The sequence below is a fragment of the Melospiza georgiana genome, chromosome 6, assembly GCF_028018845.1.
Source record: "Melospiza georgiana isolate bMelGeo1 chromosome 6, bMelGeo1.pri, whole genome shotgun sequence".
In the NCBI taxonomy this organism is placed as follows: Eukaryota; Metazoa; Chordata; class Aves; order Passeriformes; family Passerellidae; genus Melospiza; species Melospiza georgiana.
The window spans coordinates 46,328,127-46,400,215 of NC_080435.1; the positions used below are offsets into that span (position 1 = coordinate 46,328,127).

Consider the following 72,089-nt stretch of genomic DNA (forward strand, 5'->3'; position numbering starts at 1 on the left):
AATTTATAGCAAAGAAAAGCAAAATGAAAACCTGAGATGGTCCTGAAGATCGCTTTCTGTCAGAGCAAACAAGGAAAAGAGACATGACCCTGAGGTACAGAGCACCTGAAGGCCTGTAAAAACAACCAGAGGAACTTCATAAAGCAAACAGACAAAGAAATACACAGACAGAATTAAGATTATAAACCAGTAATCAAAATTTCTCTAGTTTTTAAAAAAAGACACTACTTCTCATTAGATAGAGGGGAATGACATTCCCATAGAAAACATTATCTTCTTCTCCCACAGAAATTCTCATTAAATACTGGCCTTAGAAGCCACATAAGACAAACAAGGCAAATAAGCACCAAGATCCTTGCCTTGTGCACTCTCCCCACCCCACATATGATATACTCACCCTTTAAAAAAGAAAACCTCAGGGATGCCTTACATAAAAACAGGACTACAGAACAGCCTCCACTTCAGTTTCACACATCCTCTAGTTATTGCAACAATCTCTGGCAAAATCAGAAACATTTCTCACTTTGTTTTCCAGAAGACAAGGCATGGTGATACTTTTTCCTGTCAGGATCTTGTATTTTTGTTTTAATTTACACAAAGACCCTGCTTCCCAGTCTCTGCATGGGCAGGGACTTTCTAGAATAATGCTAAAGGCACAGAGAGAAAATCAGGGAGCCCATAACGAAGGATTTCCTTGAGTAAGGTGTTGCTGGAGAGGCTGAGCTGAGATAGCCCACAGTGATGTGCAGAGCTGTGCTGCCTGACCATGGGGGTCTGCGAGGGACAGGGAAGGACATCACCTCAGGAAGCCTGGGGCTCAATTCAGAGTGAAAGCAAATAGCAAATAGCTGGCTATTAACCTACAGCACATAAAGCTTTTGAAAACCTGGCATGAGGGAGTGAATTGCTTTCCCGGTAATCACTGCTCATTTACCTCTCCCATATTTCAGATTATGATGTTCTGAGACACTTGCTAATGGACAAACCCATCCTCCCTTTCTGCTTTCACACTGTTGACCTCTTTCTTTTCATAAGTTTCTCGATCACCCCAAAGTCAGCCAGTTCCAATTCCAGACGTGATCTTTGTGTCCCCCTTTACGCGTTTACAGGGCTGCTGCCTTTCCTTGTCTCCAGAGCCCTCTGAGCAAAGGACTGCCTTGCTCAAGTCTAAGCTGGATGACAATTCCTCTCAGTACAAATCTGATTCTTTCTCACAGTGTCTCCATCCCTTGCAGCTGCCCAAGCTATCAATTTCATATTTTAAAACTTCAGCAGAAAAACGAGCCCCACACCTCAGAAAACCTCAGACTGCTGGGAAATACCAATCTTGCAGCTGTACACTGTAAAAATCTCCTGCACAGCATTCTCCTCCACTCGAGTCTGGGGTTTCACCCTGTGATCCCACCTGCACACGAGCACAGCTCTCCCAGACAGCCTCAGAGCTCACACAGCTGCACACAGCTCACAGGGAGACCTTCTGACAGTGGGGCTGGAGCATTGCAGAAGCTTTTAGGATATAGGCTGTGGCAGTGAAGAGCAAACTCATTGTACTCTGAAAATAATCACTGCAGATCCTTTCTTAGCTTGAATAAGAGTTTAAAATTACCAAGACTCACACAAAAGCTGTGCCACTGGCAGCAATTAGAAATTGGCTTTTTCTTCATTTAATGGTTTAGATCCAGACAAACCACTGCAGGAAATAGACGCTTTACAAAGCATTTGGGGTTTTATAGGTTAATCTGCTTTAAGGAGATGCAAAATTATTGAATGAGGAATTAGTATTCCTTGTAAGGGAAGCCTTGAGTTTTGTGCACAGAAGGCCGCCCCTAGTCTCAGCCTTATCTTCCTTCTCAAGCAAAGCTGCCTTCACTCCTTGTTTTCCATGGCTCGGAGAGGCTGGCCCCAAAGCTGCAAGGCAGCTGTTCCCTTAGCCATGCTTCCACTGCCATCTAGTGCCCCCAGCACAGACTGCAAGGGCCCCTTTCGCTTTACGAACTTGTCACAAAAGATAAAAAGTCCTGAGGTTCACGTCAAACCTCAATTTTTCATTCGGAAACCAATCTTTGCGATACCACTATAGATTTTTTTTCCCGAGAACAGATCAGACTTGCTGTAATGAGGTGGGGTTTTTTTGCAGCCTGAAGTATGAGCTACCCCTCCTGACTGTCTGGGCTGAGTGCTGATTTCAAATACCGTGTCAGTCACACTCAGTGAACTGGAACAGCATTGTTGTTTATCTGGTTTTGGTTAGGTCTGAGAGACTTTTCACAGGGACTTGGGTCTCCAGAGGAGAAGAAGCAGCTATAGTCACACAATAATGTGAGCAGTGCTCATTAGCTTCAGGAAAACACTGAGGAAAGGGGACTGCAGATGGAAAAGTGGACTTGGCCTTGTTTTTCTCTTGTGCCGTTCTGCTCTTTTGCTGGGTACAACTTACATCATTTTTTTCATCAGAAAATGAGAGAGCCTGGACATGAGAGCATATTATGAACTCAGGTTTTTACAGGTGCAATAACACTCCTCCTGCCTTTTTAAGTCATGTTAAATACACAGGGACCGTTCCAACTCTCAGAAGACACTATGTAAGCTTTACATCCTTACACTGTGTGTTTCTCTATCAAACAAAGCCATTTCCAACCTATCCTACTCATCTATATTCTACTGGCCCCACTAGGAAGGCAACTCTGAAGCACAGCATGTTCCCTTACCTTTTCCAGGGAGTGGGCAGCTGTTAGTGATGTTATGTTTAACTCACTGATTCCACCACTCTTGTCTGTTTTTTCTCTACTGTGAGACTGCTGGACTGTGAACCCACACGATTTCAATGTATACAGGATCAATGGAGTCCTTTCCAAAACTTTGTGAAGAGATCCACTCATAGTGTGACTATCCTTAGGTAGAGCATTATCCCTGTTCTATACAGACACAAAGAACAAAAAAGGCAGCATGTTCAGTGGCAGATTGAAATGAAAATAAATCATCCCTTCCAGTCCCCTACCACCTCTAACACGGAGCAGAGGCACACCCTCAGCAGATTGTTCTCAGGGCAGTCATTTCCTTACAACTTCAACAGGAAGTGACACTGAGCTGTTAATCAATGTTGTCCCCACTAATGCATTAAGTCTTTGTAGGAAGGAAGTTAAAGCAGCAGCTCTGTTTTTACTTAGGTCTACTAAGCAAGAGTGCTCAGTGCCTTGGTACTCCTGTGTGCTTCCTTGTGAGGAAACTGAGGCATGTGAAATGATCCCAGGAACAATGCTAGGATGTACTCCAGACCTCCATTCTCCACTCATTTAAAGCTCTGATAACTGTAGTAAATTTAAATTTATTAAAAAACCCAAATACCAGGAGCACTATACACAGTGCTCCATAATCACTTAAAATCAGAAGAGTATATTTTGAAAACTCAGTATATGTTCAAAGGAAATTCACTATATTCTGACTTCAGAGCACTGTCCCAACAGAGAGAAACCTAAACAGAGACTCTCTGGAGCATGAAACACATATTTCTCTCATTTGCATTAGAGCACACTGGTAATATTTGCATGGTGTTGAGATCCTTGCAGATTAAAGTGGGATGTGGCCCACCATCTTTTGAAGTGGTAGAAATGGGGAGAAAAAGACATTTCAGTTACAAAATGCAAGGCTAAAAGATCAAAGGGCAGAAAACGCCATCACACTTAGAATTAGCATGTTACTGTAGAAGAAACTAGCTACATTTTCAGAGAAACTGCCCTCTGAAATCACTTAGTACAGATAACTAACACCGGCAGAAGTCTTCAAAGGCATCTGAGGGTGCAGTGTAGGCTCATCAGGGAGGTTGCTGAACAAAGAATTACTGTAATCAAGTTTTGATGTAATAAAAGCAACCAAGTACCCTTTCTGCATCAGACTTCTTGAAGAAAAAAATAAAAAATAAAAAAATAAATGAAAAACAACAAAGAAACATGGTTCAAAGGAAAAGAAAGAAAATTCTCCAAACTATTATATTCCAGTGCCTGATAGTATAATAAAAGTGATCAAAAACCTGCCTGACTTCCAGGAGGTTGAGTTCCACAGAGAAGGTACAGAAGATTGGCATTTATCATTCCCATGTCACCATGTCACACACAAGAAAAACACCCACCTTCAATCACTGAGGATGTTACACAGGTAGCCACCCTATATGGCACTGGAGAATGTGTGGGAGAAAGGAAAAATACAGCTAAGGCGGCTTGTGCCTTGGGAGCTAAAACACCACAAGAAATTTTAGATGCCTACATGGCCCTTCTGCTACCTCCTTGCAGAGCCAGTTTAGATTCATTTTATTTATTATAAAAATCAAGTGATGTGACAGTATTCAGATTCAGCATAAGAAAAATATCAGCTGCAATACAGAGGTCAAAAAATTCAACTGTTCAAAAAATGAAGATTGTTGTATTTTCATGTGGCTAAATATTTGTTTGAGAAAGGTGACAGATATCCCCTAAGTATTCACCATTTTAAAAGTACAATCAGGAAAGGAAAATAAAACCAAGGTATGTACTGAATGTATTTACACATGGGGAGGCTGGAATTATTGTTGCGGAGATTTAACATTTAGGAAAAAATATTTATATCATACTATGGTATTTGAAATGAGTCTCCCATGTGAAGCAACACCATAAGAGAAACTCCCATTGGCTTGGGAAGTGGGTGGTCACAGTTGATGTATCTGTATGAAAGCATTCATCTAATCAAAGTATTTTGTCTCTCAAGGTAGAGTCACAGGTGTTTCATGAAGGGCTCAAACCATGCTGCAAGTAAATACTAAAGCTCAATAAAAACAAGATACATTCTGCAGTATCAACCTTGCTTTTATCATGAATCGGGAAGAAAAGTTGAATGATCTCCCTGCATCCCTTACACAGATCATAAACAAATGCAATCATGCTGTTTGTCCCAAAATCCATAGAATAGCCACCTACAAAAGAGAAGTGGAAGCTCTGTAACCCTTTTGTGTCAGCACTCTGCTAAGGCAGGTCTAAAATGTACATTCTGTCTAGCGAGGAGATGGGCTGAATGATCAACAGGGTATTCTCAGCCTCCTCCTTCAGGTACAGGCTTGCCCTGCTGCACTGAGCATGTTCCATATAATGCTGGCAAAACAAATGGTTTAGGACAAAGTATCTGCTGGGCTGCAAGAAAAAAAAAATAAGCTGAACCATTAAACAGCAATCTTAGACAGAACAGGAAATAGGCAGCTCATGCCAGAGACGTTGTGGATCCCAGGGAAGCTTTACAGATCTCTGCACCAAGCCATTTGTGTGCACCTCTGCTCAGCACAAAACCTGCCTGATCTCTGGCCAGTCAACACTGCCATTTACTGCTCCCACTACAGGAGCAATCACATCAGAAGGGAATATAGACATCCTTAACAGGATTTGCTGCTAGCTATTGCCAGCTGCTCTTTCAAATGACTCTGTTAACACTATATAATCAAGCTAAGAGGCTACAGAGTCACTCCTGAGTGATCTCAGATTGGCCAATGTACAAAAAACTTCCCAAAAACTTGGAAGTGGGGGGTGGCAGTAACAGAGAAATATTTTCCATAAAGCTCTGCTGCTATGCTCACAGGGAAGCAATCTTCTGCAACCAGGAGAGAGATTGAGTCACACCTCACAGATGTGCCTTTCAGCTGCATAACCTCTTCTCTAACCTTTTCTGATTCCACTGTTTTTGGGAAACAGCAGTGCCTACAATTAGCTAAACAACATTTGCTTTCTAGCAACAATGAAGTCTTGTGTTCTCTATAGGCATTTTAACTGAATCATTGTCCATGGGAAACAGTAAGGAAGATGGCTGTGTTTTCCAGCAGTAACTGAACAAAGGAAGCCACGTTAAATCCAGATTGTTCTTTGCTTTTCCCTGCACTATTTGGGAACGTGTGCAGCTGGGAGGGGGTTGTTGGTGATGCTGTTTTGGTTTTTTTAATAGTCATTTTGTTGTTATCTCCTCCATTTTAGACCATGAAGGATTCCCAGACCATAGCTGCATAACATTAGAATAACATTACACGCTAGGTTTAGTTTCCTCTTACATACCCTGAAGTTAATTCTGTACTGAGACACCCCCTACAATAGTAATATCTTTGAAATGCCTCTGTGAGCACAGTAAAACCTAAGATTACTGTTTTCCTGCACTAAGTGAAGTCAAACTCAGCCAGGTACACTTGATACCAAGAGAAAAGGCATTTTTAAAAATTTAAAAGTCAACACTCCAACAAATACTTTTAGGACACTTTCATCTCTGCTTTCCTGAGACACGTAGATTTAGCCTGGGGTACACAAAAGTAAAGAGTCAGGTTTAATGCACTCATTGCAAAGTTACCAGGAGCCCCTGACAAAACTGGTATTAGGTTGTGTATCTGTTTCTAACCTTATCCAAACATAATTCCTTGAGGGGAAAACCAGAGTTTCACAGTTGTTTGTCTTAGCCACTATGAAAACCACAGAGAAGTATCTTGGCACACAGCAAAAGCTTGGCAACACTGCTGCAGCACACATTTTCCTCTCCTCAATTATTAGTGGCCTTTTGGGCTTTTTTTAGAACACAAGTTCTAGAAACACAACCCTTATTGTTTCAGCAACACTTGGGCATAAATGGAAGGAGCACAGCACAGCTCATGCTGACTTTTCAATGTACACTACTCAGAATTCTAAAAAAGCTACCTGATGATTCCACTGCCAGCCTAGGAAGCCTTCAAAACTAGAGGGTTTTTAAAACCTGTCTGCCACTCCCAGCATGTGCTAGACTTGTTTGAATGTAGTACTTACAAAGGGTTTAACAACAAACAAAAGAAAAGCACGAACAAAACCCACAAAAACCAACCAAACAAACAAAAATACCAAAACATCAAAGAGAGGATAATAAAGTCTCCAAGCATTGTCCCTCTTTGACCATATCACTGAAATAAGACAGCTACAATTATGATTGTTAAATTCATAATACCCACTCCCCTCCAGAAAATGGACTCTGGATAGAAACTTCAGGTAAACCAATGAAAATTTATAAAATGAAAACAAACAACCTGCTGCTATGATGCAGTAAAACTGATTCTATAAGGCAAAAGCAAACCACTACCACTCCAAATCAAATCTGGAAGTAGAAATTTAGTTTTGATACAGAGATACAAGGAGACAGCTGCAAAAGGAGCCTAAAGAGTCTCCTGTAATTTTAAAGCAAAGGAGTCCTAGTGTTTTGCATGAGTTTGAAAATCCCAGAACTGCTCAAATCTAATTTCAAAGGTGGGGTGGCAGAGAAGGGATAGAATTGATTTTGATGCAGTGTTTGTGTAGGTGGTAGCACATAGCTAGTTACTGCAAGGCAATAACTCCAGGGTAAGCCATATCTACTGGCATAATGGACTGGGAAACATACCTAGCTCTCTGGAATTTCTCCCTTCTGTGTAAAATCAAACCCTAAGTTTAAGTTTATCTTAAAGATAAAATAATGTGTTTGAAGACAGATTCAAAATGATATTCAAAAAAAAAAAAAAAAAGAAGCCTTTAAACCACAGAAGTACATCCTTACAACACTGTCTGTTTCCAAACCTAGTAACTGACTTTCAGCTAAATCTCACATGACCTTAGTACTCAGCAGTTTTGCATCACTGGTCCTCAAATACAATTTAATTCCCCTCACTAAATTAAAAAAAAATCCAAATCAAAACACCAGAAAGAAGCAAAATGTATATTGAATGCTATAAGAAAATCATTTTATCAATAGCACAAGTCCTAATGCGTATGGATTTTGAGATATTTTTAATAAGGACTGGTTGGCTATACTCTGCAATCCAATCAAGTTAATGTCAAGCATATTTATCAGAAATCACAATGAAAAAATTGTCAGCTTTCTTACTGGAGAAAAACAAGACCCATTTTACAGAAGCATTCTGCACAAATAAAGCGTTTTTAAGTGTTTTATTTGTCCATTTGGAATGATTAGCATTTATAATCAACAACATAAATCCACCCCTCAGTGAAAAACCCGACAGCTTGTTATTGCCAAACATATTACAGTCTACTGAAGGGTGAAGGATTACAGACATATAAAGATGAATAACATTATGTCACCATTAAATCACTTACTCTGTTCATAACACTTTAATCCTCCAACATTGTAAATTAAGATTAGGGGGAAAAAAAATCAACATTTCCAGTGATAAAATACATGGTGTTTAGTACACAATATAACAATACAGTGTATTACAGTAGTGCATCAGAAAGTTAAAAAAATGGACAGCTCCTTTGGAATAACATCATCATTGCTGATCTCTCTGCTTGCAGCCACAGAAGATACCAGGAAGTCTCCAAGAAGCATCCAACTACAGAAATCCATCACAGCTAAAATAATTTATTCTGAGATTATTATACTCATATTACCTGAATATGAGGACCTAAAATCAGATTCTTTCACATGTGGAGTGACCAGTGACATTCCTTAGGAAATCAGGCAAGCAATGAACAGATCTGCATCCATACTTGAAAATTACATGGAAAATTGCCTTTCATTTTTCACCGACTTAAGTAAACAGTTACTTAACATTTGGAAGTCTTCTACTAGAGTTTTAAAGCTTAGTGGTTTAAACCATTTTTCAAGGTTACTGGCATGTATGAAATTTCCAAGTATGAATAAGTAGTATCAATATAACAGCTAAAAGACACAACATTTTTACTTACTAGAGACAGAATTTTAAGAACTCTTCTCCAAAAATGAAAATGGAAGATCAACTTTATAAAAATTTTCCAGGAATGATCTGTATAACATTAACTTTATATTAGATGACAACTTCAAAGACTGAAGTTAACAATTATTGGAATCAGCCTTCAAAATAAAGGGGATCAGAAGAATAATCTCTATAAATCAAAGTACACCGAAAACCTTTTTCTCCAGATGTTGCCTGCTACAAATGGCCTCATACAGCTATTAGAGCCTTATCAGGCATGTGGAACAACTTGCTTGTCAATTAAACAGGATGTGAATGTGAAAAGTAGATGGACACAGGAAGTACATTTCATTAAGACAATGGATATCATCTTCCTTCAAACTGGCCAACAACAAACAGGAAAAATTCTGGAGCCAATTGAACTGCAAATGCAGTGAGGAAAAACCCATTCAGTACCTCATGTTCTCAATTAATTGCTTTTTTTATAATGCAGTAACTTGGGGGAAAAAATAAAATGAAGCAACAGCTAAATAGAATCCCTCCATTCCCAAAGATCTGAATTATCCTCTGAATTTCACTCCATGATACCTAGGAAAAGTTTAAAAACAGATATCCCTGTGTCATTACCACTGGCACACTGAACAATTCTCTCTGTCCACCAGCTGCTATTTACGTTTTAATCAGTTTGCAAACCATTAAAGGCAAAGACCACTTTTTTAAAAATTTCTTTTATACCAGGAAGTGATAGTATCCATATCTCCTCTGTGCCACAGTAATACAATAAACTAAATATCATTGTTAGGCTTTAATTATTTTCTATTCAAAGCTCTAAATCTAGCAAAAGAGAGAGATGTTTGCCTAAGTTTCTAGGAACAAAAGGCCAGTTTCCACATGTGACCTGACACGGAAATACCCGTGATGCAATGTTTTTACTCTTTGTACTATGCAAAAAACCCCACAATATTATCATCAACAAACTGTAAATTATGGTATCTTTTCATCCATTTCAACCCTTTCAGTGGAAAGAGGAGGTAGATTAGAAGTAAGCCACATGCTGCATTCCCTGATCAGTCATAAGGCACATTTCCATTCCACTGAAAATAGGATATATTTTAGGGCTGGCAATGAAAGTTGAAAGATGTAATCAAATGCATTTGGAGAACTGCAATGCCTAGTCATAGACTGTAGCAAAAAACAGACAAAACATCTTTTTTTACTATAGGAAATCTAGGTAGTTTATCCAAATGAAACTTGAGAATGATGGACCTACAAAAGTACAGGGCCCACTGGCTCATAAGGCTTACTGGCATTTAATTCTTTCTTTCACAGTGAAAGCAATGGACGTAATAGAGGAAGTGTTAAAAAATAGGATGAATCTGTCTTCTGTTAATTTCTAAAGTTATCTTAGAAGTGAGCTGGTAAGTTAGGATGTTGTTATTAAGAGATATTTAGATCCAAGAATTTGTTTTCATCATTACCTTGAACTAAAATTTGCCCCCAAAAACTGAAGGGCAAAAATCCCACAGCAATAGGGGATAAAGCTACAATCATGTTGATATCTACTCAAGTAAACCTTTAACAATTACCACGGACTGAATCCAGACTCTTTGCCAAGAGATCAATCACAGTTTAGCCCTCAGCTCTCCAGTTTGTCTTGGCTCTTACACAAAGTAACATGAGAACCAGGTTCTCCAAATGCCAAAGCCACCTCAGCAAGCTTCAATGTGAAAGTTGTCAAACTGTGCAAACTCAAAGGAGCGAGTTCCGAGGGCAGCCCAGCCGTTCCCCGGTTTGGAAATGGTGACATTCTCCCAGAGAGGATAACCATTCAACAGTCCTGAGGCCGAGTTGCCCTGTCAAAAAAAGGAAAATGTTAGCTTTGTAAAATCCAGGGTCTGTGTAGACACTGAGCCTGCTCACATGGGAGATAAGACAAAGCAGAAGGATGTGAAGTCACCTTTCAACTACATTTCTCACATTCTTCATGCAAAGATGCATCTAAATATTGGATAGAATCCTCCAGTGTCTATCAGGTCTGTGGAATATATTCCTATATAATGTATTCCTTTACAGTGAATACATTAAAGGCTCCTCTTCTCCTACTCACAGCTTTGCTAACTCAGTGTAGAACCTGAAGTGTAAACTGGTTTTCCTCTCCCTTGTATCAGACTCTTTCAAAACAGCCCAACTTACTTAAGGTGATATGATACACTTGGCCCTGCTTCTGCAGAATGAGGCAGAAGTTAAAAGTAAAGAAAGACGTAATTTAGCAATCAAGCTGAAATAAAGAGGAGACAGCAGAACTTTCAAGTATCACTCAAGCCACTTCAAGACACAAAAAATTAAAACATTTTCAAGAAAAATTACAATCTATCTTTTGTGTGTTCCACTTAGCAGTAACAGTATTTAGAAAAAAGTGCTTCAGTTTACTTGCATTTCTTAATCTGAAAGACAATTATAGACACAGGTAAAAGCAAAGAATGTCTTTCAAGGAGTCAGTGGGAGAATTATTTAAAGATGGCTCTGGACAAAGACATAGTATGCTGCATCAAGCTATAAGAGGTACAAAATATTTAACAACGTAGATGGAAGTCTGAAGCATTGTCGTTTTAAAATTACCCACACTGTTTTAAGTGATTAAGGTTCATCTTCAGTAACCAAATGTCTTGGCCCATTTTACAGATGACAGCCATTGTCATAAATGTAGGTGTACCAAAGCCAAAACTAAACTACATCTATTTCAGTGAATGCCTTAGAGGCAAGTGTCCCTTTGTCTCCAAATGTGACAGTACAAGAGACAAAAACCAGCTTCTAATACTCAATGGCATTCTAGCATGAGGGGCTTGGTGCATAATTTTAAGTTACCTTCATCAGTAAAAATCATTATTTTCCATACCTTCTACAGAGTCTCAAGATCTCTTTTACAATACAGGCAGCAGAATTTAGTATGGCATTTTAATATTGATCCAATGTAACAGATACTGTTTCTGGTTTTGATAGGGTAAACTAATACAAGTACACCATCAATAGTACAGCACAGCTTTGTCTAAACTATTTAGGACTGGAAGTTTCATAACTACTTTTCCAGCTTTTTTCCTGTGTCCTTACCTGAATGTTGAGAGTGAGTGTGTGCCATGCATTATCCCGAACACCAGCAAGTCCTTTCATTAATATTTCTTTTCCAGCTGAAAAACATGCTTAAGTTAGCAAAGTGTTACTTCAGCTCTTTGCTGAAACTGATAAATACCAAGCCAGCAAAAGGATAATAATATCTATTTTTCAGAAGTGTTCAGGATTGACATTTTACCAATTTCAGTTGCAGCATGGAAGGCTTAATATGCAACCCCAGACTCTGCACTATCAGTACATTCTCCTGTTTTGCCAGAACTGCTTTCTCACTGAAATCCTCAACGCTCTTGGCAATTTGGCATAAGATGAGGATTCACTCTATGGAGAGTACAGGTTCACAAAGTGTGACAGTAGCTATTGCTCTGCTCATTCTATAGATCTTCTTGTTTATTTATTGTTTGTAACTATTTTAAATCACAGGGTTTCTGTTGCCACACTATCATGTTGCTTAGCTCTACCCAAAATTTAAGCTAAGCAAAAATGGGATGTGAATGACACCTGGAGGGAGGACAAAGACCTGAAAAAAATTAAGTGCTGCAAGTCTTCATTTATTCAGTAGACAGTTTTTACTGCAACCTAATTTAACATTCAAACTCCCTTCTAGAAAAATGTAAAGACGACTGAAAATAGCTGTACAGAAAAAAATTATCATCTTATGTTACAGGTCTCAGCTTGAAATAATCAGGTGGTTGATCAAAATTCACTCATTTCATCTAGGAAAAATTACTTCTGACAGCCTGAGAAACTAATCAGGTAATGTTGTTAGGTCTTATTACAAATAAAAAATTGAGTCAATCCTAGGCACAAGTATGTATTTCCATACAGCTGAGACTTCAGTTTTTATAGAATTATACTTTGCAAAGTTTCACTAGGGAGCACTGATATTTCAAGGGAAGCTATGTAAAGCCTTTGTTATTCTAACTGTCTATGGTAGAAGTGGAAAGGAACACAGACACACACACAAAAAACATATCTTGTCAGATATATTGTAGATCTAGAAGCTACATTTTACTCACCATAAACTATTGAAAATTTTAATTCATATTCCTGAAGTGATAGGAAATGCATTTAAACAACTAAATAGGCCAGTGCCTGTCAAGTGTTCTACAGATGAACACACGTGAATGTTAACATCACAAATAGAAGGTGCTCACTCCACTGAGCTACACTAACAGGAGGATGCATCGTTTGAGGAAACAGGAGGCCACTTATGATCCTCACTTTAGCCAGATGTAAGTACGGTGACTTGAACTGCTCTCTAAGAAAAGCCATTTCATGTCAACCAGGATTTTCCTCATGCATAGTTTAAGAAAACAGGTCAAATCTTTCTGTAATTAATATTGTATAAGAGTATTTTGAAAAGCAAAATAGTTCATATTTTCTACTGTAAAGCAGACATCGTCAGTGAAAAAACAAAAACTTTAGAAAGCTGAGCCTGAGCAATGGGCTTCAGATGCTTTCTCCACATAAGAAATGTGGCCATCATTAGAACCAATAGGTTAAATTCATAGTAATGACAAATGAACTATAAAATCTGAATGTTACCTATTTTTATCAAAGTTATTAAAATGACATGTCCATATGCCAGCATCCCCTTTTGCAAAGAACTGCTTACCTAGGTCACTAGTGACTCTGTAGGTGCCATCTGCAAAAACCCAGAAGAAAACTCCTTTGGAATCTCTCACATATATCCCACCATTGTCAACTCTTCCTGCAATAAACACTCCTCCATCACGAGGTTTTTCTATGTAGATGTCACAAGTGACTGTCATGTTTACCCTGTAAAAGAAGATTAGTGTTTTAACAAGGAAGGAATCCATTCTTTTGAATAGGCAGTATTAGAAATTATTTGATTTCCTGAGATTATACTCCAGCTCAACAGTAAAGCACTTTACAGCAATGAGAGCTGTAAAGAAGAATAAAGCAAAGTAATCAAATAGAACCATCAAATAGTACCCAGAAAATTTACAAAATTTCCTCTTCCTCAGAGCTGCACTACAAGGCTCTTAACCATAAAGATTCTTTCCCTCTATTAATGGATCTACATCCCATATCTGAAAGCACTTGTAATACAGATACAGCCACAAGGTCACTTACTTAAGAAGTAATAATTACCTATATTTATTTACAGAATGTGAAAAGACTCTCTGTGACAGCAGCTCAGCTGATTACTGAATTGGAGAATATCTATTCTAGCAACTTTTCTTCTCACTTCTAACACAGTTTCATTCTGAGTTTTCATTCTAATGTAATGCTCTAGATTCCTGAATATATAGTCATTACACAAAAAAAGATTACCTTCTTGCCTTCCCATTTATCAAAAAAGAGACCCTCCCTCATTTCCCTTAAGCCATTATAAAGAGACTCAAGGCAATATAGCAATAATTACATGGTAATACTTTCAGAACATATCCAGGTTCAATAAAACCATCAGAGAAAAACACTAACAAATTCACAGTAAGAGAGCAAAAACTTTCACACACACAAGTTTAAAATCCAAACAATCCTGAAATTGAATCATGATAAATTTCCAACAACTGAGGTAAAGTATCATCCTACAGAGAAATTTAATGCAAGATTGGCTCAGAATTTCAATAGCAGGTGTTCATTGTAGAAAATATCTGCCAGGGACAAGTTGAGTCTTAAACTGAGGATGAAGCAAACAAACTTGAGGGCCTGAAATTGAGGACTAGCATTATAAAAAGCTACTGACTAGTAAAACTTGAATAATAAACTGATTTTCAGGAAGTAAGCTTGGTTTTGAAATCAAGATAAAGACTCAGAAAGAAACTGAACTAAACAAAATAATAGAAGTTTTAGGAATCTGAGTATAGTAATTTAAAAATATGTCCTATGCAGCTGTTATAGGAATCACTGAATATAATTTACTCAATGAAGGAAAGTTGCTTATAGGGAAAATATGAGACCTTTCCTAACAGAGCGCTGCAAAAGCAAACAACAGATAACTGAAGAACAACTTCCAAGTACAAGAGGGTGGCATTCTTCCAGGCTTTGGATCAAAGTGATTCAATCACATCTCCAGGCCTGAAATTAGAAGTGTGAAGCAAGTTCTGAAAAAGCATTTGCCAGATCAATGATCTAATTGAAGTGAAAAAAAACCTGACAAAACTGCTATTTTAAAAAATGTATCAAAAGAATTTAGGCTAGGCCTCTAAGCAGAAGAGAAAGTTTTTAGCATGAAGTTTATTATTATTATTAAAATCATAATTAGTTAACAGGCTCTTTCCCAAGTGCTTATTAATTTTAAATAAACATTATTCTAAAATATGCTGCTTGATTCTGAATTACCATCATTGCAGCTCCTAGCAATTTTTTAGCTCCTAGAAAGAATTACAATTTTAACCATACTTTAATCAAAACAGTAAATCTCAGTTACTTTCAACAGAAATAAAAGTGGTTGAAGCAGGATTGGCATCAAATCCACACAATTCTAGGAACTGCTCAGAAGATGGCAGTCTGCAACAAATACAATTGAATTATAAATGAAATAGTCTGAGAGTTATGATACTGATCAAACTCCTAACAAATAACTCAAAATACTGTAATTCAAATACTGTAATCTCCTTCTTGGTCCAATTTAAGAAAAAAGAAACTCAGGGCACAGATTGGTGTTTCTAGTATGCCAACTCAGAACCATTAGTGTAAAAAATTAGCTTGAACAAACATGCCCAGAAGGACATAAGCAAAAAAAAAAAAAAATTCTAAGACAGTATAGCATTAGGCAAAACAATCATGAAATGTGGTTGAATCCCCATCCTTTAGGAGTCATTTATACAGCTGACCTTTGGCCCTGAGCAGGGCTCAATGACTTTAGAAGTGTCTGAATCATCATTCCTACATGTCTACAGAGAATCTGAAGGCAAAAGCCCTCTGTCCAAGAGAAATGAGGCTTGAGACAAATTAATTGATCATTACTAGCACTGGTGAGGAGAACATTTCCCCAAATGTCACTACAAAACAGTATTTACATACCACTTAAAATTTCCTATGACACTGATGGTCTGGTCTGCATCAGAAACCCAAGTGATGGGCCGCTGAACCACCACCTGGCGGAGCGTGAACACATGATCTCCTGGGTCAGAAGCATTTACAAAGTATTCAAATACACCCGTCTGATCTGCAAAGTTTGGGGCTTCACTGAAAGGTGGATTACCTGGTCAGAAAATAAAATACACATCAACTCTAAAACACTATTTTTCTTCGGTGTACTTGTTTTCAGAAATTTACCACTTAAAATTTTCTCCAGATTTTTGACTTGCAGCCCCCAAATGGAAGTTTTTAAGCTGACACCGGTTTTGCAAACACAAGAACACCAGGTAAGACATTAAATTAAATACACCTCATTGCAAGAGTAAGGTGTACACTCACTCATACAGGTGTAAGTTTTTGGAAAAACGGGTATAAATGAACAAAAACAAAATAGATCTTCAGGCTACCTCATGTAGATGATTCAAATAACATAACTTACTGCCTTCCTACATTACAATTATATCTCTGTGTGAATGGAGAATTGGATAAGAGAATTCTGGCTTACGTATATTGAAATCATCACTGTAAATGGAAGGAAAGGGCTGGGGAGGAGGCGGCTCTGGGTAACCACATTTCCATCCTGTCTTGAGTGTGGTTAAAGTGTAGACTTCATCCACGTCCAGATCTAAAGAAAATCTTCCCCTCCACACCTGGAATTGAAGAAAGCTCAAGCTGCAAAAGTTAACAACTAACTGAAAAAATACCCAAGCTCCTGAAGTCAAGATCCTCTGAAGTCCTGATTTAAGTCAAAATTCCCATCTTCTTGCCTCAGCATTTAAATATCTCCGGGGTATTTTTAAAACTCCTTTTCCCCAAACTTGTTATTACCTCCAGGTACACTTGTACACAGCCAGTAAAACTGCAGTCAAACAGCCTTAAAACCTAAACATGCAGCTTAAGCATGAAAGTTGAGGAGTTTCACCAAAGAGGGAAGACACACCTGAAACTGCAGAGGGACTGATAATTAAAACTGATCAACTTACCCGTAAAGGACGGAGTCGCTGGAAAAGACTGGAGTTTCCAGATTCAAAATCAAGTCTAGAATGCCACACTTGAAGGGTTTGCACCACATACTACAATGGAACACACCATACAATTTAAAACACAACAACAGCAAAATAAACAACCTTGAATATTCAACTTGAGAAATACCAGTCCTCTATGGGTGTCTAATTTTTGTTACTTTAAAGCTGTTGATCACATTAGAGTCACAACTTTACTCAGCCAATCATTACACATGCCTTACATTTTTATAGATTATACATCAATAAGGCATTGCCCTAACAGGCCCTAATGTTGCTTATAAAGACAGACAGCACTGCAAACACAGACACAATCTTTAGCTTCTCTATCACCAATAATACACCTTGGATACAAGCTCTCTTTGAGAAGTAACCAGACTGAAATAATATCCCACAAGTTTCACTTTTATAAGGCCCTCAGTCTTATTGCTAGTTCTTTGATTTTAATTGTTGAGCAAAGTACTTTGCTTACATGTCTCCAACTTTCTGCAATACTCAGTTCTGCATATCAACTATATTAGTATCAGATTTTGATCACACCTAACCCCTATAATTTCTTTTCAGTTACCAACATCAACAACAAAGCAAGCAACCTAGAGCTTGACTTGGATAAGCCATCTAATACTTCCCTAAAAGGGAGCTGTGTATCCAAATTGACACTCAGCTACTTTTCCTAAGTGAACTACTGACACTAAGCTACTTTTCCTTTTATTGTCAAAAGTATCATCCAAATTATCTCCTCCTAAAGGAAATTATTGCTGCCAAAAAATCAACATCAAATTCCAAATAAGTAACAGTCAAGTTCTGAGAAGGAATCATCCAAATCAACTAACAATGATTCCCTCCAGTTTACACTGTGAAAGTATTGTTCACATTTCAGAGGGAAATATACTTTAGTGAAATTGAAAAATAGAATAAACAAATTAAGTCTGAGACTCTCCCAGTTGTATCTCTTCACAGGATGCAATAAAACCTACAATACAAAATCAACTATAGCTATTCCCCTGAAAATCAACTGATAACTAGAAAAGCCATGGCTGTGTCAGCCCAACAAACTATGTCAGCATGTCAGAGCATCCAGCCTTGGAATACATTCTAAACAAAATTTTAGTTGCATTTCTGTCCCATTAAATTTCTTCTTCAATATACAGATGATTAGACTGAGAGGCAGCAATTCTACAATTTCAGTTATGACATTGCAACCTGTGATACTGACTTGTGTGTATTTGATTATGAATGGCAATTCATTTTACAGGGCTGATCAAATGTATTCAAGATGTACTTACAAATGACCCTCTGAGGTAGAAAGTTGCTCTCTGAGGTACAACATTGAAATTTGGCAATGGAGGCCTGATACATTTAGAGTGATTATGACTCTGAAGAAAAAAAAAACAAATGTAACAGAAGAGATACAAATTATTAGAATGCAACACATGGCAACATTCATGAAAAACCTACAGCACAGAATTGAAATTAAAAGAGCAATAATTTATTTCACTGTTATCTTAATAGCTGCAATTGCAGTAGTTTAATAATTTTATTCCAAATACAGATTTTAAGAAAGCACATAATATAACTTCCTCCCAGTGTGTCATCCAATTAAAGCTAATGTGAAATAAAAAGACAAAGATGGCACATATATTGGCCTCCAGGAAGTCTCAACAAGGTATTTTGAGTTCAGACAGAAAAAACAGCCTCTAGTGAACTCACTAATAAAGCTACAAGTATCAAAGAACATTCTCAGATACCAAACTACCTAAATCAAGACAGGTTCTTCATAACAAAACATCTCCTGTAACTTTTCCAGTCCACTGGAATTGCTGATGCACATACCATAGTTTCAATGATGATGGTAAGGTTCCCTAGGCCATCTGTCAGAGCTACAAAACTCCCACCTCCTTCTAAGTGTCCATCCACTTGCAAGTATGACCAGCCTGGCTGAGTGAACTGTGTGGTGTGTGCTGAGATAAAAATTAGAATACAATAATTAATTAATAGAAATTAATAGAAATGGTAACATTTGTAGGCTTTATTAAATTTCTCTCTTATACATGCTGACAAAAACTGAAACCTTATTCAGAGAAGAAAGTAATAGAACTTTCAAAACAAAATTTACCTATATAAGAGGAAAGATTAAAGAATTATACTATGGGAAAATTAAAAATATCAGTGCTGTGGCAGACAAAAGAGTTAAAGTGATAGCAATTATTTAGATATTAAGCACAAACAATACACAGTAATCATGTCCATTCAATTTGAATATTCATCACAGTTTAGATTTTCCCAAGTCTTTTTTTTTCTTTAAATAAAATAAACATTTCTTTTTTAAAGAAGAAATGGCAGGGAAAGCACAGATGGGCAACTTCATGAGGTATAACTAAATAAGTAGGATTTGCAGAAAATAAGTGAAACTATCAAAGAAGAATATGACCCAGATCATGAAAATCCTGAGCAACGTGGACATAGGAACAACTGCTCAGCTGTTCTATTCATGGGAAACTGTGGCCAGTTTTGCTTTAATGCTTTTACAAATATAGATAACTAGCAGAAGAACAAAAATTAAAGCCTTTGTCTTGTTCTTCCTTCATGGCACTGCATAGTTACTCTACAGAACTGCAGCACAGACAGTAAAATATTACAGGACTACAAAGCAGCCAGTGAATTTGTGTGTCCACAGACACTACATGAACATGCTTCCCTTTCCCAGGCTCAAGGAAATGCTGATTTACACAAGCCAAGAACGTCAAGCAGGAAAAGAATAGAGAGGTTCTTTGTTCCACTTTTGCAAACTGAGAAGTACCAAATGGAATTGATTGATACTCAAAGATTAAAAATAAAAAGGGAAAGGAAATAGGAAAGCACATTAACCTTTACGGGCACATCAGATCCAAATATTTCAATAGTAACAGCTAGAAAGGCAGTAGCTTATTACTTTCTGATACAGCTAAAGTTCAAGTATAAATATTTCCCTTACAATTATATCTTTCTGCTTTCTATTGAAATGAGATTATTTTCTTCTTTCTTAATGTATTCACAAAACTTTCCACAAATCTACCTCAATTTGGTACAAAAAATACTCCACATAAAACCACTAAATCAACAAAGGCCTCAGAAAATAGTGATGTTTGGTGTCAGATCACCAACTTATAACTGCAAGATTTTCACCTGTAATCCAGATAGGAGATTCAACTTTATAGTGGCCACTCCACGGCTCCTGTGCTGTCATTAACGCGCATCGACCAAAGGGCAGCTCCTCATAATAACTGGCCACCAGGTTCCATGCAATTGTTCTGGAAGAAAAACAGGTGTTTTCTCCATTCATATGGGGAGTATTAGATTAACTTAGTACAAAAATCCATTCCTCCATTTTCTCCAGCATACAATGAAAAAAATTTGGGGGGTGGAGGGAATATCTTTCCCACAAAGAAAACCCACAGGAGAGGAAAATAAAGCAAATCTGTAAATCAGCGTTGAGAAGTTCTTCCAAAATGGGTGGTAAATTCTCTGGCTAGAGCACCACAACAAGTTTTACATTAAAAGAAACGTATTGAGGGTAAAGACACCATTTGTTTGAGGTTTTTTCCTGTTCTGAAGAGAAAAAATTTTGTTAGAAAAGTCTCCAGCTTTTTGCTGAGTGTTTAGTTGAGTTTTTTTGTCATTGCTTGGTTCTTTCTGTGCATGGTGGTAGTTGTTTTGGATGGAGTTTTTTAGTGAAGCAGTTAAGTACCACAAAAAAAAAAAATCTTTATCCATGTAAGTAACAAATAAAAACAACTTTAACCAGCCATCCTCAAGGAGTATTTGCTCCATCCTGACAAGGATAATCACTTCACACACTTTGATTTGGGCTTCATTGAAAACGCTTTGCGAAGACTTTAAATTTAAAGACCTCTGGGCCTTAAGGATGGAAATACAGCTTAGCAGAGCAGTTAAGCAAAAGGCAAAAGCTGTCAATCTGTTTTGCTGTTGCACACAGGTGCATACAAAGGCCTCATTCTGAAGTCACTGCCACAGACTTATCACACTATACATACACACAGAAGAGTTCCTGGAAGTCTACAAAAACGTGATCATAAAATAAACAACTGTTGAATTGTAAATTCAACTTGCTCACATCAAACTTGGTCTGTTGATTTCAAACTTAGAAAGAAAAGTAGGAAACTAAACTTCAAAGGAAACAAACTTAGCAGAAAGATAAGCTGCCTTTTGTCAGAAAGATTTTGTTTTCAGTATACAAGCCAAGATAACTTCACTTCTGGACATCTGGACTTAGAACTGTTCTACAATAATTTATAAATACAACACATATGCCTTGCTGTTTGACTGTGAAAGAAATGGGCATATATAATTTGAAAGGCCTTGGAAAAATATAAAAAACAATGGGGAAAAAAATTTCCTAAATTAAGATATTAAACTATATGAGGATTAAGAAGCAAGCAGAATGATCAGGAATTCATGCAGGAAATATTCACCTGTTTGAAAATTTCAGCTTGCAGAGAAGACAGAAGATTTGTAGAAATCAGGTGACTTAAGAAATTTCCCTTTACAAGTATTAGTGATTTTTCCTGCACTTCACTTGAAGCAACAAGATTTCTCTTTATTTTTCCAAAATGAAGTTACAAAGCATCTAAAAGCTTTCAACAATTTTACTCACATGTTGACGCCTACGTTTTCGTTAATCAAACTTTTTCCTTCAGACTACCAGTTGGTGCACCAGAAACATCAAACTTTATTTTCTATTCTTTTCTCAAAATGAGTTGTGGAAATTCCCAGTAAAGAGAGCATTTTTTTACAGTATTCAGTTTGGAAAGAAAATGTGCAGAAAAGAGTAAATTTATCATGCATGTTTAAGAATGGATTCTGAAAAATAAGCTGTATGGAAAAACTAGATAATTACATCTGTAATTATCTGTTTAACCGAAGACAAACAATCTGATAAAGACCTTAAGAAAAATATGATAAATTAGTTTCATTGTTATTTTCCTCCAATGCCACCTCTTCTTAAGAACATGCTCTTTTTAATAATTATCATCATTCTCAAAGGCATCTGAAATGAACTGCATAAACCCACTGCATAAACTGCATAACCCCATCAAGTGCTGGAGAATAAGAATACATTGAAACTTGTGGGACTTATACTCCAGAAAGAGGCCAGAACAGCAGACTTCCTATATTACAACATCTGAATTCAGACCACATTGGGGTGACTTTCAGTTTACCTGTTTTCTCACCAGAGCAGATGGATGTGTTATTTAATAGCACTTTAAGTAATTCTTACACCCCATGTTGTGAAAGCAAGCAACAGTGCCCAACACTTACGCGGTCATGTTTCCATTCACGTAGTTTTGGTTCAGGATCCGAGCCCAGCAGCCTGCACCGACATCATTATTGAAAGTACTGTAATCTTCTGATGACCACAGTTTCTTGCCAGTTAATATGGCATTTGGCACTGTTTTTGTCCCAGGATAGTGAGCCCTACACAATATTTTGAAAAGAAAGAGCACTTAGTACAAGGAGAAAATCAAAGTTTGGAAGTACATATAGCAGCAGTGATTCACTTTCTTCAAACTGAAAATGAAAAATAAAATTTCTTTGGAATACCACAAGGAGAATACAAGAATATTGAACAAGGGGGAGCTGTAACATTCCAGAGCTTATTGTATTTACATTAGTAGATTATTTCTTCTGCTACATGATAGCATTTAGTTAAACTTAGATTTACAGATGCCATGCAATTTTCACAGCTTGCTAAAGCAAACCTCTGTCCTGAAATGGAGCTTGAAGATGGTCATTACCATAATGCGCTGAATAGAGAAAATACATGCTAACTCATACTATCTTAAACAAAACTATAAATAACGTAAAACTAACAGTAAGATACAGCACTAGGCACTATGCTAAGAATTTAGCTCCATGAATGTCTTAGAACTAAACATGAACTTGACTGATTTTGCACCTCTTTTTTAATAAACTCAGGTTTCAAAAAAACAAGCTAGTTGGACTAGAGAAGTTACAAGGTATAAACTGATATTAGTTGAAACATAACAATAGCTAATTTTCTTTTCAAGGCCTCCCCTAGTATGAGACATCCTTTCTCCCAATGGAGACTTTGATTATACTCAGTCACTACGCTGACCATGGTGCAAGGTTTGCGGACTGAAATAAAACCTTTCAAACCACTTGCAGAAAACAGGGTTGTGATTTTCCTCACTTAGCACATTCATTAAACATACTTTATTTATACACTAAAATGGAACTATTTCCTTAATTGCAGCTTGACAAATTGATTCATTTGTGGCAGGAATACAAAACCAACAGTTTTTCTAGGCTGACTGTTGGGGTTTTTTTTCATTATTTTCCCTCTAGTGGACAATGACCTACTTCCCAGTGCTGTAGTCCTTCATATGCAGCTTCACTATCAGTAATGTAACAGATAGTGGGGATTTTAGCTACATTCTGCTCTGCTGTACAGATTAGTGTGTATTTCCCCTTTGGCTTGGAAACCTAAGTATTGCCTTAGTACCAACCATAAGATTTCTGCAATGGCAAAGTGCACAGCTTGCAAAAATAAAGCAGAGAAGGAATAATTTGTCTTTCTACACTCCTGAAAATGTGTTTCTTAAGTGTCAATATCCCTGTCCAACAAAAGTTGAAATACACAAAAGATATTTAATTTCCCTGCTAAGACTGAATCAGAGTAGGGATGTAAAACTTACACTTATAGAGTTAAGAAAATACAGCTTACTTAGACAGTGTAAAAACTGTTGAGCTTCATCCAGACATGATCCAAGACTCCACCTATGAAAAACTGCCAGGATACTCTTCATGTTCAGAAGGGGGGGAGGGGTTAATTGCAAGGCTACATGACACTGACTTCCTATATGTATTTGCAGGAAAAAAAACCATTTCTACACCTCCTATGGTTCAGATATATAAAGATAAATGGAAAATACTCAAATTGAAGCAAGGAACTGACATATTTGAAGCATGTGATTGGGTCAGGCAAGTTTATGGGACCTAGTAAGTCAAGTTTAGAGCTACTGTAAAAAGAAAAGTTAATGAACATTTTGTATACACATTTCCGTTCAATCAATCAATCTCGAATTCAGTCTACTAGTAAAATATTATTATGATAAAACCCTAAACTAATATTAAAAATCAACTGGTTCCATGTTTTCCAAATACAAATTTGTCATCAAAACAAAATGGGAGCTAAGAATCAAGCCATTGTAACACAAAGAATCACAGCCCAAATTCATTTCTGGATCACAAAATTTCAGTAACAAACCAGTGGAAATTACAAGGCTGCGTGCTAAGTTGTAAAACTAAAGCACTTTTTGCATACCAGTTAAGAGTAACCAAAACCCTAGTAACAAACAGTTTTGTCCAAAAAGCCTTCCATCCATCAAAAGCACAACCATGCCCAACAGGAATCTTCAGCATGATAAAAGACTCCTGATTCAATTAAAGGTTGAGGCTGTTACTGGGACAAGAACTGCATGATTTGATTTGGTTAGTAAGAGAGTTTTATAGTATCAATCCTTTCCTTGCAGGTAAAAGTACAGAGAGGTAAAGCTTTGTCTGTGTTAGTTATAAATAAGATGAAGACAAACTATAAACAAACCACCAAGAAAGAAGAAGAGAGAGAACCCCCTACCCAATCACATCGACCACTCCGTGGAGCTCAGAGTCAATCATCATGACAAAGGAAATGGGCTCCCACAGTCTATCGCTGGCTATGATCCTCACCTGCTCCAGACCATGCTTATCCAATGTGTACCTCAACAGCTTGGAAGAAAAAAAGGAGAGCAAAGAGCAGAGAGAAGAAAAAAAAAAGTTTTTCAAATTGTCAAAACTTTATATTGGGAAAGGCAGCATCTTCTTCAGCACCAGGTGAAAAAACTACTATGCTTCAATTCATGTTTTTGCAACTTGGACAACTGTTACACCAAACAGACCATACAAGACTGTCAAGCACAAAGTGACTTCAAAGGACACCTTCTTCTTCTACCATTCTGAATTCCAAAATACATGATAAAAAGAAAAATTAAAAATGTTTTGTTCTTCTTACAGACGCAAAAGTACAAATAAAGACAAAGCATATCACATTTCATGCAAGATACTCTATTTGCAGATCAGCCACTTAGATGTTACAGGGCTGACAGGCAAACTATAAGATGTGTATGAACTTTCTGAACCTGAGCATTTGAAGGACAGACACCTAAATAACATTATCTTTCACTAGGTCAGCAAGAACTCTCTATGGTAGTTAGTACCTTAAAGTCAGCATTGGTGTTCTTAACCTTGGTGTTTTGTACTAACCTTAATTTCTTGATAGATAACAAAACCAAAGTTTCCTGCACAGGAAAACTTAACACTTCATTTTTTGTGATCAGTGGTGGTGGGGAAATTGGGGAAAAATCTGTATGACATTCGAGAAAAACCTCTGACAAAAAGAATTTCCCTTTTAAAGAACAACTAAAACATGTCTGTGGTTCTAAAGGCACAAACAAAAACAAGTTCTCCTGTCCTTGATTCTGCCAAGCTCTTAAAGAAGCAAGAGCTGTACACAGCCAGTGCATTCATTCTTCAAGCTGTATTGTCATGGAAATCATTACTAAAACATTTCCTAATGCACCTGTTGAGCTGCAAGTCTTGCCTAACCTAAGAAAGTTTTTTTTAAGTTTATTTTAGACCAAAGGAGTTACTCTATGCTGGCACTATCATCAGGATTTCTCAAGCAGCCACCTTCAGGTGATTGATGTTTACAAACTCAACACATATGAAAGCAGTTTCTTTATAAAATCCTCACTTAACTGACTTGCTATAACCCTTCAGCCATGCATTCATTTAAACTATGATGAGCATATCATACTTCCTTACATACAGAGGATAAATGGGACATGAGTGACCACAAGAATGCTCTTATCACAGTAATGTTAACAACAGAGATAAACAAGTTAACAAATGTAACACAAGTGAGCAATTTGTATCTGCACAGATAATTTCCACTGGGAACGTGTAATTTTGGAAAAGCTACATATAATTTTGAGAAACCAGAGTTTACAAAAAGAGCAGAGCAGCAGAGGAAATTGCCAGAAGCAAGTAAAAAAGTGTATTATGGAACAAAAGTGAAGGTAAACAGTTGAGTTGACATTTGCTGAAAAACCAACAGAAAAAATTGAGATAGGCTGTATTAGTTTACAAACTTTGGGTGCTTGTTTTTACTTCTAAGTTACTGTCAGTGCATGCATTGCTAATATTATCTGTTATCAGAAATTAAACAAGAAACAGAAACTTCTAGCTCTAGTATATGACCAGAAAAATCTCAGCTGCAGCCACAGAAAGTCCCAGGGTGATAAGTTCCACTCTGAAAGCTCAAGTTCACCCAAAATGAAAACCAGTTGCAGACCAAGAATCCAATCCTAAGGTTTTTCTGACCTGGAACATGCACATGCAGATTAGTTAGAAGTTTCCTGTCATTTGCTAGTGCTAAGAAGCCTAAAACACAGCTCCTAAATGGACACTTGAAAGAAATGATAGAAGAGTGATAAGGTCAGCTTACACATGTACTAAACTGAAAGAGAGAAAGACAAGAAAGACTAATCCATCACCACTGTACACAATGATGGAAAAAATGGAAACAGCTAGGAAGTATGAAACAAGAATATATGACTCTTGAAAATGGAGAGGAAGACTTAGAGATAGGAAGGGATGTTTAAAAGGCCTCCCTTCTCCCACACTTACCCGACTACCTCAATAGCCTCATTAAGATAGGGATCAACTATCATCTCATTTGAGATGCTCCAATCTCCATCCGCAGCGATGATGCCAACGTTCCACAGACCCAGTCTGTCCAAATAATGTCGGAGCACCTTAGTAACAGACAACACCACGTAAAGTACAGCCTTCATCAATGAGGCAACATGAAATTTAAGACTGAAAACAGGAACTTCAGAAGGAGTCAGTGGAAGCCTCTATTTACATACCAGGATGGATAAGAAAAGTTCTCACTTCCCAAACAAGAGCTATGGTGGCAACTAAGACGAAGTTAATGGTAAGTATTTTTAAAACTGAAGGGTTACCTTTGATATTGAGATAGTCATTACACAAAAATGGGCTTCTCATCACTTGGATAACTTTTGACACCGCAAGTGCATACAGATAGGTGGAGGGATAGCATGTAAGAAAATAAAGATAGTGCAGAAGGTAATCTCACACCTGAGGAGGTGCAGCTGCACTAATCACCAAAGATTAGGAACAGACCTGCCCTTAACAGGCCACAGGTGTGTCCAATAAGAAGACGAGTGCTACAAAAGAGTGGGTTAGCTGGGTGAGGGGAGACATGGAGTTTGTTGGCAGTGCTGTGAGGAGCTGTCCATGAGAAATCACCAAGAAGGTATGGAGCTTTTGCAATAAGATGACAACACATATATTACACTTGGACACTCTCAATATACTGACTCCCTGGCATGTATGTAATTTGTTACACAAAAGTAATGGATTTATCATCAAGACAGTCATGTTAGGCTAATATAAAAGTCACAGCTGGCTAAAATGTGGAAGTGGACATACATCCCCAAGTAATCGGAAGAAAAAGTTAACCTGATCCCCAAAAAAGTACATTGAAAAAACAGAGATTGAAGTTTTAAAATAGAAATGACCTATCCATGCAGCTCTCTACAAGAACAGAAATCTCTGCCAAACACTGTCCTGTTCAAGTGAAGAGCACCTAAACATTTTTTCACTGCCCATTTTACTGAACAAAAAAAATATCCTTGATGTTTTAAGTTTAATAATTAAATTTTCCCACTACTTGGTTCTCATGTTTCACTAACTTTCAGGGAAAGCAATGAATAAACCTAGAATTGCATATTTACAACAAAACTAAGGGCAACCAACTTTGAATTCAAACATGCCAGCAGAAAAGAATTCCTATTCTGTCTTTCCAGGTTCTCTTTACTATTTCACTGTTAAAGATGATAAACAGCTCACATTTGTCTGTGGAAATTCTTAGGTAAAATACACCCATACAAAATATACTCAGCCTTAACAGTTAAGAACAAACCACACTTACAGAGGGCTGGTGCTATCTGAAAATTCAAACCAGAAATCTAAAAACAAAATTAAAAAATATATTTTCAGCAGCTTGTACAAACAGCTGCATCTGAAAAAAACCCAGTCCACAGTCTAAAATTTTTTTTCAATTTTCATTATAAAAGAATGATGCACTGTGTGCATGCATGCATAAAAAAGATTTTGCAACTTGATTCAAAGATCAGTGGGCATGAACCCTCAAATTATTCCTTGTAATAGCCCTCAGGCAATGTGAAAAAGAATAGGGAACATTTCTCTTTTTCATGTAGTCAAATAAGGACAGAAATAAAAGTCTAAATGTTGATGACAATCAAAGCCTAGATCTAAAACTAATTAGGACATAAAACTTACTAAGTAGAAAAGTAGCAATGAAGTTCTGTTCAGCTGTTTGAAACTTTTGAAACACAAAGTTCTTTTGAAACACAAAAGAAAAATTCATAATACTAGAAGGTCCTTGAAATATAAAGCATTCTAGCTACCTAGACACTCAGAAAAATTGCCTAACCACAGAGACAGCTCAGAAGAACAAAATGAATGATTTCAGAATTTCCATGCTGAAAGAGAAGTACCAAGGGCACAGAACTGCATGCACCCAAAACTCCACATTTGCAGAACAGCTCCCTCACACACAGTATTCATATAACTGAAAGAACAGGATTTTCTTGAACAAGAATTTAGCAGCATTACAGTCTCCATTTCTTTCTTCTTTTTTTTTTTTTTTTGCTTATTAAGAAACATAACTAGTGCCTTAGAGGATGAAGTATTTAGAATAACATTTTACAAGTAAAAACTTAGCCAGATAACGAAGAGCTTATCTGTGATGTATTTAACAGGAATTACAGAAAATGGTTGGTGTGCAGCAGTACATTTCAGTATATTGCCCTCTTGCAAAATGGCAAACAGAACTACAGTGCAGAGGAGAGAGGTGGTGCCAAGTGACACTGTAAGAGAATGAATGGTAGAACAGGTGTTCAATAAAAAACCTCTTATCAGTTAACAGTGGAAGGAAGGCCAAAACCTTTCAGTAAATACTTGGGTGATTTTATGGTCAAATTTTAAACTAAATATTCAGCTCCAGAAGCCAATTCAACAGTGTTCAAAAAGCTATAAAGAAGGATGGTGGCCCTAGACTCAACAGTTTGTTCTCCATATTCTTTCTTGCCACATGAGCAAGCCAAGACAAGCAGACAAGAAAGCCCCAAGGTGACATGACAGATTTGAGATTGTTCAGCCTGAAGAGAAGGTTTTGGGGTGACCTAATTGCTCCCTTCCAATACCTTGAGAGCCCACAAGAAAATACAGAGAGGGACTTTTTACAAAAGCATGTAGTGACAGAACAAGGTTGAATGGATGGCCCCATCCCTGGAATTGTTCAAGGCCAGGCTGGATGAGGTTTTGAGCAACGTGGTCTAGTGGAAGGTGTCTCTGACCATGGTAGGAGGATTGGTACTGGATGATCTTTAAGGTCCCTTGCAACTCAAGCCATTCTATGATTCTCTGAGTCTTGTTTGCTTTTAAGAAGAGGTAATGCCATTGTGTCTTAGCCTCAAGCAAAAACAAGGAAAGGAACAAAGCAGGAGCATGTGCTTAAGATCTCACCACAAGGCAATGTAACAAACAGAAGAGAGTTTTCAAAGCAGGGCAGGGGGCACTGCAGGAGCATTCAGTAGTGAGAAATATTACAGCTATCTTAAGGTTGTTTATGTGAAACACTTGTTCTAAAAAGCTGGAAGAACATAAAGGTACTGAATTTTGCAAAGTTAAAAACACAAAGCCTTTACTGTGATTGAATAGCAATATTTAGGGTACTGTTATCACAGAACTTAGCCACAGAATTTTAGGCAATTCTAGATCTTGGACTTCTAGCTATATCCAAGCTGGTATAAAGATTATTTAATTTTGTATGATAGTAGCATTAACTGAAGCTTCCATAAAAATTTAGAAGCATTTAGCATACACTGACATGCCCAAAGTTCAAAGTAACAGTTTCAGACAGACAAAATAAACAATCTAGATATCTGAACATGTAATCTTTCCATGCATGCAACTACAAGAAACACAGTTCAGTAAGTGACATAGAATTATGGTCCCTTTCCTACACAAATTCAGAAAGCTAATTGTTTGTGTACAGTACGACAAGCACTTTACAGAAATAAGAATACATACCTTAATGTATTTGCTACTAAATGCCCTTTCATTCCATATCTATAAAGAGAAAGTTAAATCCATTTAGAAAAATCAGGATACGTCAATGGAGAATTAAAAGATTTCATTTATATATAGGTAAGATTATAGAATCCATTAATCAGCTCCATGGTTTCCGTGTGCTAGAGGGAAGTGCTGGCTGATTTTGTTATCAGCTTTTCTGGGGACAATTCAGTATGAAAGTTCATAGTGGGCACTTGTTTATCTTTCTCTAAGGTCTGCTGATTGCCTTCTCGCTGACAAGAATGCTAGAGCTGCTTGAGCTCCACAATGGCAGCAGTGTTACATTACCAATGGCTCTACAGTTTGCTAGGAATCATTGAGAAACACGTTGTGGCTTCAAGGTGTGGCCTAATGAATGGGCCCCTGTTGCAATACATGGGCACAGGAGAGCCAGAATATCTAACATATTGAACAAAATCTGTGAAGCTTACTGTTCTAACTTACACAGGGCTACATCCAAGCTTCAACACAATAGCATATTTTAAGTAAACAGACACAAAATGAGCTAATTTCTAAATTTTCCATCTTTTATGGAAAGAGAGTTTAAGCTAAACACAGCTGAAAATTCAAAAGCAGGAGCACTGATTTTCCATTCTACCAAACCCCCTGGCCTATAACACACATAGGCAGAAACCATTTTTCTTTCTTTTTGAACTGCAACATGAACATTGTGACTCCAATAAAGGTTTAGCTTAGGAGTAAACACAATTTATTTTGATGTTTCTACATCTTCCTATAAATGCTAACATGAAACTTCAAGAATGAGTCAATCAAAACATTACTTAGTGCAAGGCTCATCTCATCATAAAGCAAATAGTAATACACAACATGTACTTACAGCAAAAAGAGTGGTAAAGACTAACCAAGTACAACCATAATGACATTGAAATTGTTTTGACAGTTTCTGAGCCTTCACAGACCTCTCAGTGTTTCCTTGCATTTCAGATTATACCCACAAAGAAATGAGACAACATGTAATATCACATTGCCTGGATAAGCAGAAATTACCTTTTCTTAGAAGGACAGAATTTAGAAAGCTAATTACTGTGAAGTAACAACACTGAAGTCAATATTACTCAAACACATGAAGTAAGCAGAACATACTTTCTACTCCAAGAACACAGGGCAGAGAAAAAAATGTAACAGCAATTGTTCTTCCTCTCCCAACAACTGAAGTGCTGAAGTATCACTATGTTAGCCACAGTGCAAGACTGACCCAACTGAAATAAGCCAGCAACACCAAGGGGGATGCATTCCCCAGGAGATACAGCAGAGATCCTGACCTTCCCACATTGCAGCAGAAACATCTGACTTCTAAGGGATGGGAACCACAGTTTTAGAAGCATTGTTCTGGACTGCTGAAGTGATTTTCAGCTTTTCTGCAGTTAAACTTCTCCTATCAAAACATTTAGACTCCAAAATAAGTGTTCAGTAAGTATAGGATTGATTTTAGAGAAACCCTAGGCACACTTTCTTGCTCAAATAGTGAACCTGAAGAGTTTTTTCAGATTGTCTGCCTCTCTCTCTCATCTCCAATTTATGACATTTTTTCTCAGACATTCATTCACTACTTCCCTATATTGCAGTATAGGACACCACAATAGTTGTACTGTAAAACATGAAGTTTTATCTACTATAAATGACTCAGGTAAAAATGCAAAAAGTTGTAGAGGACTGCTCCTCTGCAAAATAACAACCATACTTTATGCTAAGTCATGTTAGCTGACTTTCAAACTGTGTTAACTGATGCTTTTTGTTATGTGGTAACTGCTGAAAGGCAAGCAGAACAAAAGGCAGAAAAGGAAAAAGAACTCTCAAGTTATTTGGTAACTGTTTTAGAACTGGGAAGGTAGGAACCACTTGACACTTTTTCTGCTTTAACAACCATCATTTCAGGAGGACTGTAAACTAACACTACTGTCTTTCCCCTGCTAACATTACAAGATGAAACTGCAATTACAAAAAAAATTTCTCTTGCCATCCTCCTCCTCCTCCTCCGATCATCAACAATGAGATGCAAGACCAAGATTTTAGGAGTGAAGATAGATAAAATATACATAAAATACACAAGAAATTTTGCTTTACTGACCCCAATATAATCAATGTCCAAATCATGATACTGTTTTGCTCCTAATATCCAAGAAACAATATAGTAAGCAGTGATATCTGGATAGTCATAGGGCCAATTTTCACCCTTCCCTATCCATCCTGGAAATGCCCAAGGTAACCCTGGAAAGAGAGAAGAAAAACAAACCAATAAGGTAAGTGGTTGGCTAACATTACTCAATAAGCTTAAAGAGCAAGCTGTAATTTGCTCTGCCTGAAATTAAGGAACAAATATGCACTTGAAACTGGCTTGGTTCCAGTGAAGGCAATGAAATGTAGCTTCTCCAACTGCAGAGCATGGTCTAATACCAACTATGATCAAACAATTAATAGCTGCTTTTTTTAATGAGCTAGGAAGCATTCATTACTAGAGAACAACTGACTACATATAATTTGTCAGTTTTATGGTACTAGCTCTAACTAGTTTAAAAATCCAAAGATTTTAGGATAAATATTTACAAAGCTACAGCAAAGGTCAATACAGAACATGAAAAATTGTTTATCTCATGAACATGAACTTAAGAAGACATGATGATCTGATCATAACAGAAGGAGGAAGATTAGGATAATGAAAAATCATTTCCAAGTCTCAGCTGTTCACTGGATCTTGTGGTAAATAAGAAAAACAAATTAATCTAACCAGATGCTGCTAAGCATCCAGCCAACTTGTATAAGATACCATAAGCTAATTTAAAAGTAAACCCTCCTTCCTTTATTGAGAGCTTGATGTGAGGGAAGAGGGATATTATTAATAATTACAATTAGTCATAAATAGTTGGCCTAACAGAACATGACTGGCAAATCCTGCACCAAGCTTTGCTTCATGGCTGGATATGATAAAGCCCCCTGGAAGTTGAGGAAATTAAGACATCTTTTAACCAATAGACTTCTTACCTTGTTTCATGTGAAACACATTTGTGTTTCCAAAATACAAAAATACAGCCTAGGGTTCCACACTTGTAATGTCACAACACACACATAACTCACAACCAAAACAGGAAGAGAGGAAACTCCTCTTACAACTCAACTACATATGTAGGACATATCAGAAGGCCAAAATCTTCTTCACTACAGTGAAGAAGAGGTGTGTGATTGTTTTGTAATAAGAACATTCAATCAAATGCAGTGTGTGTAAGATTTACATATTTATGCTTGCAGTAACTTTACTTTATCCCTCCCCATTTTTTTACTCAATTATTCAGAAATTCATCTCTCATGATAAATCAATCATGTTCATTGCTGCAATATACTAAAAGTATTAGTTACTTAATAAAAGCAAATTATGAGAGATTTGTTATCTTATGCTTCTTGTCAGGATGTTGTGCTGCAGTAACAAGGTAAAACACAACAAGCATCAAGAAAAGCTTAACAAATATTAGAGATTATATTTTGTCTACTGCAACATCAAAACATCTCTCCATTAAAATGTTAACTAAGGGTCAGATAGGTAATTTAGTCAGGGGAATAAAAAGGCATTTAAATGTAAAAGCTCAAAGCAATTTACCAATCAGTTTAATTTTGGGGTTCCTCTTCTTGGCTTCCTTCATCAGCCACCATTCATAGCCCCGGAAGTAGTTCTCATCATTCTCATAGTGCATATGGGAGGGTTCAGTGCCATCTAGGAAGGAAAGGGACAGGCAGCACAATTATCTCCTGTGTCACAAGCTGTTACACATCAAAGTTTGCTGCATTGCTCACTCACATAGCATGCAGGCACGTATCTCCTACATGGTTCACAGGTTCCTTGGTATGCATTTCAAAGCCAAAGGAATAGAGGGAGGTAAATGCAAGATTTTCTACCCTTTGTTCTTAGCATGTTAACTTAGCATAATTTTAATATTTTTATATTGAAGAGGTTTTGCCTGCTCTTAACATCAGATGTGGTTAACTATTAGGCATTTTCTATCCCTAGCTATGATAACACTAAATCTATATTTGCTGTTGTCTCATATCTTGATACTAACAACCACTAGGAATGTTACAGCATTAAGATTAAGAGGAAAAAAAATCATTATGCAAGCAAGTTATCTCTAAACCAAAAAACAAACAAAAGAAGGTTATAGTTTGTTTCTTCTGCACAAGGCCAGGGAGAGAAAAAAAAGGAACTACCATGATCTTTTTCAATTACAGGAAAGAGGTTGTGGGGTTTTTTATTTTTACAGCAAAATACCTAGTTTATAACTTTCATGGTGCTCTGTGACTGTAGGAAAAGGTTTTGGAATTTAACACTAGGTGCAGAATTTCCTCAGGCAAAGGTAAACAAACTAGAAAGGTGCAAAAGAATCAGTGTTGCATGGGAAATCATTACACACAAAAGTCAAGTAACAACTTGTACACATGACTGCAACAATTATGCAACTGATTTCAAATTGTATGCAGAGACCTTTCCTAATAAAACTTTGTTTAAATGAAGTCTGCTGAAACAGCACATTTCATCACAGAAAATAGGATTGATTTTTTTTACTTTACTAAAAAAGGTAAGGTAAGTTTGTCACGGACTTAGAACAATTAGATTGCAAATTTAGGCTTCAAATCACATTTCAAATGAACTCCTGATCCCACCTCTCAGGCCAGAAGAAGAGCTGCAGTCTAGTGCATTGATATATATGCATCTTATTGTTCCTCTTTTCAAAACTGGACCATTACACAATGGGACATGTGACAGTCTCCTGAGCCAGCAGTAAGAGTGTTTGAAGAGAAGGTCTGTGCATGCCTCAAGATGATTCCATTCCCTCCACCCAGCAATTCACTGCCAAGTTCTTAAACCCAGCATAGTACTTTTCAGCATGTTAATTTTTGTGAGGTAAACACAAGAATGAAAAACAGTATCTAACGATACAAAACAAAGACATTACAGGAAAAAATGTGTATGTATACAAATATATATATACACAAGTCTAAAATCAAATTCTATGCTATTTATTAACTGTGTCTGATGTGACCAGATTTACTTTAAGAAAAATACCAAAAAATACCAAAAAAAGATACAAGCTGTAGTCTCTGCTTCTCAGCTTTTGGTCACTACAGTTACTAAATAGTTCCTCCTGTATATAAATGTAGTTAGATAGGCTAGGCAAATTATATCAAGACATTTTCATTTGCAACTCTTCCCAGGAAGAAAAAAAATTCCTGCCTACTGGAATTGGCTATTCCAGCCAATGCCACTCTAGTGAAACATATCAGCTAATTAAACCAAAGCAATGTAACTGTTTCTGATCAGATGCATTTGCATTTCATGCTTTTAAGCTATACACTATCTGGTATTGCCAAACTTGTGCGTGAGAAATGCTCTGCAACTCAGAAACCTGCAATAGGGGGGAAAAACAGAACTCATTTGCTCGAGAATGGAACCTATTAACCATAGGATAGTGAGAACTGCTTCCAGAATGTAGGTGTGAATCTCTCTTGTACAAGCCATTATGGATTACTGCAGCTCAGCTATCTCAGTGCCTCAGCTCCCTGTGCAGCACACGTTTACTTACAGCATCACTGAAACCAGAAGTCAAATGCTGCTCATGCAAAATCCATACCTGTTGACTGTGCATCACCTCCAATCTCTACCTTGAGAATATGTAAAGATGCACCAAAATTTGGCTGTGGAAAGAAGAGACAGAAAAACAGAATCCTGCTGTTAACAAGAAGAATGAGGTAAGTTAGTGTACAATCTTGAGCATGCTGAAAATTCCTTTTTTTACTTTTTTAAACACCCATTATAAACGTAATGAGATTATATGAATTTCTGCTCTTCAAAAGAAAATCTTCCAGGATAAATAGTATACTGATCTTTAAACAGTTTTATTGACTCTTGCAGCATTAACAACACTTCTCCACAACTATGCAGATTTTAAATAGATTATGCTCAAGAAAATACTAAAGCACTGCTAAAGCAGAACACAGAATACATGGGGAACACAGCAGTATTTTAATGTTATTAGAAGCCAAACTTGTTTTCTTTTTAAACCAAATTATTGAAGTCAGTATTTTTTATTCTTGTTTGTAAAGTGTTACACTGCTTATGTGAAAGAACATACATACAGGTCAGGAATAATCTGGAAACTACAGACAGATAGGCAAGAGAAGAAAAAACCCACCGCACTGGAAAACAATTGGCAAGTCCACCATCCCCCTCCCCAGGCATCTGGCTGCTGGAGCCAAATATAAAACTCAAGCTCACACAGGTGATTTGACTGCCAATGTGTTCTTCCAGCCATTAGTGGCTTAAGAGTTGCTCAAGCCAGAAGTTACAATTAATCATTATTTTAACAACCACTAATAAGCTGGCCTCCTCCATGGAATGACCCAACTATAATTTTGGTATCTAAAAAAATGTTTTAAGATGTAAGAATGCAATTTGATTTTTAAAAAATGCTGCATACATGACATGCCTTTTCGCTTACAAGTCTGGGATTTTTGTTTGCTTTTAACAACAAAGTAACTATTTTCAGTTTACCATTTCTCTTTTTGACTTTTTTTTTTTTTAAACTTCCAACACATTTGTTCTCCCATTCATGAAGGTTGACTGACACTAAAAGACAAGGAGAATGAGGTAAGGTACACCCCCCCCCCCAAACAAGACAGTTTAAGAGGTTTTGGTAAAAGAGTATGTCAAAAGTTCTTTGAAAATCATGATCTCTCTAGATTTTCTGTTACCACATGCCTAATCAGAACATTCATATTAGTAACATACAGCTTTAGTCTCAAAAAAAAACATCAGCTTTGGTTCCCCAGGCACATATTACACCTTACTCTATCCCTGAAAATTAATTCTTTAAACTGCATGGTAAATTATTCCCCTCCAGCCATCTGGATTGCATTACTTGAAAGTGACATGACATCCTCTTCCAGCAGAGTAATTTACAGTGCCAAAAGCAAAACAAGCCATTAATGTCCAGTGCAATAATCTTACCATATATTAAGTTGGGTAACTCTGCAGGTTACACTTGTTAACTAACACAGCTTCCAAACCAATGAACTTCCTACACCTTCTAGAGTCACTGCAGTTGTACTTGAGACGACTTTAGAATAGATATGCTGTTACAAACCTGCAGTCTGCACAGTCATTTTTAGGGTATGTCAATCTATCTGTATTCCAAAAAAATCCAAACTGTCTCTAAGACCCCCTTGCTTCAATCACTATGAACAGCTAAACACCCCATTTTAGCCACAGAAACAACTTATGATTTAGCCCCCACAGATGATCAAATACATAAACACATTTTTGAAAACATATTTTTAAAACACATTGTGAAAACACAAAAGGAATTTTCACAACAATATGAAGAAACAATCTCCTGAACAAAAACACCACCTAAAATTTAAGGTTCTGATAACAATCATCACTAAAATATATGCTAGACAACATAGGATTTTGTCTAATTTCAAGCAGCATAGAATATATTACAGGAGTTCCCATTTTACACAGTAAGAAATTCTGCATGAAACCAAACGTTATTGCAGCAGTGAAGCCAACTTTACCTTGAACAGGTAATCTAAAATCTCGGAGCGGTAAGGTTCTGGGTAATTCACCAGGAGTCTAGATGTGGCCTGAAACGGAAAGAAAACATGAAAATGTGACACGCAACTTTCAAATGTTTAGCTACATCCCAGCTTTTCATTCTATGCCTTTCACAGAGCTAATAAACCTACAAAAATAATTATAGCATCAGGAACTCAGCTAAGCCCTTCATAACTTGTTTCTAAACCTTCAGCTGTGCCTTTCTGGTTTCACAGGTTGCAACTGCCTTGTACTCCAGTTACCTGGAATTTACTGAAAACAGAGTCCAAAGAGCAGAGAAACAAAGGGATCACACGGCTTTATGACAAGCAAAAGGCAGCTCCCTCCCAGCACCATTTCTCCTGCTCTACTCAGCTCTCCCTGCTTTGGCTCACCATATGCCACAGCAAGGGGAGCTCACAGGGCACACAGGTGGGAGGCCAAAGAAAGCATCTCAGCAGCTCGAAAAGAGGATAAAAGCTCCGGGAATCTCACGGCTCTGCTGCCTGTACCACACGAAAGACGACGAGCGGCTGTGGCTTATTTTAAAACGTAGGGACTACTAAGACCCTCTGCACAAAAAGCCAGCCCGGCTTAGCTCTCATTCACCAGCACCCAGGACACGGCTGGCCCTGGGCACGCCGAAAAGCCACGGCACAGGTGGCGCGAAGCGGAGCCCGGCTCCATCTCCCCTCAGCGGCTCCACCGCCCGCACCGCTCCCCTCAGCGCCCCCAGGCCTCCCCCGCCGAGCCCCGCTCAAGTCGTGGGGCTCTCTCCACACCCCGCCAGTCCTCAGGGCTCCCCTCCGCGACACCCCCGGCCCAAGCCACCACACGCTCCCACTGCCGGGATGCCCAGCCCAGGTGCCCCTTGCCGCGCCGAGGAGGGTACCAGCACCGCATCCCCAGCGGAGCAGCTCACCCCGCCGCCGCTGACAGCCCCGATCCCGTCGAACTCCCTGCCCAGCCCGTTGGCATCATCCAGCACGTAGGTGGCCGCCAAGAGCGGAGCGGCACCGACCCTGGGGGGCCCCGGCCCGCAGCTGCAGGCAAGCAGGATCGCGCCCCAGAGCAGCGCTACGCAGCCCATCCCGGCCCAGCTCCGCTCCCGCGGCCGCCCCGGCCCCCGGCGCCTCCGCACTGCCCGGCAACGCGCGCACGTGACCGCGCCGCCCGCCTGCCCCGGGGCGGGGCGGCAGCGCCCGGCACCGCCCAGCGCCGCCGTCCTGCTCAGGGGAAAGGAGGGCGGGAAGCCTTGCCAGCCTTTGTGGGCAGCCCCGTCCGGCTGAAGGCTGCTGCTGCCATTTTGAGAAAGGGCACGGCGAGCTGGTGAGGCGCATGTCGCCATGCTGGAGTTGGGCACTGAGCCGCGAGTGAAGCCATTGCGGGGCCATCCTGAGTGCGGGAAAGCCGCGTGGCTGTGAGGCGAGGCGGGGTTTGTGCGGGAGCGCGGGGGGAGCGGCGCTCGGTGCAGTGCGAGCAGCCGCGCCTAGGGGCCGAGTTAGGCTGTCCTTTTCGGGGCCTCTGACTCTCCTTTCTGGGGCCTGCTGCTTGGGGCCTCTGGCACGGCACGATACTTGTTCCGGGCGAAGAACGGCATTTCCTTGTGCGTCTTTCATTTCCAGGCCCTCCCAGCCCCTCGCAGCCAGTTTCCTGCTTTTGCGCCGCTCAGGCTGCCACGCAATGCCCCGAAGGCTCGGCACGAAGCGGCGCTGTGAAGGAGCACATTCCAGCCCGCCCTGAGAAGGATCCTGGGTCGCCGCAGGGGCAGATGTTGGGAGCGGCTCCAGGCCCTGCCCGGGGAATCCCAGCTGGCTCCAGTTAGATCCGCAGCTCCGTCAGCAGGGAGGATCCCCAGAGAGGGATGCTGAAAGCTGGGGTTAAACTATGATGGGCTGAACGTGCCTGGGTACGCCTTCGGGGGTGCGCTGTAGGGCAGCCGAGCCGAAATGAGAGGAGCCAAGGTGGTGCTGAGCCGCACGCCAAAGATTTCCGTGAGGATTGCCGGGGATCGCCCTCACACTCCAGCTCATACAAGCATGCGGCTCGGAGGAAAAGTAACCCGGAGATCGGCGATCAGCTTGATTATCGTAATGGGGATCTCTCTTGTCTATTGATCTCAGTATTTCATAAGAGATGCTTCATGTGCCTAAAGGAGGAATGAGCCATGAGGAGATGCAGTGGCTAAAGCCCTGCGTTGTGTAAGAGCTGTGAAAAACCCCGGTTTTGCACGCATTCTAACCATAAAGAATGCTGTTATTCGAGCCTCGGTCACTCTTATTGTCACTGTGTCGCTGCCACTCATTGAGGGATCTATGTCTCAGTGATGACATTGCCTGACTGACGTTTCCTGTTTATTTCTTTTTAAATAACAATACCGAGCACTCACAAAACATTTTGCACTTTACAGCAATATCGAGTATTAGCTAATGAGCCTGCTCACACCCAAATGAGCTATATGACACCATTATTACATGCAGACAGTCAGAATGACTTCCTCAAGGGTATTGTGAGTCAGTGCCAGAGGTAGCATTATGCTCCTGGTCCTATTTCACATTCATTCCAGCAGACTGTAGAGCTTTGCACACCTGGAAGGTTTGCAAAACCATTATAAATTATTAATTGATTCATTTTGATAGTTTAATTGATTACTGCATCATTCTATTTCATGTAAAAGGCTTCAGCTGGGAAATTCAGTCTCTTATTCACTCACAGGATCCTGAAATTGTCAGTTTTCAAAACTTGTATTTGCAATCCTGTGATGTGCCAAGTGCCCACCCTTTTCAGTTGGTACAGGAAAGCATTCTCGTAATCTGTTTTGATGGAAGGAAAAGTATATTTTGGTGTGACTCTGTCAACTTTCATTCTGCATCTTGACCTTGTGTTGAACCATGTTTTTCTTTACACTGAAAGGAATGAGAAGGAGATGTCTCCAAACAAACTGTGGGCCAGATATGGAGAGGTGAAGGAAGCAGTGGGGGGGGGACCATGAATTCCATAGGAATTGCACTAATTGACACAGACTCTTACTCACTCAAGACTGTCCTACATGTCTGGATTTAGAGAAAAAGAACAGAGACACAAGGAAAAAGAAGAACGAGGGGGGTATACATTAGAAGGGGATATTACACATTTTGGGAAGTCTGTACCTCTCAAGTGCCTCAGCCAATGAGGAAAGAGAGGGAAATTTGGCCAGGAAATTAGGATAAAAAGGAGGCTGCATCCCCTAACAATTTTGAGAGACCCCATGAGGAATGCCCTTTATTGAAATAAAGTTACTGGACTCCTCTGTCTTCTTTTTGGACATTAATCCACAAACATCAGAGGTTTATTTTCCTGTCAACACCTTTGTTCACGGACCCTTTGTAAACTCAAATTTAAACAATAAACTTATTTAGGACTTACTCATTGCTTCTTTTCTAGATAAGATCGTTTTCCACTGTTAATGCTTTTCTGTTTTAGGGTTGGGGTATTATGCTGATAATACCTGTTGGTTTTGGATGACTGATCTAAGATACTGTGTATGTCCAGATCTCACAAAAACCCTGGAAAATTGTGCTGCTTACATCAGAAATTAAATTTTTGCATATGGACATAATTAAGAATTTATTTTAATATACAGTTTTACTTCCAGAATGCATAAAAGGCATCATCTCCTCTCTTGCTTCCTTTGATCTTTCGATTCTGCTGTCATCACAGCAAAGAAATGTAGAGATGTTCCAATTTTGTTTCTCTATTTCTAATAATTATAAAAACTGTTTTTTCTTTAGCAAAGTATAGGAATGCTCAACAAAACAGCAGAACCAGCTTACTGGACACTTAGTATGTACAGTGTTAGGAAAAAGCACATGGAGAGTGATGAAACAGGTCTTCATGTGATGACTTTTCTCTCAGTGAAAATGAAGGTGTGACTGAAATTTATTTTAGAAATTTATCTAAGCAAGTGTTCTTCCATTCACCAGACAGGAAGGGGCTATTATTACAGTTTGAGAAGGGCCACAAGTGTTGGATAATTTAGGCTTCATGTAACAATCAGATCAGTAAAAAGCTATGGATGAAAATGTCACACAGACTGGAAAAAGGGAACCAAATCTCTGCATACAGTGGTTAAATATTATAGAGCTGCATGGTATTCTCGAGGAAGTCAATATGCCCCTATTTTAGAACTTTTCAATTTGTTCTCTTTCATTTCTCCTTAGCATCTGAATCATCAAACGATAGTTTTGGTGTTACTCAACAGAGGGACATTTCAAGTGACATTGTACCCACTTTCTTAAAGCAGAACAGAATTTAAGAAAAATACAATAAATTATTCTGCTCACAGAGAGGGAAAAGAACCATGCTCGTGTAACAACTTTCCATCAGTCTAATTGAATAGAATTATCTGTTAAAAGAATCACTCCCCTGAAAACTGCATCAAATCTCAGAGTCAGTTTATATAAAAATATGTAACCTGTCACTATGCATGAAATGCTGTTATCCTTTGTTAACTAGAACTATTCATTAACTTCTCATAAATTCTGAAAATACTTAATTCTTTTTCCACAAACTCCTAAAGTGATTGTAAAACATTTTTGAGCTCTTCTCAGGTGGATTCATATTTGATTCTGTGATCAGTTTGTAGGGAAAGGCAGGTGAGGTCCTTCAGTCAACAAAAATCATACACATTTTGAACTTAGACAAGTAAACACAAATCAAACACAGCATTTTATTTCTGTGGATTGGATTCTCTGAAGATCATGTCTCCTAGATAAGGAGTGTATAATATACTATGCTCATATAATTAGGCAATATTTTAAATTAAACTTTTATGAAGTCTCTAAAAGTATTCCTGTATCTACTGAGGTTGCTTCCCATCCTTTGTTCATCATCTTTTTTCTCATGGGTAAGCTTAGATTAACAAGGAATTGAGGACAGGGGAAAAAAAAAAAAAAAGGAAGCAAAACCAAGAGATGTGTGAACTGCTGCCTGTTTATCTGCGAGCAGCTTCCTGTCTCTGTGTGTGATCAAGCAGAAGCAGACACTTTTCTTAGAAGCAGATAGGGGTGACACTGCCAATGGCATAACGGGGACCGCTGCACGGGGACACGTGGCGGCCAAGGTGAGTGCTCGGGAGCCTGGGACGGGTTTCAGCATTCTGGGACAGGTTTCAGCCTGGCCCTCCCAATGGGATGCTGACATCAGGCATCTGAAAGAAGGGACAGGAAGGGGGCTGGAAAAGGTTGCTGTGGGAGAAGGATTATTTCAATCCCAGCACAACCAAACCATGAGACTGAGGCAAAAGGCATCAAAAGATTGAATTAGGAAAGACATGCCTAGGATTACGAAAGAAAACTTGATTCATTGTTTGTTGTAATAGCATTGTCATGATCAAGCTGCTGTTGATTACAGAAGGGGGAAGAATGGAGAAAAACTGTATTTGGGGGTGAATTTTCAACACTCTGAGCTGTCCCATCACTGCAAAATGTGCCTCAGGCCTCACAGAGGGTTCCAGTAACTCTTCTATTAGTGTTCTCCAGACACTGTTAAGATACCTAGTGGTATTTATATGAATATGCAAAATGCTTAAAACTTAGCAGAAAAATAAGCTCTGGTATAAGTAGCTTCTTTGAATGCCATGTATCATGTATGTGAAAATATATTGTACATCTTTCTGTATGCATAGAGGAAAACATGAAACACTTAATGATAGAGCAAAATAATACTTGCCTGCATGGCCTACATTCTAAAAAATGTGGTGTTTTTTTTCTATTTGCCCACATTAAATGAATGTTTATGCTCAATTAAACAATCTGTAAAGTATATCTTTAAAGGCTGAGCTCTTTTAGACCTGTTTGAGTCTCTACAAAATCTCATGGAGACCTGTGGGTGAAATTTAATGTTGCATGAGGAAAATCGCTGCTAATTTTAAGCAAAAAAGGCCATGTTTCTGAAAGGCATATTTCCTAAACGGTGAAGTTTTTCAGAATTGAGATGTAAGATCTGCTCATTAGGTAAAAAGAATTAGCTATGGAATATCCCCTGTACTTGAAGAACTCAACTTGGCAATAGAATTTATTTTGACAACACAAAGCAATCTACTTTGTTGAAATTTCTTAAAGAGAAAAAGGAAAACAATCTATCTTTCCATCTTATGATTGATATACAGTATCACCAGTACAGCAGCTACTGCAGTAGCTCACACAGCATTGTTCCTTTCTTCCCTTACAAAGCTCTTTACAGATAGGACTATGAAATATCCTTTTGTATTTAAGCTTATGAAAGTTTAACTTTGTACTTTGCAACTTTCAAAATGTCATAAATGAAGAGACCACATAAAGCTCTCTGTGAACCTGAAGGAGATGCTGTAGAAATGTGTTGATACGAATACAGTGTATAATGACTACTTTTCACTAAAAAATCTCACAGGGTTCCTTTATAGGCTTGTTTGCATACAGTACTTGAAGCATAACATTTCTCTGGTCCATTTCTCTATATTTTTTGTCTTAGTGACTCTTCAGAAATTCTGTACAGTAGGTTTTCTGTAGCAAAATGACAGTCAGGAACTATGGTAATAATTGATTAACGTGTCTAAAAGAAAAAATTACTGTTAAGAATTTTTATATTTTTTATTTGAAACATCACATACCAAAACAAGTCTGTAAAATAAGTCACAAGTATATGGAATTAGTCACAGTAGGTTTGGACCATGAAAGTCAAACCATTAAACCATATCATTAAACCAAAATTCCTTGATAGTTAAAAAAGAATATCATTGGAGAAAATAATCAAATGTTATTTTTTAGGATTGCTCTAAGCCAATACCATCCTCCTAGGCAAAGCCAGCAGGTGTGCTCAGTAGCAGAGAGAAAACCTGGGAATGCTTCAGATCATGCATTCAGGTAAGAAAAAATCATCTTGCACTACAAAGTCCTAATTATGAAAAAAGCAACTCAGCAAGAAAGTGTGATATGGACTACTTCCTCTGAAATGAGGCCCCAAGCAATTTGAGTGAAATGTTGTAATCAGGACAAAGTGGTGCTTTCTGCTTTTATATTTCTGTGCAAGAAACTGCAGCGTGTCTTGTGGTAGGCTTCATTTGCTGGCTCTTTGACACATTTAAGTATAGGTCATCAATACTTGCCAGAATGACACACTTCTCGTTATTGCCATCACTGAAAGCATGTCCTCCTGTAAGTGCCATCAATGTGTCATCAAAGTTCAGCATGGACTACCTGGCAGTGCTGCACAGCCTCCAGGGCTGTGTTCAAAGGAGCTAAGGAACATACTGGTTAAGAAGAAAAGAAAGCAATGGGGTCAGTGACTTGTGATTATGAAGGACAGAAAAAACTTTCTGAGGTGAGAATTTTCATGTAGTCTCAACTCACTTCTTTGAATGTTATTTTTAGTGTCCCAGCCTGCCATTAGCCAATGACACTTTCAGATATTAGTTCCTTAAGGCAGATGGCAGAAGAGCAAAGTCTTGCCTCAAAGAACATGTGGTTTATTCAGATAAGAGCAATATAAGGACAAGTGTTTTACCTTATCATCAGTAAGATCAACAGAGTGAAATTCTTAGAAACAATGAGCTAAAATGAAAAAGCTGAGAAAAATCCAAGTGGTATGAGGAAATTGGCGTGTTGGTCTAAGAGTAGATACAAAAGAATCTGTTATGGGTAATAAGAGAGAAGTTGGGAGCTTACAAATTTGGTGAGTCTGTAATACAAGTTGACAAAAGAGAAAGAGTTTATGGGGGAGGGAGAAGGAATTCCAATTTCTCAGTCACGAGACCAGGAAACACTGCCTCATACACTTGCTGCATTACACACATGCTTCTGAAAGGGCATGTTTCCCTCTTAGACATGAGGAGACCTGTCACAGGAAAAGAGATGCTAAAGTGTGATTAGGAGAAGAGGTAGGTATTTTATCTTTCATTCATCTGGTCTGTCTGCATACATTTGATTTCTCTTTGGTGAGAAGTGGGTCACAAAACCCTGGGATCCAATTTCTAGAGCTAGATTTTTATTTTGTGATACTTACCTGTACTGATAAGCTTACAATGCCTTATTTACTGTTTGGTTTTATGAAACCAAGCTGAAATGCAGACATCTGATGCTTGTCTTAAATATAGACTCTGCATTTTTTTAAATTAGTCATCATGCTGATGGGGTTCCTCAATGGACCAAATTGGCAAGTCCTTCTCAAGAATTTTCTTTGGCTTTCAAGCTTGTGAATGAGTTTAGCTCTAGCTGATCATTTAGGCAACTTGATCAAATAAGGCAGGGGCAGGTGAAATTGAGTATGTGTTCTCTGGGTAGTTTTGTCATTACTCCTTTTTTTAATGAATAATAACAAAAGAGGCTTTTTTGTAGGCAAGAGATCCATATAATAACCTCTCAGCACAGACAATAAACCTGGTTTGAGTTTTTCTGATAAACCCACAAACACATCCAACCTATAAAAGGCTGATTTTTTCTTAACACATGGTAATGTTTTGGCACACAAGATGTGTTGCATTGGAGTTCTTTCCCACGTTACAACAGTTGTAGATGTGCTGTCTTGCAACCTACTCATTCTTCAGCCTCTTCTCCTCCTCTGCTGCAGGCTCAAAGCACAGGTCAGCCATCACAGCAGTCTCTCAAGCATTTAGTATATTTGGCAGTATAGCTGGCCTGCAACTAATATTTTCCATTCTTGTATTTCCTGAACGTAATAGTTAGTTCTCTAGAGAAGGGAACTGCCAAGTGTCAGAGCTGTGATACTATCAGTGAGTACCAGCTGTCTCACAACTACAGTTGTACACCCTTTCTTACCCTTTCCTCACCCTTTCTAAAGGTCAGCTCTTCTATGTGTTCCTAAGGCTCACACACACAACACCTCCAGTCCCACTGCTTTAGTCAGGGCTGCCATTTTACTGATATTTTCATATTGAAGCTGTTGATAACCACAGTCCTGGAACTGACTGAGAAAAATGTAATTGCTAATGGCTTTATGAGCTCATGCACCACAGCTGCAATTTTTAGAGGGGAGAAGTGTTAATGATAAACTCTGCTCAGTCTCCACCTCACATGTTCACCCAGCAGGATGTGCATGCAGGAATCCAATAGCCCAGCAGGTTTCACATGAGGATTTCTGGTACATGAAGTGAGCCTTGCTGGAAAAGCACACTTGATGGCAAGTTCATGTGGGATCACATACAAAGGAGGAGAGAGGAAGCAGGAATGTGTGAGGATGCAAACAAGACAAGAGTGATTTGCAATACATACAGAAAGATACCAGACACACATTTTCCCCTTCTGAGCAGATCCCAACATCCAGTGGTATCTGAATCCCTGTATTTCTATCCTTGTCCCTCCATTGCCTTAGGGGGGAGGAGGTTGTTTGAAATAAGAAATCTGCCATATTCATATGCCCAAAGCAGTGCTTACCATAATAACAGAAAAGGCACTTCTGTTATTTTATTTGTGGTCCATTTTCTGATCTCCTTTTACTGTCCCACAAGAGAGACCCAGGATTGCAGGATAGCACCCCACTCCTAGAAAAAGTGTTTTAATTAGTCATCCTACTTCTGCTGTGGAAGCTTCTAAGTAACCTTGACAACCTTAGATTTTGGGTTCCTCTTCCTATGCATTCTTAACTCCAGGAGCACTAACATCCTCCAATCTCCTAAAAAACAGTTTCTTTCTTCTAGGAAAAAAACCCAAAAAACAAAAAACACCACACACCAAGAATCCCATAAAAACAACAGAAATGTAATAGCTGACATTTTTCATTTTTCCTTTTTGGTAGCAGACAGCTGGAATCTTGTCAATCAGGTCCTGAAGAACTAACAGATGACAACCCATCTACAGCAGGGGGTTCTATTGCACCCAGGCTGGAATTATCTCAAGGGTGCTACCGGGGTGGACAATGAACAACAGCACTGCATGCCATGATGATCACACCCTGGATAAGTATTTGTTTCCATTTGTGTACAGTGTTGTGATGATGATCAGTATTCCCATCAACTGCATATCCCTCTATGCATCTTGCATTCAGGTGAGGAAAAAGAATGAGTTAGCAGTCTACATCTTTAGCCTGTCCCTGGCTGACCTTTTGTACTCCTTGATTCTGCCTCTGTGGATTGATTATGCCTGGCATGGAGATGACTGGAGGCTCTCTGCCTTGCTTTGTCAGATTTTTGCCTTCCTTACGTATATGAATTTCTACACCAGCACTGCGTTCCTTGCTTGCATCTCTCTTGACAGGTACCTGGCATTAGTTCACCCCTTGAAGCTCCAGTACTTGCGCACAAGAAGATTTTCATTGATTGTCAGCATAATTGTTTGGCTTCTGGAAAGCATCTTTAATTCTGTCATATTGGTGAAAAAAGAAGTATTCAATGATCCTTGCAATTTCACTAATCATACATTATGCTATGATAACTACCCCCTGGAAAGGTGGCAGGCAAACATAAATTTATTCCGGATATGCTCAGGGTACCTGGTCCCTTTGATAATCATTTTGTTTTGCTACCATAAAGTCTACCAAGTAGTGAGGTGTAACCAGGCCACAGTAGATGAAGAAAAGAAAAAAGTGAAAAAACTTATTGTGAACATCACTGTTAGTTTCATTGTTTGCTTCACTCCTTATCATGTTGTACTGCTTATCCGCAGCATCAAAGAACCTTCTCCCTCTGACCCACATCTTTTGTTGCTGCTGTATAAGGTTTACAGAGTCACACAGGCCTTAACAAGTTTGAATTGCATCGCAGATCCCATTCTGTACTGCTTTGTGAGTGAAACTGCACGGACAGAGATAGTGAATTTGCTCAGGTATTGCTTGTGCCTACGAAAGCGTGGGGAAGACCAAGTGAAAGGACATGCTCTGTGCAGTTCTGCTACAAAAAACACTGCACTGGTCACCTACAGAAGTTCCTGTGAAACACAGACGGTCAAAATTTCCTAATGAGCACATGCAAATGGAAACTGGATAACCTAAAAGGAAAAGAAAGAAAAATTCTTCTCCTAGGAACTTGTGTAACTAAGAAATGCCCCAAAAGTCAGATACCAGTCTAAACAAAACCAGGAGCTGGAGCCAATAAGAACTTACTATAGGGTCAATGAAATCAATGGAGTATCAACACCTATCTTTCAATCACGTGTGGTATATAAATCAGTGACAACAGACAAATGCACAGTCAAGAAGGATGGCTGTGACGCGCTGACAGAATTACTGAGGATCTCCCACAGAACTGTCTCCTGTGGCAGCTTGCTAGCCAGCCTGTACTAAGCTGGGGGAAGGCTGAAGTCCTCTTTGTCCTGAATAGCAAAAGACCAGACAGAGGGAGTGTGGTAAATTTCATGTTGTGATTTATGCTGCTATGAAGGTTCTTGTGTTTCACTAAAGACTCCAATTCTCCTTTAGCATATCCCTGAGACCAGAAACTTCTTAAAATTGTTTACCCTGCTGTGTACAGACACTTACCTGCACTTAAGATTTTGTTTTCCTTGAAAAATATACGGTCTAATGTATAGCTGTATGTCATGCAGTTTCATTACAATACCAGTGGTGTTTCAGACCATAGTTGAAGATTCATTAATTCAAGTGCCTATAAAGAAGTGAATTCTAGCCACCAGTGCTTTAATTTGGATGAAACATTTCCTGATACATGCAGGGGAGGAAGAGGATAGAAAGGTGAGGTTTCAAATCTCAGCAATGTAAAGGGCCAGCCTTCAGAGTTGCTTATTGCGACTGAAATCTGGAGTGTGGTTCTGTTTTCTAATTCAGTAGAGTAATGTTTGTATCCATTTACTTAACTGCACATGGAGGCCTCAGCTAGAGGTTCCAGGACTCTCAGTCTGGCAGTTTTAAAAAAATTAAACAAGCTAGCCAGCAATACTGGCAAACCAGCAAAGAGCATGAATGTACCAACAAACAGTAAGAATGGAAGCAAAAGAACCCATACTTTTAAAAAGTTGGTGTTAGCGCAAATCAGAAGTGCAGCTGTTAATTCAGGACCTGTTCATGTGCAGGCAGAAGCAGCTGCCTGGCTCCCTGGTTCCTTGTCCCATCCAGACACCTGACCCTCTGAAAAGAGTTAAAACATTACAATTTTTTCTCTTCTCACAACCTTTTTACTTTTTCTCAATTCCCAGGAAAAATATTTGGTTATGGTAGTTTCTTTATTTCATAGGGAAAAAAAATTTATTTCCATCAAAAAAAAAAAAGAATTTCCCTCTAGCAAATTTGTGTGGGGGAAAAATTTTGACCAGCGTTTTTCAGACCTTTTAGGTCTGACATTATGTGTGGAGGATGTGCATAAAGTGACCACAAGCAATATGATATTTCTTATGAGAATGTGCATCTGTGTTTAAATAAAAAATTTCTCCATTGCAAAGAGCATTTCCATAGTTTTCATGAGTTGCTGCGTATGTCTGTACTTTCTGGTAATTTCACATTCTGAAATGGGACCTTGCCAGGCTGCGCAAGCTGGGTTTGTTCAGCCTGGAGAAGAGAAGACTTTGGGGTACCTAATGACAGCTTTGCAATCCTGCAAAGAGGATATTGGGAAGATGGAGCCAAGCTCTTCACAAGAGCTCATGGTAGGAGTGGTGTGTTTTCAGCCTGGCTGGAAATTAGGGACTACACAGCCACTCGCTCAGCCCCCTTCTGTCCCCCCACAGACAGGTGGAATGGAAAGGAGAATCAAAGTAAAACTTGAGGGTTTAGATAAGAACAGTTTTAAAATCAAAAATAAATTTTAAATGTAGAATAATGGTCAATTATAATAATAATGATAATAATAAGGGGAAAAAAAATTATGCACAACACAATTGCTCACCACCCACTGACCAATGCCAGACCCCACTTCCTGAACCCAGATCAGCCACCCTTCTGGGTAACTTACCCCAGGTTATCAACTGGGCAGGACATTCTATTGTGTGGAATATCCCTTTGGCCAGTTCAGGTCACCTGTCCCAGCTATGCCCCCTCCCAGTTTACTTTGCAAACCTCTTGACTGGCAGAGCATGAGACAAGAAAAAAGTCCTTTACTTAGGATAAACACTTGACAAAACCAAAACACATCAGTGTGTCATCAACACCATTCTCATTCTGAATTCAAAACACAGCACTGTAACAGCTATTGAAAGGAACTTAACTCTACCTGAGCTGAAAACAGGACAGGGAGGGACAAGAAATCATGTATGAAACTTGAAGCAAGAAGGGTCAGAGTTGATATAAGGAAGAGTTTCTGAACCATGAAGAATAAGCTGATAAGCTGTGGAGCAGGTTGCACCAAGATGTTCTGTGCGCTCCATCCTCAGCAGTTTCCAATACCCAACTCAACAAAGCTTGAGCAACATCTGACCTTGTAGGTGACCTTCCCTTTAGCAGAAGGCTGCACTTGAGATTCCCTGGGGTTCCTTTGAATCACAATTATCCTGTATTCCTGTGGGTGGTCACTATTCTGGCTGCTGCTTTCCTCCCTGGAAAGTTACATTCCCTTCTTTTTTGTTTCCATTTACTGAATTCCATTTTGATGTGGGTTTGTGTTTCTGATTTGGGTGGGTTTTTTTCTGTAGTTCCTTCTCATATATGATGAAGGAAGAATTATGCAAGCAGCAATGTAAGTTACTTAATCATGATCTTTTTCCACTGCTGACCTATGTATTTTGCAACAGAATGTGAAATTTCACTCTGGCATTGAAATGAAAGCAGAACCAAACTTCACTGTAACTTCATGGAAAAAAGAACTCAGTGGTTCATTTTTAAATCTTTCACATGTCATAAAGGTTGGAAAGTTAATTCTATTTGGGCTTTAAATTTAAAGAATTTAAGAATTAATTTAAAGAATAATGAAAACTGAAGATAAGCAACAAAACTGAGTCAAAATAAACCTCTGTGTCAGGGAGTAGAGAGAGCTGGCAGCTCCCCAAGGGGCAGTGAGCCAGGAGCTGAGGGTGACAGTCAGGCAGACTGGGCAGCATTGTCACCAACAAGCCACAGTCCCATGGCACCCAGCGAGGCAGAAAAGCAGGTGTGGCCAGCTCTGATCACCGGACAAATCTCTGGTGACAAGGCAGGCCACAGGTCAAGCTGGGAAGCCAAGTCAGGAAGGCAAGGTTGGGATCAGCAAGGTACAAGGCTGGATATGGCAGCACCATGTCAGCATTGGCCTGTGCACAGGCAGTTAATTCCTAGTGTAGTAGGAGAAGAGACCACAGATCTGTTGGTAAACTCACCCTGAGCCTCTGCCAAAAGTTTCATTTCCACAAAATTTCACCCTGAGATTTTATATTCTTTAATATTTCACCAATGCTCATGAAAGCCATAGCATGGACCAGCTTACATGGGTATCTGTGGGTGTTTTTCATAGCATCATTTCCTGTGGTACCTGCTGGAGATTCAACTCAAGATAAAGGGAAACCATGACTGTGGCTGGCCCCATAGGCTGGCCTTCATGAAAAAGCTCAGATAAGTCCAGGGTCCCATCCCTTTATGATAATAAAATTTAGGTTTCTAATTTCTTAGATTGCTCAAAAATGCTTCTGCCTCAGACAGCAGCTCCTGGCAGTCCCCAAGCCCTGTGAGATGGCAGCTTGCTCCTGCCCAAGGGCACCAACTCCTCTGCCCCTGCAGGGTCCCCAGTGAGGCTGATCCAAGGCAGCATCTGATAACTGATGCTCTAGCAGTGATAAGGGGAAAGAGCAAAACACATAGTGCATGTGTTTTTCATGAAGTTTTTTCTTTCATTGCTGCACCATAATGGCTGTGTTACTAACAAATTGCTAGCCTAAGCAGACACAGAGAAATTTTTTCTGTTCAGGTATAAATTAAAAGTAATCAAGCTATTTCACCTAAATCCTTTAATAGCTTAGAAAGAGATAAAGTATGTTCTGGACTGGGACTTCACTTCAAAAGAGAAACACAAACCAAAGCAATTAAAAAAAAAAAAACAAAAAAAAACCACCAACAAAAACGAGACAGAAAACATTAGGAGAAGACTGCATCAGATGATATGTAAAAAGCCTGATCAAGGTGAATTATGAAGATGCTGAGATTCTCATCTCTGCCAACCTAGAGATATTGCCATCAGTGTATCACTTACAGCCTGTATCCAGCCTCTGTACAGCAGAGTGTGTGTCCTATAGCATCTCTCACTGAATATCACAGCACACACATCATATCACTAATGTGTCTTGGAAGTGCTAAAATAGTGGGAGGTGCAAAAAAAAGTGGGCAATAGGTCAATCCTTTTTTGTTTTCTTTTCAAAATTAACTTTGAATATTTTGGTGATGGGAGCACAGACTGACAGCTTCTTTAAATGGAGTGTGACAGAAATTGAAAAAATAAAAGATGATGTCTCAAGAGCAAAGGTAGCTGGTACTTTGAATTTTGTATTTTGAGAAATGTTATTGCTATAACAACTGCTAAAGGTTCAATACAGGGATAGAAGATTCTTTTCTTTACTTTTATTTAATTTTCCTGGTAGTGTCAAGATCTGTTGCTGGATGAAAAGCAGAGCTGAGGACAGAGTGGGTAAAAGTGCTGTACTAGTGCCCAATCACATATAACCTTTGTGGGGTGCTGGGGAATGAGAGGCTGGACATGACCCTGCAATATGCACTCACAGCCCAGAAAGCCAATCCTGGAATGCATCCAGAGCAGTGTGGGCAGCAGGACAAGGGAGGGGATTCTGCCCCTCTGCTCTGCTCTGCTCAGACCCCACCTGCAGGGCTGCATCCAGCCCTGGGGTCCCAGCACAGCAAGGACACGGACTTGTTGGAGTGAGCCCAGAGGAGGATCCTAAAAATGATTAGAAGAATGGAGCAGCTTTCCTATGAAGAAAGGCTGAGAGATTTGGGTTTGTTGGGTGAAGAGAAGGCTTCAGGACGACCTAATTGTGGCTTTCCAGTACCTGAAGGGGGCCTATGAGAAAAATGGAGAGGGACTTTTTACAAGGGCATTAAGTGATAGGACAAGGGGGAAAAGCTTCAAACAGAGAGAAAGCAGGTTTAGATTAGATAATGGGAAGGAACTCTTTACTGTGAGGGTGGTGAAGCACTGGAACCCATTGCCCAAAGGAGTGGTGGGGGCTCCATCCCTGGAGGTGTTCAACGCCAGGTTGGATGGGGCTTGGAGCAACCTGGTGTGGTGGAAACCTTCCCTGCCCATGGCAGGGGGGTTGGAACCAGGTGATCTTTCAGGTTCTTTACAGCCCTGGTCACTCTATAATTCTATGATGATTCTTCAGATCATTTAGATATGGCACCTTGGTTGCCTTTCAAATGACTTACTGAAGTTCACTTGCACAAGCTTTTCACAAGAGATGATCCTAATATCCCTAAAGTTTGCTAAATTTCATACCTGCTGCAGCTTTACTTTGATTTCTTGTAGAATCTTGGTCTTACCTACCATTTCTCCCTGTTTAAAAAAATCTTCCTTCGTTTAAAAACAGGGGAACAAAGTAGTGACTGTTTTTCTGACCCCACATGAAGAACTACACCAGGAACAATCTTATTTCAAATCCCTAGCTTTTTACCACAGATTTTTTTGCATCTCAATCCTACTCATATCTCAGGCCTATATTGAATGTCTGGAGGAATTGTTACCACAGTTTCCTTCGTCTGATAGCTGTTGCCTTACCAGATGTCCCAACAAGTACTAAATCCAGAAAGCTACAGCCTAAAGGAGAGATCCATACACTGTGTTCTGTTTCGCCTACTTAATTATATGTGTGAGGAAACACTGTGAGGAAAGTGCTGTTGATCCTGTAAATCAGGAATTCCTTAGACTCACATCCTTAGGCTCACATCCTTAAATGAAATGAACTGGTGAGGCTGAGGTGAGTATCCTAATTTGAGGTACCTGGTCTGAATAGGTGTCTGGCTTATGGCAGTTCATCTTCTTAGATATCATTTCACCACGGGAGACCCAAGGACTCTTAAACAAAAAGATAGTTCTTAGTGGGCAAAAGGAATTCTTAACTCTGCCAAATACCTGAGATTCATTGTGTGCTCAGAAAGAGAACACAAACACATAGCTTCACTGTCTTTGCTTATCCTCATGCAATACAGCCCAACGAATAATTCTCGGTAAACCAAAATTTCTGTTCCTTCTCAGAATGTGTTGCAGCAGAAAAAAAAAAAACAGAAAAGGCCAAACTATTGAGGGCTGCTGTATTCATGGTAGCCCCATGCAATCTTGTGAGCTCTCCTTCCTGGCATGCAGAAAACAAGCACATGTCACTGTCTGGCAGCTCAGTGTATGTGAACCTAATATAGGTTCTGTGGAGCACAACCAGCCTAGGAAAAAGCTTCATCCTGAGACATTATGCAGGGAAACAATGCTGCAGTCACATTTGTTACAGAGTTTGTGCCAGAAATGTGTGAAATTCAGGATATAATTTCTTGGACATCTGCTCTGATGTGATCAGTGCCAGTCTTCCTTCCCTGTCTGATGGCTGTTGGCTCCCAATGCAGGGTCTAAACCCTGTTCATGCATGACTCAGACCACATAACAGAAAAATAAAGATATTCCAGTGTATTGTGAAGGCTGCTGTGAATTGCCTGTGACTCCACATGTAACTTAGCATTGAATTTTGCAGCTGTGAAAATTCCCCATGCTCTAAAAAGGCCATATTATGGTGAAGTCTAGTGTTCAAACTTAGAGGATGATTTACTTTCTGTGGAAAGCAGGAAATAAATTTAGCCAGTAGCATTTAGCAGTTTAAAATTAGACATGTTTAGAGAGGAAAAAAAAATCCTGGAGGTTATTTTGATCCCTAGTACACTGCTAGTAGATTCCAATTTTGATTTTATATAAGTCTGACATATGTGGTTTCAAAAAGATCTAGAAATATTCATCAGCAGTAAGCACCATAACTGTATTATCTCTACCAAGGCAAATAAAAGAAAATAACTTTATCTGAGGGAAAAAATGATTCTTCCTGTCTCACTGTTGTTTATACTCACATTTTCTTCAGAATTCTTCCATGTGGTTACCTGAAAGTCACAGCTCTTGCATTTGGAGGTTCATGTGTATTTTCCCTTACTTCCCCTTGTGTTTTATGTTCATAAATGTACAGTCTTTACAATGTTAATTTTAAAATACTAAATGTAGGCCAGGAAAAATAATCTAAAATATGTTATATTTAACTGTAATTGATTTTTAAATAAAATCCTAAGAGTGATTTGCTATGCATTTTTTTAAACCTTAACAGTGATTTTGTCTCTTCAATGTAACAGGAAACAATTTACATATGGTGTGTCATGGTGGAAATAATAGAAAAGTCTCTTGATCACTCAGATCAAGCAAAAGGAACCTGCAAAATGGATTTAGCTGGAAGCCCTTCAAAAACTTGCCAACATGGTACATAGGGGTTTATCTTTTCTTGGACATTCACTTCAACTCATTACAGACGTACTAAAAGTGAAACCACTTCTTGATACTTCTTTGGGGTTTGGCCAGTTATGCAGTCTGTTTATTTTTAGCAATTCATTCAGAGAAACAAGGAGGAAGAACTCAGAGACCTTTTGCAGCTCTACCTATGCAGGAGGAAAAAGACACCCAACACAGACTATAAACCTGGCATTAGACACCCAACACAGACATTAAACCTGGCTCTTCACTCAAGATTCCTGTAAATACATTCTGAAGACGATAAGTAAGCATCTTAATGATTGCAGGAACACCTGTGCTTGGATAGATATTATTTTATGGAAAATGCCTGTGTTCCTGTCACTTCAGAAAATACAGTTTTTCTTAAATTCTTGGTTTTTTTCTTGCAAAAATATTGTTTATCGTTATCAGTCAAACTTAAATGCAGTGGGATATTAGGATTATCTCAGTTTTATTTACCAAATCCTTGTGTAAAGTGAGTGAGCTGAGAGGCTGTCCTCACTAGGTGGCGATTTTGGCCTGTTTAGGCAGGCTTCATGGAAAAGCATGGAAACATCCCTGGTTCAAAGCTGTGTTTCTAAACAGAAGCAAAGCCTGAGAGCGGAGCTGGCCGCAGTGCCCGAGCTGCCGGGAGGCTGCAGGAGCCCCCACGGTCCCCTCAGCCTCTGCCCTGAGCTGCAGCAAGCTGTCAGCCTGCCGGCCATCACACCCAGGAGCAAAGTCAAGCAGCCCGACAGGGAGCCCTGAGAGCTGCCTGCAGCAGTACACCATGAGCTCTCGTTTTTCTGGTTCAGTCGTCTGTGTCTAAACATTACATTTTACTAAGAAAAATGTTCCGTGTTATGCCGTGCAAGTCCATCCAATATGAAGCCTTAGGTTTCTCTTCTTCCTTCTTCTACCTCCATTTCACTAGTCCTTATGTTCATTTGCTTCTTTTTTATTTTTCCAGGGTTCATTCTTCTATATCGCTCCACCCTGGTACATTATGTGTCCTGAAGAATATTTATTAAAAATCTCTGCTCAACTCCTCACATCTTTATTACCAATATAAGCAACCCTGAGCCGTGGCACAGCACACGGAACTGTCATGTTGTTGGGGAAGGGAAAAAAGAAGCTCATTGCTTCTTGAAGCTAGGTCAGGAAGAACATATTTAACACAATGGCAGCCACAAGCAAGATTCAGGAGAATTTTCTCAGAGCTTAAATGAACTCTATGAAGTTTCATATGAATGTGATGGCAAAATAAATAGATATCATGCAACCCAGGTTCCTTGTTACTGCAATCTTCTATGCTTTTCCCCACTTTTTTCCCCCTTTTATTTGGGCTATTTTTGTCCCTGTTAGTTACTACTCTGAAGAGCTCTTTAATATGCAACTGAAGTAACTTAGAAAGTGCACTTTTAAAATTAAAAGTTGTTTGCTAGAATAAACATCATTTACCTTACCTTAGAATGCTATGAGCATGATCTAAATTCATACTGAATTTCAAGAGATTACTACAGACAGATAAATTAGCTTGGTCAGAAAAGAGAAGATCTTGCTGAGCTCTTACATCATATTAATAATTATCTGTGAATAAACACAGAACAACAGAGTGCTATATTGGGCAGGAATAACAACTACTTATTTAAACAACATGATTTTTCCTCTTGCAATGAAAAGCATGGACAAAAGACATTTTCTCCATATTCTCAGATATGAGTGGCAATTAGAAACGTATTAAATGTCTTTATTTGCTTTGAAAGGTTTTGTAGATATATAAGCATTGCAACGAGGTGCTCAAATACCTATATAAGCTATACACATTTAAATGGTCTCCTAGCTATAGACCATGGAGCTTCATACAAGAACACAAAAAACCTTCCCATTCTTTCCTTTTGCAACCTTGGAATAGTTGTGATGTGCAGAGCTGAATGCAGGGAAGATTCCTGCTCTCACCTCAATCAGTATTGACTCTCTTGTGGTCTGTATGTGTCAACAATGCCAACAATGCTCGTCAACAACAAAAGCAGAACTAATCAATAATGTGTCAGGAGGACCAGTGGTAAGTTCAGATGCTGGGAATATCAATCTTTGTCAAGAAAACACGATTTAAGCTTCAGGCTCTGTTACTTTAAGTGTTGAATGTTGGAAACAGACTGTTTTTTATCTCAGAATATGTTTTGGTAATGTTCTCAGTAACTCCCACCAACATTATTACTATTACTATTAATATTTTTAAAAATAATTATAGTAGTAATAATAATTATTATTATTATTTCCCACTTACACAATTTTTTTTCAAGAATAAATGGTTGTTTAATTTACCATAAGAATAATACATCCCAATAATTCTCACTCTATGCCATTCAAGACAGAACAAGAAAATTTGTGCCCAATATTCTTATCTATAAGGAAGGTATCTGAAACATTTGGTTCTGTGGGAGCATGATCATATGAAACAGATACCAAAGGAACAGAGAGCCCTGATGCTGTGCTGAGTGTCTGCTAGGCTGGAGTCCCTTTGCCCACACTCTTCCCTCTCCTGCCCCACTGCCATCCTGGGATGGTGCTTTGCTCTTTTCTTGCGTTGGGCATCACTGCTCCTTGAAGGTGCAGTGCATGCAGTCAGCAGGGGAGCAGCATGTGTGCAGGTATACACAGGCACTCACAGGCATCTAAGACTGCTGGAAAATGGCTTTGCAGAGAATCACTCTAGCCAAGAAAATTCCCCTAATTCCCACTGAGTTATGGGAAGCCGTGATCCTGTGTTGCACAGCCACTCCTACCTAACCAGTATTATGTCATCTTAAACATGCATCACTAGCACAGTCCCTATTTCTTAATGAATTTAAAATCACAGATATAATTGCTGTTATTTTACAAATACATTTTTTTCTATATTAACTACTAGCAAACTGCAACGACCAATAGTATTTGCCTTACCAGTGACTGTGCCAAAAAGTGAAAAAAGGCTATTGCTGAGCTGTTCAGCCACACACCTGGATATAAATCTCCCACAGCAAAGATAAATAAGATCAGATTCTGAATACAGTGCAGCTCAGAGTCTGAATACAAGTGCAGCAAGGAGTCCAATTATATGTGTGTTATATATGTCATGCACATATCAAGTGTTATAAAAACCCACAGCCAAGCAGACAATACAGAGCTCTAAAAATAACTTCTTTGTCCTGAGATAATTGTATTTCTTCCTCACTGTCAGCTATTTGTGGAAAAGTATTAAAATTCACATGAGGTGCTAAACCACAAAGATTTCTATAAAGAGGATATTAAAGAAGTCATCATCTCAGCCCAGAAGGGAAGAATCCCATTGTCTCCAACGTGACTGTCATTTTTCTATCTATTTCAATTGAGAAGTCACATAAAATATGCATCTATTAAAAATTACATGTACATGCTGACTTTTAAGTATAGCATGCACTAATTCAATAAATTGATTCAGCTAAGTGTAAAAATGAAAGTGTTTCCTTGGGTATGGCAACAGTGAAGGGAAGCACTTGTGGCAAGGTATATTACTTATTTCCCTTTCTCATCATCTTGTCTCACCTCGTTAATGTTTTTTTCATGCAGCAGCTTTCTTTCCAAAATCAGTATGAGTGTACAAAAGGCATAAACTAGCTCTTGTCAGATTGTGAAGAAAGATTCTTGGGGAGTTTGGGGAGTTCTGAGCTCTGCTCTATTTCATCAAATGAGTAGCACCTGTCATACTAGTAATGGCAAGTTCAAATTTTAAATAGAAAGTAATATTTAATCAGTGTGATTCATTTTTCCATAGCAGTGTCATTGCTGAACATTTCATTTGGTTAGGTTGCTTTTATGGAGCATCACAAGCATTAATATATTGTTTGAGAGCACTATATTGCGAGTGAAACTATGATCTCTAACATTACCAAGAACTGCCTTCTTCAATCAAGTGGCATTCCTGTACTTATCACCATTTCAGGAGATGATGTGGTACAGTGCCTTCTGCTGGCAATGTGCTTGTCACCTCGCTGTCACTGACTGCAAACTGTGGGCATCTGGAGAGCCCTGTCAGTCAATCCAGAGCACACTCAGGCACTGCAGCAGTCATACCTGAACACATTATGTGGTTTCTCACCCTGGCATTCTGTTCTGAAAGTGAAATTCTGCCCTTGGCTATTGCAGCGCAGCTGCTGAGCCCGTGCTGGCGCTGGGATGAGCAGCACTGTGAGCACTCCTGCCTCCTCAGCAGAGTTATTTTGGTATCTGCTGGGGATTGCTACAAGTGCACATTGCAGGCTGTTCCTGCTGGCAAGAAATTAGCCCCAGTGCTCTGTCCCAGTGTAAACCAGTGTGTGAGACGTGAGCCACACCCAGACCCATCTGCTCGGCTCCATCTCTTCCCATCTGCCACCCTGCTCTATGCTTTCTATAGGACATGGCCCCAGAATTGTGAATCATCCTCTCTAGGCTCTCAATTTCCTACTGTAACAGATGGGCATGACATATATTCCATAATATCCATTCTGGATATAGCTCCCTTTGTTACACGAATGAGAAAGGAGCCAACTGGCTGGCATTTCTACACTACTGACCTTTCAGGTAAAAAGGGCTGAAGCCCAAGTCTGTGTTAGTAACCCCAGAGAAGGCACATCTGTGAAATGATGCATTACTCCTTGGTTTGACTGGAAATCAATACACGAGGTAGAGTCCAAATCTTTGTTAGTACCACTAACTATGGCAGAGTAATTCCTAGAAATAATCAGTGCTGCCTTATGAGTGGCACTAAGAATAAATAAATGTAATGTTCAACACTTATGACATTTTGTCAATACATCAGTAAAGAGAAATAAATATTTATCAGGAGTGAACCACAGATGAGTCCACAATAGGAGAGAAGCATCTCTCTGCTGGTTGCTTTGTATGAGAAAATGCTATGTGCATGCCAGTTTTTAAGAGATGTGAACTGTTTTCTGCTGCACAGTCTAAATTTCACAAATGAAGATCCAGGCACTAGAAAAATGTATTGCATGTCTCAAGGATTCAAGATATTTGATCACCCAAGAAGTAAGCTGAGGAGTAATTTGATCACTTTCTTAAATGTTTAGATCTTGAAAAGGTGTGTGTGACAGGAGAAGCTTATCTGCCTGGCTACCCAGAAAGGATCACAGGTCCAAGTGCTTAGAAATGCAGTTTGACATATGGAAAAGGCCATTTCTGCGCAACAGTGGTATTTAAACATTGTTCAGCTTCAAGGCAGCAGCCTGTCACTTGGAGTCTCTAAAATGAGGCAAGATGATTTCAAAAAACTTATAATCCATTTTTTTCCCCATAAATATTCTGCATTTAAAGATGCGGGCTAGATGAGCAGGATGTGATGACCCATGAGTGACTGAATCCTTGCCATTTATCCTGAATGCAAGCAGAGATTTTCTACAGTGGCTGAAGGAGCTGCAGCAGCCAGCAGAGGAGTGTGTTTTACCTACTCTGTGCAACACAAGGGGGGACAGACTGTGTCTTGGAGTTTCATTCCTGCTGCTCCCTCAATATCATTACAGCTACAGCCACTAGTGCTGAAATCAGTAACTCAGTACCGAGGACAGGGACAGAAATACACAAAAGCATGAGGCTCAGTGTGTGCAGTGTGTGATTTAAAACAGTATTCATGACAGGAAATAGTTGGAGAAACATTATTTTAAGAGCTGTGGGATCTTTTTTTTTTTAATTTTGGTAACACGTTATAGGCTAGCATAAAGAATTGCTGAGGCATTTCAGAATCAAAGAGCACAAAGGGATCCTCAGGCCTCTCGCTATAGAAATCTCTGTTTCCATTTCTCCAGCAACAGTGGCAGGGACTGGTTCCCATTGGGCTATCAGGTTTTTGTTAGAATTATTGTTTCCACTGGATGTGAGGGGGGGAGGATGTGGGGTGTGGAGGTATTCAGGTAGGTCACCAGAATACAGCAAATGGTCTCCAGTTCTGTTGAGGATAAACATTTCTTCAGCTGCTTTGTAGATCTCTTCATTGTTGTTGGGATTTTTCATCAGCACCTCAAGACTTCCAAAGGAAACAGTTACTGTAAAACTGTAATTGGGAGTGCATATGACACTCTAGTGATGAAAGTGACAAAGCCAGGCTGCATTTTATATAAGCACATGGTTTTTGAAGGCAGTTGTCCATCTAAATTCAAAGGATGGAGGACATTGCTAAATGAGTATCTTCCTTGACTTATATGTACTGATGTCATCTCCATAAGAGTCCCTTGCTTCCAGGCAACAAAGCCAACTTGCTCTTAATATTGAAAACCAGGAATAAAATGTGCTTTTTTGCAATGGCTGTGGTAAAACTTAATTAATTTATTTTTCTTAATAAGTGACAGAATTCATTATCATAATTTAACAGGTTTTATCTAAACATTTTATTTTCTTTTCAGTAATCTTTTATTTGCACTCAATTCTGCAGTGGCTAATTAAGATTTACAAGCAAATCCAAAAATTAGACAAATTCAGCAGAATTAACTGATAAAACAACCATAATGCACATTATTATAATGCAGCTTTCTACTTATTAATATCCCTTAGAATGTGTAATTCCAGGCTATTAAAAAAATGCTTTCCCTGCATTTATTCAAGATTCATACTAATGGCTCTAAGCATGGTATCATCACTAATAACAATAATAATTAGATTCACAAATCATTAAAGGAGTTATTTCTGCAGGATTTCATGCTGTTCTTCCACCTTTAAAGATCTATTTTTCTCCTACATTGCTGAAGGAAGGGCTCTGAACCCCCCTGTGATTTGCTGTGAATGGCCCCTAGCACACAAAGCAAACCCAGTACACAACTTGTGGCTGAGGCATCAGAGGAAATCTGCCCTGTGCTAGGAAGCAGCTGGCAAGGGACCTCCTTTGCTGTGAGATTGCTCTTGGTGCCACCTTATTTAAAAATATTTCAACACCATCTAGAAAAGGGGCATATGCTGGCAAGAAAATATCTATCCTTACATTAATAGCACTTTCTCCTCATAATCCATCTAATAGGACAAAGAAAGAAGCAGCTGATTACTATGACTGATATACTAAAGGGAATAAAACCTGTCTTTGCCACTATTCCCATTGCATGCCATTGCCATTCTGTAAGTGTACTGCACTTTTGCATGAGATAATTATCTTCAACTTGTTTCTAGGGAATAACTTTCAAAGTTTCTCTGGAAACAGCACTATCATGATCGATTCATTTATTGAATAACCATGAGACACCTAATATTTCAATTAAAAAATTCCTCCCTCAACCTGCATTTCTCCATTCTTCTTGAAAAATGCCATGAAATACCTTTTGATAGAAATTATGTACTTTCTTGCTTTCATCCATCCAACATTTGCTTCAAGATCACCATCAGTTAAACTATGTCACACATCAAAGAAATAGAAGAGCCAGTTTCTGACTTGCTGTAATGAGATGCAAATCCAGATCCTTTTTATTCATGATCTGAATTTTTCTTGAATAGGGCAAGGTTTAGTGCTGGCTTTTTGCAGGATTAATTTGCAGATATCCCACTAAAGGAAAAGTGGGTAAAGATAGGAAGGAGTAGGTTTAAAGTTGTGATTTGGAGTCCAGAAAAATTTTAGCTCAAAAGTGTGTGTTCAAAGAGAGCTGATGGTAAAGGCACCCTGATGGCATGTGTTAAATTCAGCTGTGGTTTGAAGACAAATCTCATAGCAATGAACATTGCAAGACACTGTTATGAGTTTTAAAAGGAACTTCAGTCTAAAAAAAATCATTACTACTTCTGTGTACCTACATTGACAAATATGAGCCAAGTTCAGCCCTTTTTTGTGTTGAGTTTCAACATGAACAGATCAAAATCCTCTATGAAAAACAATCAAACTCTCACTTACCACACAAAAGTTATGTGCCTTTGGCAGGCATGTGAGACTCATGGGGATGGTGCTGTGCAGGGCCAGGAGTTGCACTCAGTGATCCTTGTGCTCAGCTTATCCCATGACTCCGTGAGTCTGTGACATACTGAGAGCTCAGAACTGGAAAGACGGAGCACCAGAGTCATTTCGGGTCCCGCATTCATGATCCATATTCAGAAATTTGATCCATGGCTCTGACAGACAGACAGACAGACAGAGTTGCCCTAATGCTCTCCATCAATGGCAGAGGATGGAGACCACCCGCTCCCTCCCCAGGCCCAGTTGTGCTGTATCCTCTGCAGCTGCACAGCTCTCTCCCCAGAGCTTCATAAAAGCAATGAATTGGTGACATGGTTATGGGTCTGTTGCAAAGTTTGTGTAAAATCTGTAAACAAAATCAAAGCTGGCTATTCTGAGAAATGAATAATTGCCAGATTGAATTGGGAAACAGATTGTTATAATTAATTCACTTGGATGACACTTCAATCTCTATAAGCATGTCACAAAGACTCTTCATTCAGGAACACAGATGTGATTGTGTCTTTCAATTCTTTATCTATTCCACCATAATTGAGCATGAATAATGTGCACTAAAAGCCAGTGTCACCCAAATTAATGCCATTAAGAAGGAACAAACATCTATCTGTTAGTTGAACTGTTGCTGAACCTGCAGGCTTATGTGATTCTTGTCATTAAACATACCATCAGCATTGTATAATGATATGTAAATGAATAAGAATTGTTCTGAATGAAGATGAAATGGTTTGAGAAACAGGAGGCAAAAAACATTTGTGCTACATATCAAAATATAGACCTAGAAAGTTCTTCTGTCTCTGGTGGGGGTTGTCAGTCTGATCTTTTTGCATTTCACTTCAGGTGAATCTGCTAATGGCCATCCATGTGTCCCTCTCCTTATTCCCTTCTTTTTTCTGCTTAGGCAAGTAATTCCCATCTGTAATTTAACAAAATAGATATACTTAACCTATGTATTATTAGATAATAATGCCTTCTTAAATGAACAAGACTAGCTTAAATACAATAGACTTGGCCAAAACAAATCTTTACAGTTTTATGTAAACAGAAGAAAATAATAGAAGCTAGCAAGACTCCCTGTTCTGCCTGTCCTCCTTGCCTGAAATATGTATTTAAAGGCTCCAGAATGCTCCACAGAATGAATTCATCATTTCCACTTTGAAGAAGGAGAAACTTAGGACACACTGTTCACTTCATGTGAAGTTCATATGGTCAATTATAGCTTTCAATCATTTTGTTCAAGCATCATAAGGTTTAAGGTCCAACTCTGAGCCCTGTACACAGCCCCAGGGCTCACATTGCCTTTTAATCCACAGTGAATCTTGTACATATGCCCTTTTGTGTTCACACATAAATGTATATTTATACTTCATTTTCTTTCCCTGCCTTGTGTGCATACAGATAACACTTGGGCAGAAAGCTAAAATTTCAACATGAGAAACATTTTGGATTTTTGATTACATATTGAAATGCAAACTTACAGTAAAGTGACTATATAACGTAGACAACAAAAATAGCTACGGAAAATACTTCCAATCCCACTTAAGCTATTACTACTTATCCGCCTCATCAATATGTGTTGATTATTAATTTTAAAGCAGACACAGTGCAGAGCCAAGACAGCCTCTTTACGCTAATGGCTCAGAAGACACTGTTAGTATGCTTATAGCTCTTTTCTGAAAATCAAATTATTTCAGTTTTAAACAGCATTCAAGTAAATTACTGGAGGTGCCCTTTGCCACTTAGTGCACAGCCAATTACCAAATGCCATTAGTTTCAAACACAATGAAATGTTTTGGTGCCACAAGGTTAAAGAGAAAACCTATTTGTAATGAATGAAAGGGCATAAAATGTCACACACAGAAACAGAAAGACAGATTGAAGAGCTGCAGCAGGAGTCAGAGGTCCAAAGCACAGATGAGCTGGTTTCCCCAGCATGATTGCTGGCTGTGAATGAAATGGGATATTCACCTGAGATTCAGGAGGCTCTGCACAGTAAGGGATATTGAAGCAGATGCTAAATTCTTTGTGCAGCCTCCTGTGAGACAGATAAAAGGATTTTGCTTTTATGTGACATTGTGTTAAAAACATGCAAAAGAAAAACTTTTAGTTGAGAGAGCTGTGCTGTGTCAGGTTAATCTTTGTGTATTTCAGTCATACCCTTTAAATACCTTTGAATATTGTTTGATTTGTTGCTTTGTCTTGGTTTTTTTTTTTTTTGGTTTGTGGGGATTTTTTTTGTGAAACATCTATGACAGGTTTACAAATTTACAGATTTACATTCTGTAATGTCAGTACAACAATCTGTAGGTAAGAATTACCTTTGAGGAGAAGTTTGTCTGCTGTTGTTTCACATTCCTCTTTCATGAAAGGCATTTTGCAATCTAAACTGAAATAATTTCAGATCAAAAACAGTTAAAAAATCTGGAGTCCAGTTTCCATGAGACAGACTGTCAGCTTGAAGAATTAATATAAGTTTGGAGCATACGCCACCTTCTTCAAAACAATGATATTATTACATATATGAGAAATCTTGGTGGTTGTGTAGGTACACACATTGCCCATCAAATCAAAGAAACTGCTGACATCAGAAGAGGCTTTCCAAATATGTTCTCCATGATCTGTCCACAATTGTAAGTAATCACTATCAAAATAAAGTAGCAAGCATGTAGGCAGAAATTAACCATCTAAATTAATAAAAATACGTCATCCAGGATATTTAGTTTTTCTCTACCCACAAATTGGCTCTCTAGAACAGCTGTAGATTTTATCTTTTGTTATTGATGTCATTTTAGCTGTACTAGTGCCTATTCCCCAGCACTGTCTCCATTTGTCATTTCATTTTCCTCCAGCTATTGATTTATGCTTCCCCTTCTGGCTAATAGTATCTCATTTCAATTATTTCACTTCCTAAGTCCAGTTCCTACAATTACTTGAGAAATGTCTGTTTTCTTTATTGCCCTGGGCAGTTTTTTTTTACCACAGCACTCCCCATACCATGGCATCTCAGAAAAGTTTGTGCCTGCCATCTAAAATTGTCTTTGCAGTATATTTCACCATTCACATTCTCTTTTTGGTTTGTATTCTGCCTTTCAAACTCATTAAACCTCTTTAAAGACTCTACTTTCAAAACAAGCTTTCTGTGGTACATGAAGATGTGAAAACCTTACCAGATCAATTTAAAAGGTACTGGAATAGTAGAAATGTAAGACTAAAAGTGAGCATGTGAACTTCAAACACGTGACTGCACAATGGTAGGCACAGCCAGATCCATGGAGTATTGATTCCCCTTTACTCCCACAAGCCATAAAACATTTCCCCAAACCTCCCTAACAACCTTAAACCTTTAATAAAATACTCACAGGCACAAATAAAAATTTAAAAATGGAGATAGCAAGTGAAACCAAAGACATTGTTAATGCTCCAGATTCTTTCACATAAGGTAATCTGTTTGATAAAAGAAATCCAAGGCTGCAATCCCATCCCACACAACCACAGAGAAAACCATGAAGATATGAAGCGTAGACTGGCCAGTTACTGCCATGAGATGGGGAAAACTTCCTAACAAGCTCCCATCATGAGAGGAATTTTTTAATCAGTTTCTTTTTCAGGTTCATATTATACTTCTAGTTGTGTGTGTGAAATTTACTAATTAAAAAACTTCATCAGTTTATGTAATGCATCATATAAAGTCTAACCCTGCAGGCAGTGTAAAGTCTACTGTATCATATGGAGTCTAATTACCCTGCAGAATCCCTGTCATTGAAGGTTTATTTTGTTAATATACAATTTAAAAAGAGTCTCCGTTGGAAAAGTTGGAAAAAACCTTAATCCCTTGGTATATATGTGGAAAACATGTGACCCAGGTTAATTTACTTGACTGAAGGAGTATGTTCAAGACATGCTGCACTGCTGCTTCCCTACAGGGCCAAGAGGGCTGCCTGCATTTAGGGCTAGTCCAGCTTGCTGAGGTGATGGAGGTAAACTGACTTTGATATTCCCATTTTCTCTCTGAATGACAGCTTCTCCATCTGCTAATGCAACTGGTTATGGGAGAATATTTCAGCACAGAGAAGCAGAGAGAAATGCAGACATGGTAACTGAGGGATCTGCACAGGAGGTGTTCAAAGAAGAATGATGTGAGGCCAGTGCAAGCTTTCTCTCCAGTACTGATCTTACCAAGTAAATCCTTTATCACAGCAGCTAAGAGCTTGTTTTTCAAATCTTGCACCCATGACAGTGGCCCTCATAGCTGAAGAAGAAAGGCAAGGAAGGTATCCAATGACATGAGTGGCTGAAGGAGTGGAAAAAGATTAATATAGGAAAGACCTGGGATGGGTCTCTGTCTCAAGCACACTAGCATGTCTGCCACATGCGCCTTCTGAGAGCTGACTGACACTGTCTCAGCGGCCAGCCTGCCAAGCTATGAAGAAACTGAAATGAAAGTACTGCCTTGTTTAGAACTGTCAGATTATAGGTTAAAAGGGTTAAAATAGGAGTCAAAAGTTTCAAAAGTCTAATAATTTATGTTCCTGCTTCCTTTCTGTGCCTTTGATAAATTTCCCCAAAAGGCATTTCCAGAAGTAGATATGTGTTTCTCTCTAGGTTTGATCAAGCTTTTAGAGGCATAGGGCAGCTAACAATCTGAAAGTGTTACTAAAGAGAAAGAAATTTAAAAACAAAATTATTAACATCATCCCTGCCTTACTGGAAGGAAGAAGAGAGAAAGCCAGTGCTTTCACCTGAACTGTGCATAAACTCTGCTCATGCACTGCAGCCAAAGGTGCTTGTGCAGAAGGCTGAGCTTGGTCCCCCTCCAACCAAGGGCAGTGCTGCTTGTTGGTAATGAGCTGCACTCAGGTAATTAACAGCAGACAGGCTCTAAGTGCTCGGGACCAGGTCCAGAATCAAGCACTAAGTGACAGCTGTCAGTGAGATGCAGAGCTGCTGCCCAGGGCTCCTGAGCTGCCAGTCATGCCATCTAACCACGGCTCTGATTTCCAGCCGCTCCTCCTTCCAGAGTGATGTACATCGGGAATGCTCTCCTGGAATCAGGAAAACAGCAGGACAGGCAATGCAAGAATAATGGCATGGGCAATCAGACCTGTCATTCAAAGGCTGCTCTGAAAAGAGACAGCAACCCTGAACTGCAGCATGTAAGGTGAAAAAGAACAAATCCTGCAACAATAGTAGTGGGAACAAAGTAAACCACAGATAAAGCACAGTTCTTTCTGCAAAATTACCTATTTCCTAAACTTGCTCTAACGTGAAAAAGATATTTTGAAACTTCAGTTACAAAAAAAAGAAAAAAAGGAAAAAAGGAAAAAAAAGAAAGAAAAATACAGCAGCAGGCTTTGCTTTTACCAAAGCCAGTTATTTTTTCCAATTGGATTTTAGTTTGTTTCAAAGTGTCCTCTACAAAACAATCCAAAAGGACAGGGACAGTACCTGTAAGTGAAAAAAAGCTTTGAACCAAAAATCAAAACCAGAAGATATAACAGTTTCCTTATACATGCAGTGATCATTGAAAGGAAAAGGAATTTTGATTACAGGAAGACAGCTGATTTTGGTTTTACACAGAAATAATTTTTTCAAAGAATAAGAACCTTTCCTATTTGATAGATCATAAAGTTTTGTATATCTTATAATGCATTTTCTCTGTAACTACTCCAAAGCTAAAATATATTGGAGACAGTGCAAATTCAGAAAAAAAGAGTTCAGTATAAATCTCTGAATCTTTCTTTTTATAATCCCTGTTGATATTGCTGGTTATTGCATACAATTTTAAAATTTTTGTGCAGTTTTTAATCAATTTCAGAGTTGTATTGTTCCCTCTATTTTTAAGGGGATAATAGAAATCATTGTACATAGGGAAACATCACTTTAAGTGACCAGGAAAACAAATGAACCTAGATATCCTTCCATTAATCAATAGGAATATAATCTGTAATTGTTGCACAGAAATTGTAATTTCCTTGTTTCTTTTATATCCTTTATGAAGAGGGCAGCTGAACAGTCTGACAAGCCCTGAGCTTATTAATATTATTATATTAACTGATGCCCTTGGAAACTGAATTATCCAATGGCTGTGGTGTGGACAGCTGGAGCCATGAGGCCAAATTTTTATACAATATTACATAAACCTGCAGTGGGCTAAGTGCCACATCACCTCATGTCCCTGTGCATTTATTCATACATTAATTATCAGAGCAAAATGGGAATAAAATATCTCATAAGGGTGTATTAAAACTTAATTCATAAAACAATTTGGGACCTGCAGATGACAGCTAATACATTAAATGTGTAAATAGTTACTATTTTTGTAACCACTGCCAAGGACTGATTTCCCACTTTCTCTTGTATTACATCTGTATTTCAGTGGTTTGCTGATGGTCCTCAGCAGCTGCAGTCTCAATCTGGTTGCCAGGTTCTCATGTGTCCATGAGAGACACCCAAACACTGCACATTTTCCATTTTTCCATGGTCTTTTCTTGGTGCATCATATTGCTGCCATGGAGTTAGATGTTTAATGTTACTGTAGTACAGACTCAGCCTGTCCTGAGGTTCTTCCACACTTTCTCAGGAGGTGCCACAACTGTCAGAATAATACAACCAAGCTTATTCCATACAGTATCCCAAAAACTATCTGTGCCTGATTTCTGGTCTGTTATGGCTCAAAATGCATTTGAACCAGTGAACTGGAAGACAAAGGCTTGTTTTCTGGGCATTACTAGTCTTTTGATTAATCTGCCTCCTGACTTATCATAGAAAATAATTATTCATTGTCACTATAATTTTTCTGATCCATAATCAAGGAAAAACAATCCTGACAGATGGTCTGGGACTGTCTAGGTACAGACAAACACCCCACACAAGATTGTGAAACTCCCTGTGCTGTAACCTTTAGTATTTTGAAAGGATTATTCGAAACTGTGTAATACTTCAATAAATAAGACAATGGGACTTGCCTACATGTTGCCTGCTGCCAAAAGAATATGTTAAATATTCTGAGGGGCTCAAGCATTCTGAAATTATTGAGCAATACTATACCTTTCTAGTATTCTTCAGAATAAAAAGGCTAAAGAATCATTTATTAACATACCAAAATCTCATCACAAAAAAAAAATATAGTTTGAACAAAGACTATCTGGCCTTTTTAATGTTTATAATTTTGTTTTATACACGTGCTACCACATTTTAGGCATTTTATTTGCCTTTCTAAAGAGTAAACAGAAGACATCTCGTGAAGTTTAAATACAGACTTTCTTACTCTAGGTCTGAGGCTGAAAGCCACTAAGAAAAATTGCTGAAGACCAGGATTCCATCAAAACAAAAAAATCTTTCCATGAGTTGTTGAAATTCCAGCCTATTTTTTCATTTCTTTACAAAGTGACATTTTTGCTTAATGTTCCTGGGTTTGGTTTGTGATTGATCTTTCACCAAAAAATTCTGATTTCCAGGAGTGCCCAGGCCTCCAAAGAGGTGCCAGATTCATCCTTCTTAGAAACAAGTGCATATTTCAATGGGTTTTGTGTCACAGCTTTTGACATTTCTGCATAACCTAACCTTTGTGGTTAAGCTCTGACACTCTGAAGGCTGCACCCATATTTTATTGGAAAGGTAATTGACCCTGGATTAGGAAGGAAAGGTCTCCTGTTCCTCTGTGCCCCTTCCATCCCATGGCAGTGCTGGGTGCGTGATTGTGGGGCTGGGCAGGCTGGCAGTGCCCCAGACCCCAGCCCGTGCTGGCAGGCAGCACCATGCCCAATTTCACATCAGCAAAGCAGCCTTGGCACATCAGGAGTTTCAGCTTTCTCCTTGCCATTTTGCTGAAAATCTGTATCCTCATCTATTTCTGCGGAAAATTATCAAGCAGGCATGGGAAACAGAAGGGAAATCAGATACCCTTTTAGCACACACCAGTGGAAACTCACAGGCTAGTGTTTAATCTCTGAATTGAATAATGAAATTAAATGGTTATAACAAAAGAGCAGCCTCAAACACAGCAAAACACAAAG

At 38.8% G+C, this 72,089-nt stretch overlaps 2 protein-coding genes across 3 annotated transcripts; one reads left to right on the forward strand and one right to left on the reverse strand.

The window, feature by feature from the left end:
• Positions 1-7,926: 7,926 nt before the first annotated feature.
• Positions 7,927-39,140, reverse strand: GALC (galactosylceramidase). Of its 2 annotated transcripts, none has more exons than XM_058026411.1 (17): positions 38,715-39,140; positions 37,774-37,842; positions 35,829-35,892; positions 33,803-33,916; positions 32,282-32,421; positions 30,151-30,189; positions 24,545-24,675; positions 22,207-22,362; positions 20,053-20,177; positions 18,721-18,848; positions 18,174-18,263; positions 16,849-16,938; positions 16,371-16,515; positions 15,809-15,989; positions 13,431-13,594; positions 11,795-11,871; positions 7,927-10,539 (listed from the first exon to the last, which is right to left on the reverse strand). In XM_058026411.1, exons 1-17 carry the CDS (start codon positions 39,138-39,140, stop codon positions 10,396-10,398), a joined length of 2,283 nt encoding a protein of 760 aa, XP_057882394.1. In that variant the 3' UTR covers positions 7,927-10,395. The 2 variants fall into 2 exon arrangements, with proteins under 2 accessions (XP_057882394.1, XP_057882395.1); XM_058026412.1 differs by lacking the exon at positions 24,545-24,675 and adding an exon at positions 26,635-26,762 and having other exon boundaries at positions 38,715-38,915.
• A 3,643-nt stretch (positions 39,141-42,783) lies between these two features.
• On the forward strand, positions 42,784-48,718 carry GPR65 (G protein-coupled receptor 65). The gene is made up of 3 exons (XM_058026413.1): positions 42,784-42,893; positions 44,578-44,673; positions 47,561-48,718. Exon 3 carries the CDS (start codon positions 47,681-47,683, stop codon positions 48,716-48,718), a length of 1,038 nt encoding a protein of 345 aa, XP_057882396.1. The 5' UTR covers positions 42,784-42,893; positions 44,578-44,673; positions 47,561-47,680.
• The last annotated feature ends 23,371 nt before the right edge of the window (positions 48,719-72,089 follow it).

Excerpts from the sequence above, each read along its gene's own strand:
- GALC (XM_058026411.1), bottom strand. The coding sequence starts at position 39,140 with ATGGCGACATGCGCCTCACCAGCTCGCCGTGCCCTTTCTCAAAATGGC. Across the intron at positions 33,917-35,828 it reads AGGTGATGCACAGTCAACAG|ATGGCACTGAACCCTCCCAT; the intron begins GTATGGATTTTG and ends TTTCCTTCCTAG. Across the intron at positions 18,849-20,052 it reads ATCTCCTATCTGGATTACAG|CACACACCACACAGTTCACT; the intron begins GTGAAAATCTTG and ends TTTTTATCTCAG.
- GPR65 (XM_058026413.1), top strand. The coding sequence starts at position 47,681 with ATGAACAACAGCACTGCATGCCATGATGATCACACCCTGGATAAGTAT.